Raw genomic sequence first — 72089 nt, forward strand, 5'->3', positions numbered from 1 at the left:
AGATGATATGGGGCCTGGAGCATCTTCTCTATGAAGAAAGGCTGAGACACCTGGGTTTGTTCAGCCTGGAGAAGAGAAGACTGAGAGGGGATCTCCTCAGTGTATATAAATATCTGAGGGGTGGGGGACAGAAGGATGTGGCCAACCTCTTCTCAGTGGTTTGTGGGGATAGGACAAGGGGCAATGGCTGCAAGTTAGAGCACAGGAAGTTCTGCAGTGATATGCGAAAGAACTTCACGGTGAGGGTGACGGAGCATTGGAACAGGCTGCCTAGAGAGGTTGTGGAGAGAGGTTGTGAATATCTCTTCTCTGGAGATATTCAAGGCCTGTCTGGACACCTACCTGGGCAGCCTGCTCTGAGGAACCCGCTTTGGCAGGGGGGTTGGACCTGATGATCTTTCAATGTCCCTTTGAACCCCTACAGTTCTGTGATTCTGTTATTCTGTGATTCTGTGATTCCAGAGCTTACTGATGGTCTGTTCAGACCAGTACGTAGACTGAGGAATTCATATATTCCTAAGGAATGCAATAAAACTTTCTGTATTTGTTTCATATCCTTGTGAGATTGCTAATATATATATATACACGTATATATATATACACACATAATATACGTATATGTAACTAAGTCTGGCTCTCCATTTTCCAATGGTAAGAAATTATCAGAAACAGTAGGAAACTACAAATATAAGAAATGTTACATGAGGGCAAAATGTCAGTAAAGAATGCAAAAGAGCTTTTACAGTGCTTTATACTTGTCTGCCCATGCTAGTTATAGTCACAACCCAGTTCTGTAACTGTTGCATGAAAGCACCAGTAAAGGAGTTTCGCTATATTAAAAAACATCTGATTTATAATAAAGTGGAGAAAAATGTGTAATTAAATGCTCAAAGAGAAAAATTAGTCAGAGACTAGGAAACTTGCTTTATATATGTAAACTCTACTTAATAATTAGCTGCATTACTGAGGAACCAGTCTCTCTTATATCTTATAGTTGCTGTTCATTGTGTTACTGCAGCTCCTAAGAAATCCAGCCAAGAATTCCTTGAGGCAATCAAACACTGCACTAGATATTTCATATTTATAACAGAAAGATATTATTGTCCCAGAGGAGCTGGCAATAGAAGAGTTAGTTAGACATCTAAGAGACAACAGATTTATGAGTACAGAGTGAACAATTAGATGGGAGCTCTCACACCTCAAAAATATTAGCCAATATGAAAGCAAAAAGAGCATATTATGACACCCCATTGTTTTTTCTGAATATCTGATCTGGAAAACCAAAACAAGCTTCTATAAAATTATTTTGAAATGAAGCTACAGAAACAATCTTTTCTCTGTCTAAACTACTGCTTCATCTTTTGAGTAAGCTGGAAAAGTGTTTTGCCTTTTTACACAGGTGGATAGTTGGTAGGAACACTGATGTAAGTAGAAAGTAGGAAGACTGACAGTATCCTTCAAATTAACTTTTTTTTTTTTTTTTTTTTTAATTGAGGTGCAAACAAGGTTTTTTTTGTTTGTTTGTTTGTTTGTTTGTTTGTTTGTTTGTTTTTTATAAACTAAAGAGTGTAGATTTAGATTAGATATTAGGAAGTAATTCTTTACTTAGAGTGTGGTGAGGTACTGGAACAGGTTGTCCAAAGAAGCTGTGGATGCTCCATCCCTGGAAGTGTTCAAGACCAGGTTGGATGGGGCTTTGAGCAACTTGGTCTGGTGGAAGGTGTCCTTTCCTATGGCAGGGGGGTTGGAATTAGGTAATCTTTAAATTCCCTTCCAACCCAAACCATTCTGTGATTATGTTTCTATGACTCTATGATTCTATGATTCAGTCTTTCCAAGGCACTGGAATCATACACTTGTGTAATGAAAACAGATGAGTTTTTGAAAACAAATATTGATTTCTTGGCTACTGGATACTCACTCTAGAGTGTCTCTGCCAGTCTTAAAATCCAAAAGGCCATTCAATACATTTTACAGATTAATATCTAAAGAAATTGTAGTATCATGAAAAACAGGTATGGGAGGGATGTGAAAAGGTCATCTACCCCATTCTTCTGCTTCAGCATGGGACCAGGCAGATCTGTGATTACTGTGGAGAAAAAGAGGCTGAAAGTGGAGATTGCACAATCTCCTCAGCAGTGGGTTCATGCTGGACTGAACTTCCTGCTAGATAGCTCCTGATAAAAAACTCACACTTTTTCTCCTGCAAATCAAATTCTCCCAGGTGTTCTGACTACTTCTGTCATGGTAATATATTCTAACACAGTGTTTTACAATAAAACTGAGCTATTATCAGTAGGAGATGTATCAAATTTTTAATTACAGTCCCTTTTAAGGCAGTTATTATTTTGTTGGTAGGAACACTGATGCAAGTAGAAAGTAGGAAGACTGACAGTATCCTTCAAATTAACTTTTTTTTTTTTTTTTTTTTTAATTGAGGTGCAACCAAAAAGGAGATCAGGGAAAAAAGAAAATGTAGTACTTAATGGTTTCTACTGCTGCTGTTAAGATAATTGCAGTACTCTAATTATACTCTTAAGTAACCAAGCAGAAGTAAAGTTTTCCAAAATAATTGCAATTGTATATAGCTATATCTACCCTAAGAGCAGTAGTTTCAATATCTACTTAACCAATTAGAATCATATCAAATCAAAGTAGAATAATTTTTTCATACTTTTGACAACTTCTTTAGAAAGTTCTACAGCTGAAAGCTTAATGGAATGTACTAGTTAGAAAACTAATGACTTTTATCAGGCAAAATGACTTTTATCAGCCCAAATATCTTATTTATGATTTTTTTTTCTAAATCCAGTATAAAAGCATCTGCAAATGTCCATGTTTTATGTGGTCAGTTTCATCTTAGAAGTTAATTTTATATTAAATAAAATATTTAGAAATATAACCACATAAGGTTGATAAAAAAATATTACACAAATACAAGGGCAAATTCAAGCACAAATTCAGGCTGGGAGGAGAATGGATTGAAAGCATCCCTGAGGAGAAGGACCTGGGGATGTTTGTTGATGAGAAGCTCAAAATGATCTGGCAATGTGTGCTTGCAGCCTATAAAGCCAACTGTATCCAGAGCTGCATCAAAAGAAGCATGGCCAGCAGGTCAAGGGAAGTGATTATCCCCCTCTACCCCTCTGCTCTTGTGAGACCCCACCTGGAGTACTGCATCCAGCTCTGGGACCCCCAGCACAAGAACACAGAAGTATTAGAACAAGTACAGAGGAGGGTCACAAAGATGATCAAGGGGTTGGAGCACATCTCCTATGAGGACAGACTAAGGGATCTGTTCAGACTACGGGGCTGTTCAGCCTGGAGAAGGCTCTAGGGAGAACTCGCAGTGGCTTTCCAGTAACCAAAGGGGGCCTACAGGAAAGCTGGGGACAGACACTTTGTCATGGAGTGTAGGGTTAGGACAAGGTATAATGGTTTTAAACTAAAGAGGGTAGATTTAGGTTAGATATTAGGAAGAAATTCTTTACTGAGAGGGTGGTGAGGTACTGGAACAGGTTGCCCAGAGAAGCTGTGGATGCCCCATCCTTGGAAGCGTTCAAGGCCAGATTGCATGGGACTTAGAGCAACCTGGTCTGGTGGAAGATGTCCTTGCCCATGGCAGGGGGGGTGGGATTAGATAATCTTTAAATTCCCTTCCAATCTAAACTATTCTGTGTTTCGATGAAATACTGCACCATCTCAGTGAATATTATAGATGTGACAGTAAAGGCTTAGTTTAGCAAAGAATTTTAAAGATGCACATAAAATCTTTGATTTTGGTAGAAGTTAAGCACTAAAGGGATTTGCTGAACCACTCTCTAAATCTTCTTAATACACTTGAGTAATTTGGGTAATACCCATTTTGCAGGAAGGAAAATAAAAACTGCTATTTAACCTAGCTCACAAAGTTTTCAAGAACAAAGGAAAATAGTTAGTCTCCTGCATTTATTTGTTACTGTGCTGCTTCCTTATAATAAAAGAAAAGACAAATCTGCAGAACAGGGGGATAAATAAATAAATAAATAAACCTACACCACAACATCCTAACTGTCAAACATGGTATTCGGTCTGTACTTCTAGTAACTGTTGAAATAATGAAACAGATCATGCTGTTCTCTTTCCAGTATTTTAACAGCAGAATAGGCACATGAAGGATATGTCAGGCTTTAGGTTGCCAGGGGGTGAGCAAATTTCAGTGTACTCCTCTGCACCAAGCTTCCTATTTGACCTCAGGTAAATCAATTTTCAGATATAAAATAGTCTCCCATTCTCTCAAATGTTGTGAAATTTTGTATCAGATGCTCAAGAACCATCAGTCTAAAGTGTTTCAGAGATGTGATCAGTATGATATCTTCTAGAAACTTAATGTTAGATGATAATTTTTAACATTATTTAAACTATTTATGGTTTTAGATGTTTAAGGGAAGGAATGCATTAAAACTCAGAAGAAGAGTAGTTAGATTTCCATTGCAGCTTAAGCCACTGAAGAACAGTATTCATGTCATCAATATAATGCTATCAGAGTGGTCCAAACCTTTGATCTGATAAGCCATTTTGGAGATTAAAGACTTCAGCTGTCCAGTTTAAAAAGACCATTTTTTGAACTATGATCCTTTAAATTTCTCCCGGATTGGTTACTCACAAGTAGCTAGTTCAAGTCATTAGGCCATCTTAGAATAGATTGCTATTCTGATGAATCCATTGCATTCAAAGAACTCTTACAACCTCTCCTTCAGAAATGCAGGACGTGATAGCTAATGTAAGCAAGTTCTACAGCATAAGTCATGAGGATAGGTTTCAGTTTAGACACAAATTCCAGTACAGTTAAAAATCTGAAAAAAAGTGCATAGAACAGAAGGGTTGGCACAGTGTTAACCTTGTACTGTTAAATCAATACTGTAATACAGACCCTCTTGCTGAGACAGCATCACTCTTTCTGATCACCCAAATTAATGCATGCTACAATGCACTGAGTAAACACTTCCTTTATCATTACAGTTAAGAAAAGGGAAATAAAAATAGAAATGATGTGACTGACTAGCTTGGGGCTTGTTTTTGAAAAGACAGATGTTACAGATATTAGAGAATAATCTTACCCTTTATTTCTACATACAATGGGTGAAAGAGAGACCTTATGTTATCTATGCAAACTGAATTCTCACACAGCATGGGTAAAATTCTCATTTTTGCCATCTTCTGGAAAGTTGAAAAGCTCCAGAGTAGGATCAGACATGCAAACTTGATGCAGTATGTAGTAAACTACCTTCTGGCCCTGGGATGCCAAAAATTTACCAACAAATCATAGTGGGTTTATAGTAATTCAGTGTTCAACCAAAAGGAATGATCACGTAGACTCAAAATACATTTTTCCCAGATAAAAATAATAACTTTAAAAAAATATATATGCATTTCATTTTCAGTTATTTTCAAATTTTGAAAGTCATGTCCCTCTAATGAATACCTATATCAGTCAAATTTTAAGAAATATTTTTAGATTTCTGTTTAGCAAATGACAAAATAAAATATTCTTCTACTTCACAAGCTTTTTTCTTACCCAACATCATTATTTTTCAGTAATAAATTATGTCTTAACATTTTGAATAGTTGTGAGAGGGGAAGATTGCTATATTAAAAAAAAAAAAGTTTCTATTAAATAAATAATTTATCTTAAAGTTGTGCATAGGTCTGTTCAATGGTCTATTCAAGAGGTGTGTTCTCTGTCCAGTCTTTAGCATTAAAATCTGTTTAACATCACTCTTAAACAAAAATAACTGTGAAAACTGACTCCACCTTTGGCAGTCTTTCAGAACATATCACAGACATGCTGTGGGGCTGATCAGGAATCAGGAATAAGTTTGTTTCTCATCTGCAAAGGTTGGCTCATCAAAAGGAAGCTGGGGAGGATGAGGATGTTAAAGAAAAGCTTTTATTTTGTCACATGAACCTATTTTTCATTTCATTTCACAAAAACCTAGAAATGTACTCCATGGTAACATAATGATTTTGACATCATCAAAACTATGGCAAGATGATGCATGATTTTTAAAAGTTTTGAACTAAAACTCTCAGCACTATGGAGCTTACACTGATTTCCAATAAAATTGCAGGGTTTTTGTCCATTTCAAAATTATTTTTCTAATGTTAATTGAAAACTTAATATAATGTAATAAAATATTTTTAAATATTGTTAAGGAGATAGTGTTGATCTAATAAAACAGTATCATTAAAAATAAGTCATATTTTAAAACACTGTAACCATAAAAGAAAATAAAAATAATTACGTAGATCTTGCTTTTTTTTATTTTATTTTTTTTTAATTTTGCCCATGGGGACTTTAAATATGGATTTAGAATTCTAAAAAGAAATTTCTATTTGTGCCCAGAATTATTAGTCTCTGTTCTGTCTTTAATCTTATTAAATAAAATGTGCTTATTATAAAGATTCATTTATTAAAATTCTTCATATCTCTTTTTACACGTTCCCTTCTTCTGCTTGAACTGATATACTTCAGTAATTTAATGCTGAATACAAATCCATGTTTCTACATAGCTGCCAAAATGGCTGTTTAACTTAGATATGAATCTCTCATTTTAAATTATGTCCTGGTTTATCAGACAGCATCCTTGTCTTACAATATACATATATCTTTCATTTCTTGTGGTGATTAACAGTCCCTACTTGACATATTATTTTCTATGGCTTCTAGGCAATTGTTACACATGTTGCTTTACCAATTCTAAAAATGTATCAGAAAGTTCACATAAATTATTTAACAACTATGTGTCTTCTTCTTTATCTTTTCTCATCAGAAACACAAGATTAGTTTAAGATGATATCATAAGGTTCAAGCATTCTCTATGCTAACACTTGCCTATCTCAGAAGTTTCATAATTGTGAGACAAGTCTCAGAAAAAAGATGGTATTATCTGGAAAAAAAAAAAAAAGTTGTCAAATAAATTTTAAATGTTTTATATTTGCATTCTAGCTACTGAGCATTTAGATATGACATTTTGGAGTGTTTTTTTTTCACCATTTTCTTTGCAAGAAAGTCCTAAGAGAAAACATGGAAGCTGAGATTTTCTTAATCACAAACCTCCAGAAACTGAAGGTTTAAAAACAATTAAGATTATGAGATTTGATACGTTTATGCCTTAGGAACAGCACAGTTCTCCTCAATTAATATGGAAAGCAACTATTACTGTCAAGATATGACTCTACCCCTTTAGACATCAGACTTGGTATATAATGGATTTAGACACTTATTGTGCTTATTGGTTAAGCACATCACCAGGGAAGTACTTAATCTTAATTATCCAATGAACACACCTATGTTGCTGGTAGTATTAAGTCACAATTGCACCTCTATGGAGTGGATGGAAAAATCTTTGGAAACATGCTATGGAAAGTCACACACAAGCACTACTGTTTTCATTTCTCCATTTAGAACTAAGGTCTCTGCTTATTGCATTCTCTCATCACAAGTCTTTTGGGCAAAACCCTGATGGGGAGCTGGGTTGTCCAGAAGGTGTCCTGCCAGCATCCCATGGGACTTCACAACCACCAGAGACACCACCCATCTTTATTCTCTAGCTGAGTCGACTGCCTATTCTTTTTTATTACTCTGTTTTACCACCTTACCCAAAAGCCTACTCCAAAAAATGGTGTTTTTTTGATTGTTTGTTTGTTTCTTCCCTCATTGTTCCCACTTCCCCTACATGCACATAAATACAGTGTCAGAAACACCTTGAAAGCCTGACAGCTTTACTTGGGTATTCTCAGCCCATTCTGGTATTGCTGATACAATTCCTGAGATACAGATGCTCTCGTATCCCCCAAACTCCTTCCCAATTACTCTGTTCATACTGGTTACATGCAATTGACCTCTTCTGCTCTCTAGACATTGTAATCCTACTTTAGCCTTGACTCCCACATATAACTGTAATGAAGCACATTAGATTTCTTATTTTATGTACTTACAGTGCAAGTACCACAGCAAATGAATAATCTGCTTTTGTGCTCACAACATGTCTTTGCAATTGAAGAGTTTTCATCATCCTTCTGGTTCCCATCATAATCCTCATACAATTCTGGGACCTAGTGATCCAGTAGGACTTACTGCTCACAGTAATTTTATTACATTATTTAACACACCATTAAATGAATATCATTAGTTCTCTACTCATTTCCCTTCAGCACGAGGACCAGGTTTGAGACTAGGGATATTCAAATGGTAGCACTGTCAGAAATGGGTAGTCAATGCTGTTCACCAGCAGATGACATGAAAATAACTTTTATCTGTACACAGTGGCTTGTTAGAGACTCTGCCCTTAGCCAGAAAGAATGATGCTGCCCAAAGTCAGTATGGGAGGAAAAAAAAAAAAAGTTGTGTTTGCACCATACAGTGGTAAAAATAAAGATTAATGACTGTGGTTGATCACTGGAGTATGTAATTCCATTGTAATTCTTGCCATGCATCCATGGCTCTTAGGGGCATCAGGCAAATCATGTACAGTGTGGGAGGCTCAACTCCGTCCCCTCTCCTCCTGCCTCTTCTAGGGACATAACTCTCACCCTCTCAGTGTCTCTATTCAGAGCTGTCAACAGAAATGATGGAGAAGGCAGCAAAAGCTGGTGCATTGATTAGTGTGTTCAAGAGCTCCCCCATAGCCTGGGATTAATGGCAGTGTAAAATGAAGCAAAATGTTCTGGTTTTGCATTTCTGTAGAAGACTGGGATAAGGATGCTCCAAAGCCATGGTTTCCTTGTTGAGCATTATTAAAATAAATAGATAAACAAATAAATAAATAAATATGGGGTTCTCTTAAAAAAGAAAAGGAAAGTAAAAATCCTATGAGACCTACTCCTCATGTTGAGAGTCAACTTGAATTCTTTGAAATCATATAGATGGTTTGTAGCAGCACTGCAAATACCTTGAATTCTGGCTTTTACTAAGCACTTAGACCAACTGTGTCTTACATAGAGGGAATATCTTTTTTGTTTGCTTTTGCTATAGAAAGAACTTCCACGTGCCTTAAGAAGCAAATTGTTATTATGGAAACATAAAAAATAAGGGGGGGAAGGGGAGGAAGGGGGGGGGGGGGTTGATTTTTTGTTTGTTTGGTTGGTTAGTTGTTTTTGTTTTTCTGTTTTTCTGTTTGTCATGATGGTGGTGGGCTTCTTTGTTTGTTTATTTATTTTTCCTTTGTGGTAGTCCCAGTGAGTTTGGCCTAAACTATAAAAAATTTCTCAATACCTATTTTTGGAATATTTGTTTATTAATATTCAACTTATATATGCACACACATACACTTATATAATATGTGTACATGAAATGCAAGGCAGTGTTTAGTCCTCTAAAAATTGTCTTTGTCATACAGATTTCTCCATCATAAGAAATACTGCAAGCTGTATTGAAATAGATATACAGAAGACTTTCAAAGCTGTTCCCTTTGAAGTACTCTCATTTCAAATAATAGATTCTTCATATCAAAAGCAATAGGTTCTTAAGTGAATTTAATCATGTACAATTGTATATAAGAAAAGAAGTGTTAAAAATGCCAAATTCACACCAGAAGCTGTATTTATTACTCTAATTTATTTTCTCTGAAATAAGAAGTTGATAAGGAGAGCAGCACAAAGTGGACATACTGAGAATCAGGACCTGGCTTTTTGTCTTTGATGGTGCCAGAAGTGTATGCTCTCATTTCAACAAGAATAGATAAAAGATACTTTCCACTGTCTCCTCTTGAGATGTACCATAAAACATCTGTGGCTCAGGGCACTTATGAGGATATGAGTGTAGTCTGAGTGTATTTTATACCACAAAAATAAGGCAAGGCTTCTTGCAGATGAAGAATTGACCTTACAAGTAAGAGTTTAGGCTTTGCTTTCAGATGCAGCAAAATATGGCTAGTACCGAATATGTATTATAACTTAACATACTAATAACTCTTCAGTTCAGTGAGTCTGACAAAGTGCCTCAACTACAAACCACGTGTAGCCTGTAATCTCTACTTGCAGCTCAACAGACAGATAAAAACTCCATGACAGCACAGTGCAAAAATCCTATTAAAAATAAAATTAAAAAAAAAAAGGAAGTTGCTGAATGAAATATCATCTAATATCATAATAGTCAAGTGCCTCAATTCTGAAATGTTTTTGAGTCACCTCTGCTGCTCTCTTTTCATTTCTCCAGAGACTACCAGCCATTTTATAAAACCATTGTGCGCATTTTCAGGTACTTCAGTCATTTCACTACAACTAACTTTGGTTCAAGTTTTGTGATTTTCTTACGTTTGGGGACAGCATTTTTCAGAAGAGAAAGTGCAGAAAAAGTCTTACATTTCTACCTATGTTTAATGACTAATGTTTAGATTTAAAAGGTATCTGTCTGAACTAATAAGAATGAATAAAGGGCCAATTAACCCTTTCCTTCTGAGTTACACTGTATCTGCAATGATTGATTCTTAGCTAGTATTACAGAATTGACAGCTTTCACATTATTTCTTTGTTGTAACATTTCATTCACTGGAGCCATGAAAATTGAAACTTCTAGTCAGCTTATTAAACTGGGCTAACAGAGTTTAAATTTTTCCATCATTATTCCATCTTCCCTAAATGAACTTCAGTTCCTTGACTTCTTGCCTAAGAGAAATGCATAAAAGTTGATCTTATAGAGTATCGTGATCATTAGTAAAACTCTGTATATTATAAATAATACACACTCAACCAGTTCATCAACATTCTTTGAACCCTTTTTTTTTGCCAAAATATAATTTATTCTTAGTCATGTAAATAAAAAGGTGCAATAAATTTAAATCTATAGATTTAAAGGAAGTACTGTAACCAAATCATAAAATTATTGTATGAAAATCCTTGTTAAAATTAAGAATTGTAAGATTTATTAAAAATATGGTAAAATGGAGTAGATGGATCCTGACATGAAGAAATATATGATCAAACAGTAGCATAAAAAGGATATGAGTATTTAACTTAAGCAGTCTATGATAGAAATATTAAGATGGTTAGCATCGGTATTTTGAAGACCTGTGGCTATTTGTATGTGTTAGATAATTTACTTCCTCCCTATAAACGAGGTTGTGTTCTTTTATTTTGCATGAATGAAAGAAGAAAAATTAAATTTGTCCACACAAAAATGTATGGCCCATGTTTTTGTTTGTTTGTTTGTTTTTGAAAAAGACAACATTATTCTGAACTGATTAGTTGTTACAGGAAGTCTGAATAGTTTTGATTGAATCTGGACCTCCTTCCATGATTCTGCTTGCTCACTGCAGAATTCTGTGGTATCCATCTTTTGGATACCACGTGTATATACTTTGATTACTTTTTTTAAGTGTTATTACAACAAATGGCCTTTTAATTAAAATTTGTACATGTAATTCTTATTCTAGTCAAAAAAATATATATATATCAAAGATCTAGATCTAGATATTTTTCATTATCACAGTTTTCTGAAACAAACCACTTCCAAACAATGTGACACTTTGGAGATGCAGGCTGCTGCATCTGTTTTGTTTATAGGACAAAGCAGATTTCTTGTCAGCAATACATTAGTAATGGAGACACATTTAATATGGCAAACCCTAAAGGGTTGAGCAGCTACTGAGAACTTAGAAGGAGGTAGCCGAAAGGTTTAAAACTGAAGGCAGTTATTATGATGCAGGCAGAGGTTTAGGTGTCTCAAAAGTTTTACAGTGAAAAACTAAAAGTAGACAGTAAGTAGTCTCTCAGCATAAAATACTAATAGGAGCTTGTAATATTTGGTAGCTCTGCTGTTCAGTTAATACTAGCAAACAGTAAGTTAGTTAGCTAACTTAGTTAGCTAACTAAGAGAAGGAATATGGCTCAGTCTTTTGACTTTTCTCACTTGCAGTTTTTATTAAAAGAAGGAAAAAGATATGTGCCTAATAGAGTCAAATTCCTTGCTGATATGAACCATGAATAGAGAGGTCATTTGGCATAGTGACAACATAACATATCCCTCAGTGCTTAGAAAATTTCTCATCTCCATCTAAACAAGTTTACATCTCTACTTAGAATAAAGACTATACAAACAATATGTTCTCTCTTGCTTTCCATTTCAATTAGGCTGGAATGTTTTACCAGGGGCCATATGGCTGTGTGCAGAGCTAGGCATCCTTCAGCTGACTTGACTTAAGAATGAACAACAGTTACTATTATGGTTTGTTATGCTGTAAAACTGTAAATTCAAAAAAAAAAACCACTGTAATTCAAAGTCCGTAAGGGTGTGATACTCTTTCCTAAAACAAGATCTTAAAATTAAGACAAACTGGACATCTCTGAATTTCTATTTTTCTCAGGACTTCTTTGTCACAACACCTGTTTGAAGAGGGAAAGAAGCATTTCTTCTTTTCATTCAGTGCTTTGCAAATGCCATTTCAAAGAATAAATGAAGTATCTAAAGATGGTGAACATCCAAGATATAATCTGGATGTATACAGGAGGCTTAACATGAGACCCAGATATTAAGAGCACAAGTGATGCCAATACTTTCTGTTCACAGTCTGCACTGTACTCTGTTTTATCCTTCATGAGAATGATTTATGACATATTTCAGGCAGTTGAGTAAAACTCAGTATTTCTTCATTACCATTTTAAATATTTTCAGCTAATTTTACAATACAAAATTAAGAGGTTTGGAAAAGATTCCAGTGGTGGGATCGAGCAGGTAAAGTTTGTGATCAGCAAATATTTAGAAAAGAGCTCATGGCCAAACAAATAAAATATTATTGAAAAATAATTAGTGTCCTTTGCCCCCAGGTGCATTGTTTTTAAATTGTATGTAGTTCACTCTGCTCTTGCCATTCTGCTGTTGACATCAAATGGACATTTTGCAGTTAGTTACCTAGACTGTGTCATAGATATATATGTCCCAGAAGAGGCTAACCATATAAAAGCAGCTTAGCAAAACCAACAAACCATTCATAATGTGTCTCCAAATACATGATGGTTTTTGTAATAAAATTCCAATGGCAATCTCCACAGGTTCAGGGAGATGCAGAGCCTGCTTCTGGCTTGGACAACAGGTGGAGTGACTTGCTCTTTTTAGCCACTGGATGTAAAATCAAAGTACACTTGGAATAAGACTTTAAAAATTATTGTGATAGTATGGGGTTTTGTTAGTTTGTTTTAAGTTATAATATTTGTATGTATTTACATGTATAGCCACTTCAAAGACATTGGACCCGAGCCTTTGTGCATGTTGGGGTCAGTGAAGCTGGGCTGATACATGTCAGCTCTGCATCTGACATATGATTACTATCTAATTGAGTCTGATAAACAAAATTTTATATCTGTTTTACAGACAGAAAGTGTAAGTGGAAAATTCTGAACATAGCCTCTGGTACAGAATGAATCAGCCATGAATTGATGATACTGTCCTAGGAAGGTTGTGGCTCTTTCCTTAACTTTCTCTATTCAGTGTGCTTTGAGTGCTGCAGTGTTGAGAAGCCCATGTAGTGTTTTTTCTCCTGTTTTGGCTGGGCAGAAGACAAGCCCTGTAGCAGTGGCAAGATGCTTAGCTGTAGGCAGTAAAGTCAAGGTTTTCTAGTTGAGTACCTATGGCCACAATGTCTGTGCTAGCATGTGTTGCTCTACCCTCAAAAAAAAAAAAAAAAAAAAAAAAAAAGGAGAGAGAGAAAGAGAGAGATTGTTGTTAGCCCTAAACCCTTTTCTTTTTCTCTTTTCCCTCTCCATTTTCTCTAAGAAAATGACACCATGCTTATATGAATTGAAAGTGGCAAAAAAGAAACAGATTCAAGGTGGGATTTCACAAGACAGCTGAGCTATGCTTTGACACTGAAGTCAGTCTGTTCAACTCACTGAATCAGTAGGAAACTAATCTAGGAAAATGAGTGACTGGCTTTCTTTCAGGTTAGCAAATTTCAGATTTTAGTCTGAGAATTGCAAAGGAGAGGGAAGGACCATACATCCATGAGGTGGTGTTGAATAGAAAAATAAATAAATAAAAGAAAGAAGAAAGAAGAAAGAAGAAAGAAGAAAGAAGAAAAAAAGGAAAGGAAGAAAGAAAGGAAGGAAGAAAGGAAGGAGAGAAAGAGAGAAAGAGAGAAAGAGAGAAAGAGAGAAAGAGAGAAGAGAAGAGAAAGAGAGAAAGAGAGAAGAAAGAAAGAAAGAAAGAAAGAAAGAAAGAAAGAAAGAAAGAAAGAAAGAAAGAAAGAAAGAAAGAAAGAAAGAGAGAAAGAAAGAAGAGAGAAGAAGAGAAAGAAAGAAAGAAAGAAAGAAAGAAAGAAAGAAAGAAAGAAAGAAAGAAAGAAAGAAAGAAAGAAAGAAAGAAAGAAAGAAAGAAAGAAAGAAAGAAAGAAAGAAAGAAAGAAAGAAAGAAAGAAAGAAAGAAAGAAAGAAAGAAAGAAAGAAAGAAAGAAAGAAAGAAAGACAACCAAAGCCATATGTCTGGTTGGCTGCTTTGTTTAAATATGTGCAACTGTGTTACCCAGTTTGGAGATATATGAAGGCATGCCCTCATTTTATTTTACTTTGACTTGCCTTGATTGAAGTGTGACTTTGTGATATATAAATAGGAGCAGGGCATTCCTTAGATAGCAGTATGTCAAGTCTCTGTGCTGAAGCACCCTGGATCTGCAGCATAGCCCCCAAAGAATCTATGAAGTGAGAGCACTATTTTAGCTGCATGGGCCAGTAAAAGATCTCCTGTCACAGTTGTCAGAAACAAGTATGTTCCAGTAAAAGGTGGTGACCATGAAAGCATGTCAATGTGTACCACTGTAGTGGGATGCGTGCGTGGCCTCCGGGTCTCCTGCAGAAGTAGCTCACAGGATTTAGTGAAATAGACAGTTCTGGAAAGAGTTTGCATTTGCTGTTTCTGGTAATTTATACTGACTGTTATGTGAGTTCTGATAAGTGAGTAATGGGAGCAGACAGACTGAGAGTGCTCAAAACAAGGTAGAAAGGTCAGTCTGGACCCTCAAATTAGGAAAAGATTGACCATTGTATGTTCAACAGCATAGGCAGAGTTAATGTGAAGAATGAGTAGGGCAATGACTGGCACTAGAACGCATGAGTTTCTGTTCTTTGCTTCAAGCCAATCACCTTGACTTGTCCTATGCAATGGATCATGATTATTCATGTCTGTGTCCAAGTCAACTATGTCCATGGTACTCAAACTGCTGTTGCTGAATCAGGTGGCTAATGGTATTAAAAGCTATGTTCAGAGAGACTACAATGGTTGTAAATTACTGGATGTCTATGACCTTTCTGTATAAACAAAAAATCTCTGTGCCCTTTATAGTTGAATTCTGTAGTTGCTTTAAAGAGTTCTTAACAACTGCTTTTTGCTCCAAATTTACTCAATGCCTAGCATAACAGAGTACTGATGCTGCATGTTTCTGGATCAGTTGCTACAAAACAGCATAGCAATAAATCTGTTTAAATATATTGGTCTAAATTACCTCCTGACCTTCAATTTGGTCCTATCAGCATCAGACAGATTTTCACAGTATAGCTTTTTCACTGTTTACATCAATACTAAAGATGTGTGCAAAGAGGTGGGAGAAGGTGAAGTTGTGATAGAAGAATAATAAAGAACAAGGACATGACTTTAAATTAATGATAATAAGTAATTAATGTTAATGTGACAGAGAAGGGAGAACCACTAAACCTGTTAAAAAATAAAAAATAAAAAATGAATTAGAACAATTGGGATAGAAAAAAAGAAGATAAGTTTGAAGACAGATTTTGGATGCCATCACTTTAGGTACCACAAAGTACCTACAGCCTGTAGGTACTTTGTAGGTATTTAAACCTTTTAAATTTTCCTCTGTGCCTCTCCTGCATAAATTAAGCTAATTACAAATAGGATCACGGGAAAGATTATGCAAGCTTGATTTTGATTGCCATATTGTGCTGAGAAATTGATGATTTTCTTGAGGGGAGTGCTAGCCACAGAGGAATATTTTCCAGAAGTATATATGAGACAAACAAAGAATCCATGTTTTTTTATTATTGCATTCATGCATGGAAACTGTGAGGCATCCTTCACTAAATGAAATACAGGAAAATGAAATAACTCTAGAATGATGAAGAGTCACCCTGTTTTTTATTAGTCTGTGATTTGAGACAATGGTTGACATTACTGTTTATTTCCATTTAAGTCAAGTTGTTTTGCAAAATTCTGGTTGTCCGTAACTAATAACATCATACAGGAAGTCTATAACTAACCTCTGCCTGTTTCTCTGCATGTTACTCTGTACTATCCTGGTTTCCTCTTAGGATTTGTGTAAGCACTTTTGGCCTCATGATCTCAGTCATGTGCTGCCAGTATTTCAACAAGTACCTCCCACAAGAATGTTCCTGTGTACTGAGGACAAAATCCTGTGTCCTTTCCTATGGAAAAGGAGCGAAAAGATGAAGAGGAGAAGAAATTTGGAATTATACATTCCTTTTCTAAAAAATAAGAGAAAGAAATTAAAAAAAAAATGTTTTGTGACATCTATCTAGTATATGTAAGAACAGGGAAACTGTAGCTTTTTGGGGGAGCGGGTATATTTTGCTAGCATTTGCAAGACTACGCTCTTAAAAGTGTAATATAATGAATAAAACTTGCAGAAACCGGGTAAATGTGCCTATATAAGTGAGATATTTTAATAGGTCCAGTGAAAGTTATTATTGCTACACATAATGAAAGACCATACTATCCTCAGCTTATACACAATTTTAATGAGTCTCAACTGCATTAATGAGAAAGAGAGAGGGCTAGCAGCACTATTCTAAGTTAATCTGTATCCCTGAGGACAAAAATAATTGGAATTGAGGGAAAAAACTGTATGCAAGGCCTGTACCCTATTTGGAAGTTTGTAGGTGAGCCCAATTCAAGATTTCTCACTTAGATTAACTAGACTAAGAAGTTATTTTCCTATATTCAGTGAAAGAACCACACTGTTTGAGACAGCTCACCTGAAAATTATATTTATTAGAAAGCTGTCCACATTGGTAATGATTCAATATATATATATATAATATATCCAATATAATATATAATGTTATACATATATATAATTATATAATATAATTACATATCATATATGTTATAATACAATATTATAATATAAATATAATATATATTATATGCATTATATATAATGTATATTATATGTATTATATTTTTATAATATATTATACATAATATTATTGGATATATAAAATATACATCCAATATATAATAATATCCAATATAATCCAATATAATATATATATATAGTGAAATAAGAAATAATATTTCAATTAATAAAATCAATTTCAATTTCAATTAATAAAATCTTGTCAAAAGTCTTGTTACTGAACATTCCAGATATACATCTGACATTACTTAAAGTCTCTGCAATTATTTAATTGAAAATTTGAAAATTGAGAAATAATACAATATATATTTTTTTCTTACTTGTAGACTGGGTGCTACAGAATCTCTGGTCCTACTTACAGTTGGGTCTGACACAGAAAGACAGACTCTCTATCAATGCCTTTGTCTGCTAAAGATATTTCCAAGCTTTTATTTTTATTGGCCATATGTACATTTCCAAGGCCGAAATAAAAGAATTACAGCAGTTTGGATTTCTACAAAAACATCCTGTCTCAGAGGTCCACGGGTAAGTGAATAAAAACATCTCTTACACAGTTAATGTTAACTCATCACATTTTATGTTCTACAGTTACAATGCAGGCTAGTTCCTCTGTCCTAAAGGCCCCCAAGGCATCTGCACATGGTACTAGGGTGTCACTAACCCCTCACAGGAGCCCACCCAAAAATTGGACCATGTGTCTGAGAGTGTTGTCCAAATGTTTCATGCACTCTGGCAGCTTGGTGTCATAATCACTTCCCTGGGGACCTGTTCAGTGCCTGACCACCCTCTTCTCAGTGAAGAACCTTTTGCTAATATTCAACCTGAGCCTTATTAACCATATCTCTTAGCAAACACACAAACTAACAATAATCCAGGAAAATATAAAGACAGGAATGCCCAATGGATGAGGCCTGAACTGGATTTGGAATGGATATATCCTTTGGGTGACCTTCAAAAATTTTTTTCTGCCTTCACTTTGCTTGTGCTTTTTCCTCACTTTCCATATTATCTCAAATCATTGTACAATAGATCTTCAATGTTAAACAAGCCATTGATGTAGTACAAACAGATAATAATAAGAATCATTCAAGTAATAATAACAATTCCTTTTCTCCTCCCCTCTCCTTTTTTTCCTTACCCTCCTCTCCAGACACACTTTAGAGCAGACACAAATAAGCTGTGAAGGGGGCTTGAAATGTGTTGATTGGCTGTTAATATCTTCCGGTGGTTTTAATTACAGTATCTTCCACAAGAAAAAAATCTGTATTTTGTCACATTTCTTTCCCTACTGAAGTAACATGACACGAATTTCAGTACGATTACAATAGTCACGTGTAAGTTCCATCAATATCATTCTTAAACTCTAACGTGTTGAGTTTCTGTGCCAGCAGTGCTTACCTTTATGCAACCAAATCTCCAAAGCATAATCCTACTTCTGAAGTCTTTCAAAAGAACAAAAGCCATGTGAGGTAAAGGCACTGTTAAAAACAGTTGACTAACCTTAACTGCTGTGCAGTTCCTAAATTTCCTTGCCTAATTCATTTAAAAATGTATAAAATAGCAGGAAATCTGGAACCTGTGAGAACATGTCTTTTGTCCAGGGTCAAAAATCATCCTGCATGTTTGGCTTCTGTCTATAAAAGACAGGACTATCACATGTCTGTGTTTTCTTTTAATTTTCATCTGGATAAGTTCTTCTTTCCTGCCCTCAAAGTTATGTGTGGGCAGATTTTTTTTGGCTGGTTCAGCCTGCATCCAGGTTGTTTTCAACCTCATCAGGGGCCAGATCCTGGCCTTTCTCCCTGAGCAAAGAGCCAGGCGAAGGGCTGGGCTCAGCTGCTGTGGTGCTCACATCAGAGCATTGCATGCGGTTGGTCAGAGTGGGAAGGGGTGATGACAGGGTTTGTAAAAACCCAGGAAGGACCTACAGGACTGTAAGGCAGTGGGCAGGGGGGCAGTCAAGCTGGAGAGAAGCTGACAGAGGTGGGTCAAGCTTAGGAGAAGCTCTGGGGGAGGGCGAAGGTGCAGAGGGTTGCAGTCAGAGGGTTGGGATCTCAGGGAAGACAGGGACCCAGGGCTGTGTGCAAGGAGGGAGACAGAGGTGGGGTGAGAGTTTGTGCTGAATGACTGCTAGCCAGGGCAAGAGGAAGGGGAGGGCACCGCCAGGGAGAGGGACAAGAGGTTTTAGAGGGATTGGCAGGCATGGGAAAGCAGGCTGGAAGCATGGGGCACAAAGGGGTCTCTGTAAACAAGGCACTGATATGAGCACATCTAACCAAAACCTGCAGTGGAAAGTATGCACAGAGACAGCTCTCACATATCACTCTCCTCGTCTCAGCTGCACCAGCTCTCTTGCTTTAATGGAGTAATATTTGCCTTTTAGAGGCAAACAAAAATGATGAAAGGGCAAGGTCCATTTAGTTTCTCTACAGTAGTTTGATATCAGTTTGATAACCTAGCTTGCAGCGTATGCAGACAGCCTCTGAAGTCATCTTGCCAGCTAAAGGTCTCCAGTCATGTGTCCATATGTATGAAAATGGGCCTTCTGACCTAAAACCTTACTGATGCTTGCAGGCACATGGAGCTAATTCAGATTTCCATTTCTATGAGATAATCCCCTGACACCATGACTAAGCTTTGTAATTTATTCATCAAGATGTCCCAGCCTCCCCCTTGTTTTGTGACGTCTTCTTGCTGGAGCTTTTGGGCTCTGGCGTTTGTTTTTTTTTGTTGTTGTTGTTTTTTGTGTTTTTTTGTTTTGTTTTGTTTTGTTTTGTTTTGTTTTAAATTATTTATTTATTTTATTTTAGATTTGATAATCCTATTTAACCCTCCTGCAAATGGGACCCCAAGGACCGCTTTTCAGTTACACACAATTAGTTTTATAAGGAGTATTATTAAACCATCCATTAGCTGTTTTGTGTTACTTTTGTGTGTGTGTTTGTTTTGTTTTTTTTTTTTTTTTTTTTTAAACTCCTTTATTAATAACAATAAAGGCTTTTGTAAGAAGAATAGAAGGTGGCATTATATGAAATGGTTTCAGATTCTAATAATAACATTTCTTTTTTGTGAGTAGAATTATGACATGAGCTTTCTTGTGTAAGATTTCCTTTACAATATGTCACTCCTTCCCACCCACCCTGCATCCTTTGTTCCTTTCATGTTTTCCACACTGATGGATGACATAGGGCTGTGCTGGATCCTGAGAGATAATAAAGTCCATGGAAAAAGTTTGACTGGGGTGCCATTTCCTTACCTAGACTTCAGCATCCAGGCCAGAGGATGACAACTCATCCCAACCAGCAGCTCTTGGCACTTGAAACCATGGACCAGGTAAGAGGCCATGGTCATTGCAGAGTAAATTCACAAGCTATCTCGTGGGTGGGGGCACAAGGGAGGTGTCAAAGAGCCTGCTGGGATGTGAGGATTCTAATGAGAGCACCAGGAGGGTCAGCTTGGGAACAGGTGCCTGCCTGGTCCATCCCTGCAACCTCCAGGGCAGTGTAAGAAACCAAGCAGGTGTGGGATATGTTTGTCCCTGCTGCATTCCTGGTATCTGACTCTGCACTGTACTCAGCTGGTGGCTGTACACAGGCCATCACATTTTTTGATAAATCTGACTGTCTTTTGCACCCATTTATGCTATTGCCTTCAAAAACGTCCCATAACAACTCATTCCACAGTTCCTCACTGCGTGAAAAGCTACTTCAACTTATTTCTAAATCCATTGCCTGATAACTTTGTTGTTACAAGACATACTGAATAGTCATTGCTTATTCACTTCCTCCCTGTCAGTCCTGATTTTCCTTATTCTCAGTGTATTGCATTTGCCAAGGCTGCATTTTAGATCTTGTTCTGAATTTACCACAAATGTAATGTTTAAAATGCTGGAATTTGGAATGGAGCTGAATGCACTTGTCTTTGCTGGGTCTCTTGGGACTATTGTACTTCCAACCTTACTCCTCGCAGGCCAGTTCATTTACATTTTAAAACCTGAGATTTAGTCTGAATATGTAAATACACCTTCCAGTTGGAATAGTAATTCCTGCTACTTAGTTTTAAATTAAAATCCAGATCATTAATTTAGGATTGAAGGTATAGGCTGTATTCCTGGACAAGTTGTTCTGAAAGGGTATCAAGTAGCAATTTGAGTTGAGAGAACTGAAATACAAATATAATTAAAAACAATCAGCAGTATTATTACTTTCTCCAAAAGGTTCAGAAGCTCCTGCTAGTATTGACTGACCTTTCCAAACAAAGGTTCACCTTTCCAAACATGCCTACATGATTCTGCCACAAAAAGGAGAAGGGGCACATCCCTGTGAGAAGACCACCCCAGCAAGCTCCGCAGACAGCCCTGTTCTTAGTAGTGGGTTCATTCTGCTGCCTCAGGAGGTGATAAAAGCAAGTTATTTTTGCTTATGAACAGGCTAAAAGGAGTGTCTATCCATGTTTTTAAAACAGAATTTTTAAATTAAGGAAAATATGCATATAGGTATTATTCAATTCCCTGGTATTAATCCAACTGTGATCTTTTACTCTGTGGAAATCTTCCTCTTTTTTTTTGACTTACAAAAGCAAAATAAAACCCATGCAAGATTTCAGTGGACAATATAATTTCCCCTTGTTTATTTTTTTAAAAATATATACTGTTATTAAAAAAAAAATAGATAACATATATACATTGGCAACACATACAAAAAAGCACTTTCTGTACTAAGAAAAATCACAAGGTTATTTTAAAGACTACATCCCAATTCATACTGTCTTTAGACATTTACTGACAGCAGGAGAACCATCAGGAACAAGAGTCAGCACCCACTCTAGGCTAACATCTTCTTTACAGACCTACAATTGTTCTAGAACTTCTGTGACAACTTTAACAGACAGGATGCTCTCTCCTGTTACTGTGCAGAATGCCTTTTGATATATATTTATACTTAAAAATAGCCTTTATTGTTTAGATTGATCTGCATTTGTTGGCTTGATTGAAAAAAAAAAAAAAAAGTTGCTGCTTTGGAGCGGCATAGTGTTTGCTTTTCACACAGCTTAGGTTAACAGGAAGAATTTGTGAAAAATCAGTCATTTTCACAAAAAGTGACTTAAAAATGACACTTGCCCACAGCCCTTTGCATTTCTCTGCCCTTGGCAGGAAAAGGGTGGCCCTTTTTCTTCCCTGGAGAAGTCAATAAAGAATGCCACTACCCATCCCTCAACCCAGAGACTGTCTTGAGGAGTAGCCCTTTGATTGTATTTTAAAAGAAACTTTCTTTGCTCTCCCTAAACCTCTGCTTTCCAAAAGAAAATCAAGTGAAACCTATGGAACTGAGTCCTTCCATAAACCCAGATGAAGGACTAGAACTACTTTGGGGGAATAATTTGCTTTTTCTCTCCCTTCTTGACATCTGTTAATTTAGACATATGCCACCACACCATGCCATGGAATGGCACAGAGCTGAGTTGCCTCTGCACTACGATAACAGGAGTGTCTTCCAGTTTCACTGGAAAAAACATCATTTCTAGTGCAAGTAGCAGCTAGATTTACAGCTACCCACTGTGGAGCATGTCTGCCCCATCCAAGGACAGATAGAGCTGCAGGAATCATTTTTCCAGTTTTTATGGTTAGGTGAAATCATAAAATTATTGGGTGCTCACACATTTTTTCACCTGTTTGTTTAAGAAAAGCACTTATACAGATGTTAGGATAGTGAGTGGAAGGGTCTTGTAAGCCTACACACATAAGGGAAAATTGAATGGAAACTGAAAGCAGAGGGTCATTTAAGGTGGAGACCAGGGTATTTTTCCTTGTCTCCTCTCAAAGAGTTGTTAATCTCACCCTGCTTTGCAGAAACCCAAGAAGGTATGTGTGCAGGCTCATGGGAAAGCTGTTCTCTCTTGACAGGGTGGGAGGAAAGGAGAGAAGGTCAAGAACAGAGTGTGTTTACCAAAGCCATGTGCTCCTTGCTGTGTGCTGCTGCTGAGTGCAGCTGCTTCCACTCTCAGCTGGCATTTTGTGGTTTTGAATACTAGAGCACTAAATAAAATATGGGGTTTTAATACCTTTTTTTTTTTTTTTTTTTAATGTATCCAGTGTGGGCTGCTAAAGTAAACAGAATATTGCACGAGTGCACATTTCATTCATATGAGCAGAAACTTAAAGCAGAAATGGGGAGAGCAATTAGCAACAAAATCCTACAGTACAGACCCTGGAGTACAGCACGACTATGGACAGATATAAATTCCCTTTTAAAGAAATATACTTGCAAGACCAGTTGCATAATACTGCAAGCTAAGGAGAACACTGACTCACTAAGTCAATATTTGCTAAATCTACCAGGCCAAATTCAACTCTTGTTCTGGGCAAAAACAATTTTGCTGTTGTTTCACAGCAATGAAAGAAGCAAGCCTAAAGACTAAATCTGGGAAATCTACAAAAAAAAAAAAATGTCCCTGGGTTGTAAATGTTATTTTAAAGAATTCATTTTATTTTTTTTAATTTTTTTTTTTTTTAATATATAGCTTTAATATTTCAATTTAGCATTTTACCTTTAAAGAAGACTACTTTAAAGGAAGCCAGTATGTACCTTTTCCTTACTCAGCTACATGACAGAGGAAGCCAACAGATACTTTCTCCCCTTTGGGGAGCTTCATTACTGCAAGCAGGAGAGAACAGCTTGTGTCTGCACAGGAGCACAAGATAACAAGAGAATGTTGTTTTATATTTACTTTGCAGCACTTTTTAAAACTACAAAGGACATAGTATAAAATAGGTACTAGCACCTGAAACAACAAAAATCTCTGATAATCTTCATCTTTGTTCTCCAGGTTTCATTGATCAGCAGAAAATTATGTTCTGAATCCCTCATTCTGTTGCAAATCAGGAGCAAGTCCACTGAAGCCAAATGACTTCCATGCATGCTAATTCGGTCATGCCCTGACACTTAAGGGTCTTTTGGTGAGTGAGCTCTTCTGTTACTGAGGAAAGTGCTCTTTTGCTCATGGCTCCTCCTGAGCCATGCGTACTTTGGGAAAACTTAATGAAAGTAGAAAGGAAAGCAGGTTGGAGGAAAGAGGAGGGGAAAATTTTTTTTTTTTACATGTGCTATTTGTTTTTAGAGTCACTAAAACTTCCTTCTTAGTAGATGCCATCTAAGAGCAGAAGCACAGGTTCTGGACTGTAATACTACTAGTTTGTGGTACTCCAGAAAGAATTTGGCTTTGTCTTGTCAACTGTGACAACAGAACACAATTTTTCTTTTCAACTGCTTCTCATGAGTATGTGCTGATGCTTCTGAATATATGTTGATCAAAGATAGTCAAAAGGAATTTAACTTTTTTTTGGAGCTACCACTTAACTAAATATCTATTTAAAAGCTTATGTTAAAAAAAATAAAAATAAGTCTGGTTAGCCTGTAGTGATTATTCAACCTGTATTTTCTACTTTGATTAAAAAAAAACTAGTAATTACAAGATTTTTATTGTTTGTATCCAAGCAGGGTTCTTTTTACGGCATATGACTAATGAGAATTAATTGCTGCATAAAAAAAAAAAAAAAAAAAAAGTAATCTAAAGGCACCCCAGTTAACTGTTTTTTATTTTTTATTTTTAGAAAAAAATATAGAAAATATGGAAAAGAATGATAAAACAGAAGATGGTATTAACTGTCTACAGCCTTTCTGTACGTACCAAGCCAGTATGTCATATTAAATAACTTGAATTCCTGTTTTGGGACGAGACGGATTTTGCCCCAGTTGAGGACAAAGAATCCTAAAGTTCTTTCAAGGCTACCCTGAAGCCACTGGTCTTATAGATGAGGGCTTTGGACATCAATTAAAACTTATTAAATATTCAAATTTTAATGTCCCTGAAAATAATGTTTCTAGGTGCCTAGATTTCTAGGCCCCATCAGCTACATTTATCTGTGCATGGTTCTGTTTCTACAACTGATCTCCACTTAGAAATCGGTGCAATCAGAAATAGTTCCTTGTAGAAAGTGGCCTATAGAATTCCAGCCATTTTTATTGACTTCACCAGTTTATTCCCCCACTCTTCTCCTATTTCCTTTATAGTTTTTAGCAAGCTCTGTTAATCTCAGGTAGCTGTAGTTGAGAACGGGCCTATACTCAACATCACCTCAGGTAAAACAGACTTCATTTTGCCCTGTTCTGGAACCATCGATGAAACACAAATAACTGTACAGTTTCCAGGAGAATTTCCAAAACCATGCTTGGTAGTCTACTCTTCTTCCTCAATTTTGGAGAAAGCACTTGCCCTTAATACTTCCATGCAATTCACAAGAATCAATGTTCCGGTTAACTCTCGCCACTGTTTTGTTACTGGGTTTTTCATTTTATCCAAGGCTGACTGCAGGTCTTGTAAGACATCCCTGTAACTATCTCCATAATGGGCAGCCCACGTGTAGAGAAAGTCATATGCAGGTTTCCACATCATCTGCAAATAAAGGAAGAAATGATAAGGTTTATTTGCAGAAATCTAATTATTTAGCTAAATCTCTCCAATAGTGGAAAAGTAAGAGAGAAAAAAAAAAAAATGTATTTGATCCCTAGCTACACTGAAATGCTTTATTACATAGGGCATATTCATTTAAAAACAAACAAAAACAAAAGGACTCTGGTAACCTTATGTACTTCATTTAAATGAAAGTCTTTAATTCTCAGAGAGGTAAATAAGGGAAAGAAAAATTCTTCATTCAGATGATTATCACCAAGTCAGAATATATCTGTGTCTGAAAGTAAAACTCAAAGCACAGGGGTAGAAGGAAAACACTTGATCATTTTTGCAATTCACACACCCAGCAGCAGTTTTCCTATTTGGAGTTTCACTTTGCTTTTGGTAGTTAAAGACCCACTTTGTCTCGTTAAGATCCCACTGTCCCCCTGCTGTATAACTTAGTCAGGACCTTTCAAACATACTTCTTTTCTTTACAAAATATTTTCTGGTAACATCAGCAGAAGGATCCATCTATTAAAAGAAAACAAAACAGAAACAAACAAAAACATTCCAGGAACAGTGGAATGAGAAGTTTTTATAATAATCTTCTTAAAATTACATGCAATTTAAAGTGTTCTGGTACAAATGAAGGAAATAAAAAACAGGTTACCACTGTTCCTTTTTGCAAATTATAATACGTTTAATTATTTTATGCCAAACAAATATGGAGCACATCCTTCCCAAATGTAATTTGTCATTTGCCAAGTTATATTAATGAAGCTAGGACAGCATGATTCAGATACCAAGCTAGATTTACATCCTTCAAAGTGCTGATGTGGAGAGTAAGTTTCTTCTGTTTACAAACAGAAAGATTGTTTTCCCAGCTGCTGCTTTTGCAAATTTAACTTGGGTGACTAGTTCCCTACTCCTCATTGGCAATAGAGGTTTTGCAAACAGCAATTGAGTTAACAATTGCATGGATGATGCATAAAGGTGAAGAAATCTTTCACTTTCCTAAATGGTACTATCATATGCTGTTTTAAAAGAAATACACTGATGCATAAAAACACATGAACAGATATGCACACGTGTATGTATGCACACAGATGTGATCAGAAAGCCTCTTAATTCTACAAGATTTAACTTTATATATATATATATATATATATATATATATATATATATAATGAAAAAGCAGTTTTAATGGTTCAGAAGAAAAATGGTTATTTTTGAGTATAATTCTGTGAATTTAGAAGTGAAAAAACATAAAGCTCTGCTTCCTTGATTTGAGCTCTATTTGTTTGATCTCTAGAAGATTTAAGTAGCTGGAGAAAATTTCTTTGCCCATGATGCTGAGCTTTTCTCCACATTTGGGCTAAAAACTTATCGCAAGATTCGTTCTACTGTAGTTTTTGTCAACAGCTCCCTCATTTTCTGCTGCCTTTCTCCCCCATCCTCAAATGGAAAAACTCATACAACTCATCTCCTCCATAGCATATCTCAAATCTGATTAGTCTGGTATCTGCCTTTAGTTTAAACCATATGAAATTGCCCATGCTTTGAATGAAATTTGCCATTTTAGCTCTAGAGGGGAGAAGGATATCACTATTTATCCCAAATGAACCATGCTTACTGCAGACTTTAAGCAAATCAGTCTTAATTCATAACCATAAGGTTACAAAAGGATGGAAGAAAAGTCACTTAGTGTCTTGTGAGAAGAAATGGAAAAAGATTAATTCTTTCATCAGATGTTACTTTGAGAAGAAGAAAAGTTTGTAATGTACTACTATAAATACTTGATATTATAACTTATTTTAGTGAAATAAAGAATTTCACCATGCTTGCATTTATGTTGAGATCAGAAAGTTTCTTTATTCCTATTTCTAGCTTGATAAACAAGGTATCCAACAAGAGAAGCTAGGATTTCCTGATACATTACTGCTGGCTGTGCTTTTCTCTGCCTCCTGCTTCCTTTCCTTATATTCCTGTTGAACCAGGCTATTTGAAGGATTATGGTATAACCTTCTGTTTGATCATCTTCACTAGTATGTGAAAAAACAGGGAATATTAAAAGATGCTATTCTTTGACTTACACTGAAGGTCAGACTGACACTGTACAGTAAGAGAAGCAACTGAAATCTTTAAAATAAAAACCTTGTTTTCTTCAACTCTAGCACTTTTTTTTTCTTTCTTTTTTTTTTTTTTTTTTTTTTCCCTCCCCTCTCTAAAACAACAGAAAAAAATAGATAACTAAAAGCTTTATGAATTGGTCATCAGTGATGACCAATTAAGGCAGCAGTATTCTACATTCTCATCATACATAACTAATACTGAAGATCTGAGGTAGGTCCTTCTCGACATCTGCATACTCTAATGTAATGGCTGAAGTGTATTGTGTTTGACATCCCTGAATTTTGTCAAAGGAGATTTTTAGGCAAACTATTAAATCACTGCAGTATGCTGGGCAAGTCATTGCTTCAGCTACATGCCTGCACTTTCCCTCTTCTCCCTCTACCTCTGCTGAGTAGGGAATAATGATACATACATCCTCAGTAAAGTGATTTGGAATTTACTGATGAAAAGCTCTTCAAAAGCTAGGCACCAAGTGTATGCACCTTAAGTTGCCTCTGCAATCATCAGAGAAAAGATTTCTCCCACCAAGTAAAATATTCAGTAAAAACATTTTTTGACCAATCAATCCTTTTGATGGTAGAATAGTTCTTGATGAGTAAATAATTGGTTCATGTTTTCAGACAATAGTCAATCATTAGTCAAAACTTATTACTCTTTCATCTTTGCTTAGTTTCCCACTCGTGCACCAACTATTATCAACAGGAAATATTTCCATTAGAAAACTCCAGGCTAGAATAAGATGATTTTAATCGGGTTTATTTTATAGCTGCTATATAAATGCAATGATCGCCAATCAGTCTGAAACAAGCAGTCAGGCTAATATTAGTCTTCTAACAACACTGGGGGCTTGCCCACACAGGTATGAATTTACACTGCATTAGCTACATTCATTTTACTTCCCACATAAGCACTCCTACTGAACAATATACATGTAATGTTATAAGCAGAGGATTGTTTTCTGTGTACAGAGGTTCAATTCACTAGATCACTGAGAAGTTTCAAAGGTCAGTAGAGAGCACTGAAATTAAAGCTTAAATTCACAGGACAGTGAGGATGCTGATTCTCCATGTGAGATACTAGTGCTAGAAACCTGGTATGCTTTAAACTCACACCTGTGCAGACAGACATAGCTAATAATGAGGTGTTTTTTGTTTATTTGTTTGTTTTCACAAAAGAGTAGCAGACTAGGGTATGCTGGAACTGAGAGATTTATTAGGAAAAAAAAAGGAGTAAGGTGCATCCATGCACAAGTAATGTACCCATAACAACTGGAGAAACAAACAAGCAAGCAAGAAAACAAGCAAAAACAACAAGAGCATATGAAATAGCTCAGAGGAAAGTAAGATCATACGAGTAGGAAGTGTTTGCAAACAGTAATGATAATTTTGCAGGAAATGCAGAATGTTATATAGAAATGCTTGGAGTTATGGTCAAACTTTGGACTGGAGGTGGGGAGAGGCATTTAAAGGGAGTAAGAGGTTCATGATCAGAGCAGAAATCTCTTGATAGCAATCATAAGGCAGACAGAATTGAGATGAAAGACTCAGTGGATTCATACTGCAGAAAGGAAAATTCCCTGTCAGAGAACAGGGAGAATCAGCTACAGGGAAAGAAAATGGAAATAAAAAATTAATCCCAAGTTGTCGTGCAGGTATGAATGGGAAATTGAATCCATTCATTAGGTACTGAGATTTGAGAAAAAAGGAATTCAGGCTCGATATTGTGCATTATTTGCAATAATGAGGGAATAGATAGTAGAGGCAAAGGGAGAGTCAATGCAAAAGCTAAACAGAAAGGTCAATTTATGAGTGTCAGTAACACTCAAAAAGAGGATGCTCAGGATAAAACCTAGTCTGAGGCCTAGTAGTCATTGGCACACAACTCTGTGGATCCCACAGTTCTGGATCAGTTCCAACAGTGGATCCCATTGCTTTGGTGTTAAAGTAGAGAAATATAGGTAGCAAGTTGGATGCCCAGGCAAAGATGTGTCAGGAGCACAGGCTGGCCCTTAACTGAGAAGCATAAGTGTAAGCCCAACCTAAGTCTTGTGACATCTCTGTCACATTGCATGGATGCCACGGGTACCTTTGAGCACCTTCAGATAGCACTAGAGATATATTTATGTACCTGAATTTCTTCTTAAATGTGTACACACTAAAATACATCTGAGAGGACAACTTTTTATTCAGAAGTCATCCTTCTGTTTAACCAGAATGCTTTACAAAGGAGGGTAAATAACATGAACTGCATGGCAATTAAAAGAGGGTTTGTCAGGTTCATATAATAGGTCAGAGGTGGAAGTGGTGTCAGAGTTTGTCTTGCCTGAGTTAAAAGGTGACAAATCTGACACAAACACAGAATGGAAAAGCGTTTCTTCTACACATAGCAAGGAAGAAGAAAGGTCATTGACTGCATTTGAGGAGCAAGCACGTACACTGCTTTACGCCAGAGCCTTACCTCCAGAGCTACTGCTCCACTTTTTCCTTGGTGGGGTACCTCATAAGCCTCTATTTGCTGCTTTGTGAGTCGGGCTAGTTTCTCTGCGAGCTCCCGCCAGTATTTGCCAAGCTTCACAGCTGAAGTCAAAATGATGGTGTCCTGGGTAAGACGTGCCACTAATCCCTGGCAATCTATTTTCAAAAGTGCCTGCAACAATCATTTTCATTAGTGTTCCTTCACCAAGGAATTTCCTACAAACATCATTATAATTTGTTTTCACTATTCTGCAATTTTAAGCAGACAGAACAGCTTCCCCTCCTCAGGTTTTACTTTCCCTAAAAGGTATTGTCAATAATTTCATAGGAAAACTGCCCATAAGCTTAAGAAAAAAAAAAAAAATAGACTGGCATTCATCTGCTTCAGCATTCCAGTGTTGCATGGGTGCTGCCAAGCTCAAGGATCCTAAAGGAAAAATATTTTTCTTCAGCAAAAATATTTGGGACATCAAACTGAGCTTCTTAAAGAATGACATGGAACTTAAAAATGAAATTAGAGCACTCTTATATGAAGGTATGATCCTTAGTTTACTTTTCCAGAAAATCATTGATTACAATGGCCAGTACCCTCTGATTTACTCCCCCCACATAACCAATAATTTGCTGACCATTTCACAGAAACACAAGCATTAAAATCTTCATTCCCGTATGCTAAATGATCTTCTAAGAACAAACAAATTAAAGTGTTTCCAGCAGTGAAGCCCTGAAATGAAGATATATTGTGCTGTCCTTTATTATTTGCTTACACAAGAGCTAATAAGAAAATAGGTAAATAGGTGGTATTTTTTTTTATTTTTTTCTCTTCAAATTAAGAACAGTATGTTCCACTGTAAATATTGACTTTTCAGTGCAAGATCAAGAACCAAACCCAGAAAAGCTCCTTAGTTTCCAGATTTTCAAGAAAATATCAAGCATTTCTCTACAAAATAGACATCTGTAACATTTAGTCAAAATAAATAAATAAATAAATAAATAAAAATCCTCATTGCAAACAGTAGAATTTTTGGTATGCAAGATGTCTAATATAACTTAATTAATTAGAAAATACTGAATATGGATCCAAAACTCTCATGCTACTGCCTGTCTAGAATAAGATACTGAAGTAGCTAGCAAGAAGCAGACTATAGTGTACAGTAACAAATCCCTTTACACTTCAGCAAAGTGTACACCAAGCTGTTCAGTTTGTCTTTGATCTGATGAGAACCAAGAACCTTATTAGACGTGAAAACAGGAAATTAATTAAAATAACTAACCAGTAAATTCTATCAACAAGTAACATAAAAGATAAGTCTTTAAGTCTAGCTTTAGAAAAACAGGGAATTGCTTTTGTATTTCATAGCTCATAATCATATACATCTGAAAAAAAAAATAAACTTGTTAATCTAATTGAACTCTACTTTTTGCCTGTTCTGGTGTGACCCCTTCATATCATCATATTCAATCAAAAGTTTGGGTCATTTTCATTTTTAGCTGCTCCCGCCCTTTGGAGACAGCAAGCTAAACTGTCCTTTGTACTTGTTCAGTTTTATTTCATTTAGTGCAGAGTTAGGAATTGTGTAAGCCACCACTGCTGCCAAAATGTTCTGAATCTTTTTGCTGAAATTGCTGTCAACACATCAAAGAGAACAAACTAGTTATGAGAAGCACACCCTGTTGAGGTTTGCAATTCACAGGGACAGTCAAAAGGTTTCAGATGAAGGGCTGAATTCACGTATTTTTAAAACATGAATTTTTAAACACACATTTTTTGTTTACACACACTTCATCTTTGAATGAAAAACTTAATTTTCTTTTGTCCCTAAATATACTAGAACACTTTCAGGCAGAGACAAGGACAGAATTGAGTAATCCTGAATTCCAAATTAGTGTGCACGCAGCTCTGAGTAAATTTTCAATATTTTAATTATTATTTATTTTATTATTAAATATTTTAATTATTTGAATGCAAAATAATATGCTTTAAAATGCAACCAATTACCTCAAAGCACATAGGAGTAAATCACATAATTTACATGTAGCAGTACTGCATCATGTAGAAGTTGTTCAGTGGCTTGCAACTGAAGCCCATGAAAATACCTGTTAAAATACTTTTATTACTGTCCTTAGGTAGCTACAACATTAACTATGAAGTTGTCATGTATAGAAAGAAAATGTTGTCTTCAACAGGTGGGTCATGATTTGCCTGCTTTAAAAACATAACGCAATCTTAGACATGCATATTACAGCAGACATACTAATAATAGAGTTCCCAAACTACATGGTTGCTAATTGCTTCCAATTGGGATTGGAAGCAACTCAGGGAAACAGTTTACCATGATCATGACTTCCATGACGAAAGACAACTATTTCAATCCTAGCCTTTTATATATATATATATATATATATATATATAAATGTGTATATATATATAAATATATATATATACACATATATATATACGTACATATATATATATGTATATATATACATATATATATGTACGTATATATATATATGTGTATATATATATATATATATACACACACACACATATATGTGTGTGTGTGTATATAAATATACATGTATATATATATATGTGTGTGTGTGTGTGTGTGTGTGTGTATATAAGGCCAGGATTGAAATATACACACAAACACACACACACACATATATATATATATATATATGTATATATGTATAAATATGTATATAAGTAATCACACATGAACCTCCTGGAACTCTTACAGGATGCTATTTAGAATGAATTGATCATAGTATTATTTTTCATGAGAATCTAGATGTACTTTCCACCTATATGTATCTGCAAGTTTTAGTAATACGTTAGGGTTTATAAAGAATCCTGTAAAGGTGCAGAACAGTATTTTGTTGTTCATACATTGAGTAGCCTGTTGGCAATATATTCCCAATAACCAAGTTAGTTCATGCAATACTTACAATAATGAGCTCATAAAGGAATAGTCTCTTTTTCTTGTTAGCATGGCAGTCTTCCTTTAGCCTCTTCACAACATGTGCAACTCTGTCCGATTCTTTATCGCCGTGTGCCTCATTAAAGTCATCCAAAGACATATGTGAATATCCTAGCACGTCAGACAAAGCTCTCCAGTCATAAACACTCTCTGACACTGTAGATAAAACTACTGAGTAGATATAAGTCAGTTTTTTAAATGGCAATACAATTTGTTCAACAAGACTCTTGGTTGTTAGCTCACTGTCAGTAGTGTCCATAGCTTGCTCTTTAGAAATCACTTTTATGTTTTTGCAATGTACCAGACCAATCTTTTTTCTGAGAACTCCTACATACCACTCCTTTATTTTAGTTTGTCCAATGGCTTTTACTTTATCTTCACCAAGAAGTGCTATTGTATCCCCTTTAAAATATTCTAACAAATAGTCAATCTTATTTTGACGTAACACAGTTTTCAAAGCCACTCCATAAGTATTAACATTTAAAATTTTGTCTTGAAACTTTGGGTATTTAACTGTTGGTATTAAAAATAAAGGTGCAGACTTGATTTCTTTGCGTTTTTGTAAACGTTTTGGCCTAGTGATAATTCCACTTAATTTTGGAGCTGGATCAGGGGTAGTAACATGGAACTGCATTACTTGGCTACTTCTTAAGACTTTAATCTGAACAAGAAAAACAAAGAAATGCATCTCCCTGCATCCTAGCATGGAAAACAGGAATTGGTGTCGGACCATTTCACCAGTTTTCAGTTCCTCCTCTTTAATATTTTTGCTTTGGTCTTCCATCTTTACCTCAAAATCTGGATCACAGGATACCAAAGAAATGTTTAGATCCTGGGGCTTTTCCAGCAGAAATGTATGTTTTCCCCACAGCTGAAACACAACAGGAGGCATATTTTTCCCCCCCTTTTTTATATCACAAATTGTAAGTTTTCCTGGAATGTAGTTATGACCAAACACTGCAAAAACTGCTGTAAAAGATGGATGAATATATTTGGGACCATAAATTCCAACTGAGACAGTTCTATGCACATAATCCCAGACATTAGTGGCTGGAGGCTGGAGCTTGTTTGCCTGGACTGCAATCACTGCGTACATCACATGACTTAGGTCCGTTAGTTTCACTTGTATGGTATCTTGATAAGTGTAGCAATTCCCCAGTTTCTTAAAAGGTCCTTCTTTATTGAAACTAAAAAAACACACAATATCACTCATAACCTGGCTGAGAGGATCATTCTTCACTTGAGCTGCAACTTTCACCTCCAGGAAAATAGCTTCTTTCGTGTTGAGGTTGCTCAGCGTGAGTTCTATCAGAGGACTTACAGTGCTAGACAAGTCATTGTTAAAGGAAGAGGGAGGATTAAGAATAGCCCTTAAACCAACTTCTTGGAATTCTCCAGGTAATACATGACCCACAGGGATGTGAACATTGATATCAGAGTCAGGTAGATGAACTGAACCCCCTTCATGGTTCAGTTTACAAACTATATGAATGTCAGTAGCTTGCGTCTGTGCCCATCCAGGACTATGGCTCATGGCTTCTAAATCTAGGCAAGACCGAGTCAGCTGTCGGTGATTCAACCAAGCCATCTTGTAGGCTTCACGGTCATTTTGAAGACATGTAATGTCTGAAGGTATAGTTTTTTGAGGTATTGTCTTGCAAGGATTAAATCTTCGGTTATCAATAATATCCAAGAAGTCAGAAACACTCTTGGATCGTCCAGATCTTCTTGCTGAGGTCTTTCTTAGAAGACAGTCTATATCTAGCTCGTCACCTGAGGAAGCCAAAGAATCCCTATTGCTAGAAACTTTAGAAAACAAATAGGGTTTTTCTTTCAAGACAGAAAGGTATTTATTATTTTCATTTCTATTGGAAGCAGCTATGTCATGTACAAAAGGGTTGGAGGCTGACAATTCATTCCAGAAAGGATTGGTCTTGGAAACAACATGGGCATGTTTTAAGAGGTCAGACCAGTCAATATCCAAATCCAATTTACTTTCATTGACATCTGTTTAAAAGAAAGAAACAGAAGTATTTCCTAAATCACAGAAACTTGACACATTTCATTCATTTCTAACCAATACTCTATTAAATTGATGACAGGAAACTAAATTTATCCCCCTAAAATGCACACAGATCAAGTTATTATAGAAAAGATTTATATTTCTTCTTCAGGACTTTAAAGAGCATCAATATTGATTTCTAAGCAACATTAAGAATTTTGTTAATAATAAATAAAGTGTGCAACTGAATTACTGTTGAAGGATGTAAAGCATCATCTGCAAGATGCTGATCATTACCAACTCCTAGAACTATTAATTGGCATCAAGTATACTAAGGTACCTTAAGCTTTAAACCCTTACATTTCAGTAATCTTTGGCCTGTTACAAAATTTTATGCATTTCTTTCCTTTTTTTTTTTTTTTTTTTTTTCTCTATGCAAAGATTAAACAACTACTGTTTCATTTTTTGAACACTGTAGACACTACAGATAAATGTGTTATTCAGGATTCCCTTTCATGGTAGTGCACATGCATTTAATTGATAACAGCACTATTACAATTCATTTGTCTTAATGGAATTTGTTACACTATCTTTCCTTTTAAAAATTCATTTGTATAATTTATGAATTGCACAATTTGAAATTGAGAGAAATGTTTTTGTGGCTATTATTTTTTGACATTGAACTTAAATAAGCAAATAAGGATACAAGTAATATTTAAATATGGCTTCTAATAAAAATACTCATCATTAACAATGCCTATTTGTTGTGAATATGTCTCAAGTCTATATTAATAACAGTTCCCAGAAGCTGGTTTATAGGTTAAGACTCATACCTCCTGCAACAAACAGTGTTTGAAACCTTTTATGCTAAAGTTTTCTGTGACTAACAGTTTGCCATTATTATTCTATAGCATCCCTTCTTCCTACATCCTTACAAAGAATTTTAATGTGAGTGGGGAAAGACAGCATTGCTATTCATTCAGCATACTTACATCTTTCACTATTACACTACCTATAATAGCTTCCACCTTCTCCAAAGTTATTAATTACTGCTCAAATGTAGGAATGACAGTGCACTCAACCAAAATAAATAAATAAATAAATAAAAATGCTGAAGCATTTGTGCTTCTCGTTTCCAATTTTTCATGAACTGTGACAAAAAAGCCCAAACAGTGATTATTTTTTCTACATTTCCAGAAAAATCCTGAGTGAGAAGAACCAAAATGGAATTTATCTGGAATGCTGTTGGTGGGATGAGTGAGCCTGGGGATAGCTCTTGACCTGGGCTTGGCCAGGAACACCAGACTGCTCAATGGCCAGCTGAAAAGGCTTTTAATTTCTGCCCAATGTCCAAAAGCTTTCCCTGCATTGTGTTGCTATTACAGTACAATCCTTTATTAGAAAATAAATTAAATAATCCCCAAAATAACATTCTATAAATACATATGTATTAAAAAATAAAAATAAAATAAAAACACTCCAGCCTTCCCCTTTCTAAAGGGTATGTTTCCACAGGAAGTCTGAGCTGAAAACTCTGGCAGAGCCCAAATCATTAGGCTGGATTCTTTTCTCATGCCAAGGTAACAGTACAGGTTACTGAGGTGCTATATGTTAGCAAGGAAGTAATTTCTACTCCCCAGATTGCACAGCAAGTGCCAGACTCACTCTTACATCTGCTACTAAACAAAAGCTAAGAGAAGTTCTATCTTGTGAAGGGGAACGTTCTCTTAACTTTTTGGCTAACAATGAGATTAAAGTCACTTTTGTTTTAACTCAGATTAACTCCGCTGACATTAAACACAATTTTCTACAGGCTAAAAGTCAAGTTTTTAACCAGTACTAACTCCAAAGTTATCTTGCCAGATTTCTGGTATTTTAAAGAAACCTTAAATGAAAGGAGCTTGGATAACAAACATACCCTAAATAAATCCTAAATAACAAACATACACTAAGTAGAATTTATCCATGTAAGGTTAATGGTTCCAGCAATTCCTCCCAACCTGCCTGACCCACATTTATTATAACAGGGGACTTGTCTTTTGCTGTCAATTTTCTCCTAGGCGGCTTTTTGACAACTCCTTGCACTCTGATTCCAGGGACATCCATGATGGCCTGGGTAGTACAAAACAAAAATAATACAAGCAAACAAAAAAAAAAAAACCTCTGTTGTGCAGGGGTTTACAGAATAGCGGTAACTCTTTACACTATCAGGAACTTTGCAGAAGTACAGACTTTAGGTGGAAAGCCTTAGTAAAGAAAATAACAGAAGATACATACTGTAGGTGGCTGAAGGCGTCCGGTCATCCACATCAATCAAAGTCCCTTCTGACCTGCTCCGAGGAATCTCTGAGTTGTGGAGGGAAGCTGCTCCACTACTGGAAGTGTTTTCCTCCTAGGAAACAGTTAAATGTATAAAACATTAGCAAATATGTAACTTGAAAAAGGAGAAACTGATGAATAGTCGAGCTTTGCTCCTGTGATGGGATAAATTAAAAAAAAAAAAAAAAAATCCTAAGTGAAGTTATGGTGTAAGACTAAATTTATGAAGTCTGCCCAAGAGCATCATAATCCCAAGTGAGTCTTACTACTTAATTTACAGCAAAAATACCAGATGCAACAGCCATAGTACAATGCAGTATCCCAGACCCTGGTGAAGTCCAGTATGTCACACAACTAAATGTCTTGCAGTTGGAACTAAGACAGTTATACAATATCTTCCATTCTGAATGTCTTGAATAAAAACTTAATATATCAATAAAATCACAGAATGTTAGGGTTTGGAAAGGACCTTGAAAGATCATCTAGTCCAATCCCCCTGACAGAGCAGGAACACCTAGATTAGGTCACACAGATCATCGGGTCAAATAAACATCCAAAGTTTCTAGCCAACCTTATCTTAAAAAGGGAATTAGAAGGGGAAGATCTAGGTCCATTCCTTCCTCTGTCAACTGATATAAAATATTACTGACCCCTTCTGCTTTATTATTCTTCCTATGCTCTTCCCTGAGTGAACATCAGTTCAGATTTTCCTGTTAGTCTGTACATGTATGACTTAAAACACACTACCAAGGGGTGCATTCCAGCACAGCAACAACCTAATAGAGGATGCTCAGGTCTCTCCTCTTCTCTTTTGGTTACAAGAAGTTCTGTTTGATTTTGACATCATTTGCATATGGCCACATGAGAGCTGTAAACCAGGTGCTGTAGTTAAAACAAAAAAAAAAGAGTCAAGAGCAAACCTGTCACAAAGGCAGGACATGAGGGACATTCCTCTAAGGCAGGTGACAGGGAAATGGACATTTACAGGTACTACTGCTTATTGCTGTTTTCAGCTGCCCAGGAAGACGAATTGCAGACCTTTGAAGGAGTGTTGGGTATCTATGTGCCAAAGTTACTGCATCCCAACAGCAGAAGCTGGAGGAAATACAGTCTTCTAGACCTCTTTATACAGGAGAGCTCATTAAATCTGTGTTATAAGCCAAGATCACTTAATGACTTTCCCAGAAAGCTCTGACTATCCTTATACGTAGTGTGGTAGTACGGGATGATTGCCAATAAACACATGAAGACATGGATTTAAAGCTTTTTTTTTTTTTATTAAAAAAAAATAAAAATGGGGGGAAGTCACAAAGTCACAATTCTGTGGTGTATCCACAGGATAGAAAAGCTAGCTTTGTTCAGGAGTCTGAAGTATTGCAAACTGCCACTTCTTCAGCAGCAACTGCAGCCTACTCAGATCTGATGTATTAGGCTTGATTTTTCTGTAGCAGTAAGAAAAAAGAATTTTCAGTTACAATTTTAGTAGGTGAGTTTTGGGAAAAAGGAAGCATGCATTACATCAAAACATTACTGAATGAGAAACTGGAAGCTAGCTGACTGTCTCCATTGCATACAGGGTGATAGTTGAAGACATGATTTTTTTCTGCACTACAGATGTAAATTGGTACTTTTTATTCTTATTACAAGGGCTACATTCAGGAAATGGCAATCTGTTCAGATGTGGATTTGTACTCAGGCATGATGCAAGGCTGACATCAGGCTAAGGCTGAAAGTTACCCAGCAGTTTTGCTGTTGTAGGGCAGTAAGGACTTTCAGGTTCCCCTGTTGCCAGAAACCTCAGCCTCTGGCCTTAGAAGATCTGATTTCAGATGGCAGTGAAAGCTAGCATCCAAGACTAATAGTTTGCAGCTTCTGTTATTAATGCTGTACCAACGCCAAACTGGAACCGAAGATGCCTCCTTCATCCCAACCTACACTGTCATCCCAACATCTGACATCCCACACCTCTATAAAAATGTCACTGCTCCTTCCATCTGTGGTAAATAGCAGTATCTTTGATAATGCATATGCATTACTTCAAAGAAATTGTTTTGCATTGCAGCTGCAACTCGAAGTTTGAAGAACTGAACATATATTAACACGCAAGATTTTCAGACTTCTACATCACGGATTAGGGTTATTTAATCACCAGTGTTAGGTAACCATAGTCTAAACTCCCAGTTAAGTGTACAAAAAGAAAGTCTACTTCTTACAGTATGAGTGTGTGTGTTGCCAGCACTAATCCCTGACTGATGATTTATTGATCAAATGACATATTAATCTAAGAACAATTCTTTAAATAGTTAATAAAAAGCACAAGTATTTCAGTAGCTCTGAGACGTGGGAGGCAGTAAGTAAAGATGAGGAAAGAGCACACAACAGTGCAAGTAGCTGCAGAAAAACTAAAATAGGAAACCCTAAGGGAAGGGGGAGGGAGAGAAAATGAAAAAGAAAAACAAATCTCGTACACAGTGGGAGTATATTGACAGAGACATGACAACAAAATTGCATATAGAAGTTTTATACAAGCTATGAATTTCTGCAAACAGAATAAGCTATTTCCTAAAAGTTCCTTCTGGGAACTCCTTAAAACCTTTAGCACTAGCCTGGCACAAGGACAGAAGAGGGGGATACTGAAAAGGAAAACTACATTCAAAAATAACCACCCCCCCCCACCCCCCTCAAGAAAGCATTCCTTGGTATTTGAGCATGATGAGGGAGACCCTTTGATTTAGGCACATCTTCAGGCCAGCCAGGAAGAGGAGGAGGGAAGGGGGACAACATAGATGTTTCTGTGCAAAAAGATGACCACGTTTTGTCAGAATGCCAAGGGATGTGGGAAATGCTGAGGACAAGCTGTATCCATGCTGTGGGGTACTGGGCAATGTGCCTCCTGAACACAGTTACATGATCTGACTGCAGGCTGGATCCTGTCTACTCCATGTTCCAGCCTTAGTGCTGGAAATGCTTAAATCCCCAATGCCTTTGTACAACACCTATACAATAAGAAAAATCTAATATTCCCCCTTTTTTCCATGGTTAAATTCTATGACAAATATAGCACCCTATCTGAAACTTTTGATGGGGCAGCCCTGTTAATTAGGAATTTACCTGGGCAAATACAGAAGAATGATCACCCACAAGAGAGGAGAGATTAATGCATGTGGGATAGAAAGCCATGCTGAGCAAGAGTGAAGGGGAAAGGTATGAAAACCTTTTGCTGTGGAAAATAGGGAATTATGTACAGGAAGAAAGGGAAGCTAACCTTTTAATTTGCTGTAGCTACTAAATAAGAAAGATGTAACCTCACAAGTACTTAATCGTACAGAGAATTTTTTGACTGATATTATGTGAGCTCACAGCATGAAACAAGCAGGAAACAAAGAAGTGAACAGATTGGAAAGAGATCAGCTATGGAGATGACCAGTGAGTGAACCTGAGTGACTGCTGAGAGACATGGCATTTTTCTGTATGAGGGCAAGAAACAGCTTGCTAGGTGCAATCTGCTGTTAAAGCTTGGAGTGCATTGTGTGACCCGTAGGAGCAGGGAAAGCAGGACCCACAGTACTTCTGGCAAAAAGCTGCAACATGGTCACAGAGGAAGAAAAACATATTAGGGGGAGAAGGTAGTTGCAAGTAGAACAGTTAAATTTTCAGAAAAAAAAAAAAAAAAAAAAAAAAAAAAAAAAAAAAAAAAACAGGAGATAGATTTGCTGCAAACTGCATTACTGCAGCATGCAATGCCTCTGGAAATGTCTTCCAGGTCTTTTAAAACTTGAGTGCACTCCCCCCCTTCTCCCCCTACTCCCAGAGTCTATGCGAATGAAAACGTGTCCTGCTGTGCTTTAAATACTGCTAAGGAAGAAAACAAAAAAGCCTAAAAGCAAACACTTCCCCACTGCCTCTGTCCTCAAAACCAAACACATTCCTTTGTGTTTTTAAAGGATCAACATCCCAGAGCAAGACACTAGTGATATGCCTTTCATTCAACCTTAGCCCTGTTTGCCCCTCTTCAAGAGCAGGCTGTATTAACAGCAGAGCTCTGCCTTGGCAGTGTCACCCTGTGGACTTACACACAAACTGATACCCAGCCATGTGATTATTCACAATGATTCATGGCCTTTGTATCCAGAGGATGAAGCTTTGGCATTTGCAGAGACAGGACAAGCAACACAAGCAGGTGATAGAGATGTGCTTCATTCCTCAGGCTCACTCAGCTGTCATGTGGAAAGATGACTTGCTAGGTATACAGGTTGAGTTATTAAACATACAAGTTTACTTCCGAAAACGAAGCAAGGCTTATTCATCAAAAGATTAAATACAGTGTTCCTGACCTAACCAAATACTGAGTATACTGAACTATTTAAATTCCATTAGATGCAGGGAAGCAAAGGATTTATAAAGAGAAAGCAATTACAAAGAAGAGAGATGGTTTCAAAAGGGCCTACACATCATCAAGTCTAAAACTGCCTGTTCTCAGCAAATTAACATGTTCCTAACTAAACATCAGTTACAGTAATGGGACATTTTTATAACAGACCCTTGTTTTTCATGATCTGGAAGAGCTTTACGCAGCTCAGAGATTGGAGACAGGATGTTAGATATGAGTTTACCCATCTCTGGTAACAGAGCTCAACTGTGATACGATAGTGGCCAATGGTAGTACAGAACAGCATGCAAAGCTTTCAGTTGAAGTGATAAAGTCGTTGACTCTGTTAACTTGCTGCATGTGAGACAGTTAAGGATTGCATCCATATCTCTTTTGAACTGAGACAGAAGTGGTTTTTAATGTTTCAGCTAAAGAGCTCTCAGTCCTGTGTTACCTACCCTACTGATACTTAACAGCAATGTCTGTGCTTTAGTGCAATCCCCTTACTTGTCGCTTTGACTATAATGATAGTGAGGTGATTTTAATTGATATATATACTAATTTATTCCAGTTTTAAATAGTTGACTATTTGGTATCTACTTTTTCAAAGTTCTGGAAACATATCAGTTTGTGGATACTGTAGATCTGCTCACATTCCTTTCTGAACTCAGGGTTTAAGGTTTCTATAGACCAAAACATCTCTCTACAGAGATGCTTGTAACTAGTGTAATAACTGTTTGTAATACTCTGACCTACCTTTTAAAGGGTAGGGCTAGTAGTCTTAGCTCAACATAAAAATGTGACCTGAAGTGGGTAATTCTCTCATTAGATTTCCACAACTTCACCAGTGGCTTTTTATAACCTCTGCTTAGCTCTGTGCTAACTACATGTAAGACTCATTGCTTTACAGCCAGTTTGGAGAATACTATGCAAACAGAAATGATTACACTCTCTGCACAAGAGAAGTACCCTTTCTTTCCTCCCACACATCTACACTTCTAAAATTGTTTGTAGTAAGCATAAGGGTTACGGTATTTATTTTTGATTATAAATGTCACATTTGGGAACACTGCTTTCCAGAAGCCTCAAAAAACACACATAAACCTTCACGTTGTGTTTTGGGTTCCAGCTGCTGCTTTGAAATATAGTAAGGTTTCTCTTCAACATTAGGACAAAAAAAAAATAAAAAAAATGTTGCCTTCCATCTGCATCACTAAGTAACTTTCTAAAGTATTGAAAATGGAAAGTAAGGATGCCCTTTAAGTTCCAGCTTCGTAAGTTGTAAGGTTTCTTCTTTTTGCTGAACAGAGCAACCAACTTGGCAAGCTTATTACCTTGATTGTTCTTTAAACTCATTTTCTTACTACTTCTTGAGAGCTTTTAAGACCAATAATAATTTTAAAAACCACAATGGATTCTCACTAACCATATACAAACATACATACTGTGGAAGCCTTGAGTCATACATACATGGGAAGCAAGGAAGCATTGGAGGTACTGTAAAAACAGTTATAGATACTTGGCAATTTTTGACAAGGTTTGTAAGTACAAGATACCTCCAAAATGCTCATTATATTGAGTATTTTTCCCCTACTTTATTCTCTTTCTAATAAATAAGACCTTTCCAAGCTGCAAGCAGAAGTTACACTGGGTAGTTAACTGATCAACTCACCTGTCAGTGAAGATGAAACCTCAGGTACTTGCACATTAGCTCTGCTTAAGCAACACTACTAACTTTCCTGCATAGTGTTTATTATGCTTTCAGTAAGAAAAGGCTCCTGCCAGTGCCTAGTAGTGGCAAAAGACAATTTGCAAAGGGACTGATACAAGCTGATATAAACTGCGGTCTTTGAGGGCAGGAAGCAGCTGGGGAAGGGAGGAAAGAGGGGCAGCAATAACATTAACAGTAGTGAATGATTTACAATCTCATGGTTGACTTCAAGAGTAATAAAGGAGATTTCTTAAAAAAAAAAATATATATATATATATAGAGAGAGAGAGAGAGAGAGAGAGAAGCTTTCTCTATCCCAAAGACTGAATTTTGGTAGCGTCTTGCTGTTTAACCCTCTTACAGTTTTATAGAGAAAACAGCACATCCACTAGCCACCCATAAAAAAAGTTAAGGATAACAATTCCCAGAAAATAAAACCTAGGTCAAGTTGTGAACTAGTTTTCCATTATGAACTGGAATTCACTGAGTTACATGTTTCACAGAAGTAATTACTCTTTAACTTAAGGACTGAGCACAGGCAGGGGAAAAAATCCTTTTGACTTTCAACATTTAAATATATCCCATTTGGACCATCAATGTGATAAGGGGAACCCTACAAACATTATGCTTTCTTCATGGCATTAAGTCAAAGCATCAAGGAATCCACCTGCAGAGAAGGGTCACCATTTTACTCACTCACAATGCTTTTTAAGTTAATATTATAATTATAATTAACATTAACAAATGATGTTAAGCACCTGTATCAGCTGGGTAGGTTGTAAAGGTTGTATGTGTTTTTCCTACTCCAAACTAAAATTGATACAACAAAGCAATGTGGCTGACACTGTGCCAGGACCCAATCTTAAACTTTCAGCTGTGAAACTTGATTGCCTGCTGTACCTGTCTGGGTACATGTTGATACTTTATTTTGGACAGCAAAAGGTTGTACAGGCAAAACAAGCAATGGGAACCTCAAAATAAATTCAGTTTCGTATCTAGGCATGTATGAAATACCTTTTCTCTGGTGTTCCGGTTTCTGGAAATTGAGATGAGTGCCTGCAGATGGGGCAGGGGAGGAAATCAAGTAATACACTTCTGGTTCTCCCAAGAAATATGAAGGGAGATTGATACATAGAGAACAGAAATGATGGAAGAAGCACAACGTGGAAACAAATGACTAAAACAGCTACCCATATCAAGAAAATGACTGTATTAAACATGGTAGAATAACATAAATCCATTTGGCAAGGACCCTTCTGGCTGTCATTAGAGGCTAGCTTAAAAAGTTAATAACCATAAGCATAATCATTCTTCAGCACAACCACAAATTACATTTTGCCACAAATTACATTTTGCTTTACTTCTGACCACATAACAGAGACAAGAATATGTGACAGAACAAATAATATTCTTGACAGATTGTGATTATATATATACTAAGGAAAAAAAAAAAAAAAAAAAAAAAGCCTGTTTTTCACATATTGATCTTCTTTGACTGAAGAACTTGATAGTCCTTGGCACTATAGAAACATACTGAAGCGAGCATTTAAGATGGAGTCTTAATCACTGTGATACTTTCCAAGGTATACTGCAGAAAGCTCACATTTTCTTTGTTGCTTTTTATGGCAATTATAGTTTCCAAAGCTTGGCTAGAACTTTCTCTGTCAGTAAGATGTCATTTCATTTAAAACATCTGTGCCTGTGTTGCTAGTAACTGGCTGAGCTGTCCATTATGTTACACCTGCCAATATTTTGAAGTTACTTTTGACATTGTTTGCTGAAATGTCAATTTTGAAAGGAAGAAGGGAGGGGAATTCATAAAAACATACTCTGTTCTCTAAAAAGCCAAACCCAGTACCTCTTGTTATATTGCAGACTCTTGCTTTACATAACAATTATACATGCACTTTACAAGAAGAAAAAAAAAAAGGAAAAAGAAGGAAAGAAAAACTTCTTAAGTAATCTTAGTTTTTAAATATAAAGCAATTTATGTTTAAATGGGTATTTTCTCTACTAATAAAGGACATTTGAATCTAAATTGTACCCTTAACTACATCTTATCAACAGTACTGTTAAAAATGTCATACTTTTACTGAAATAATATGATTAATATGCAATAATAGAACCAGATAGACTCTGAAGTGGTAATGATCCAGGAAAAAAATAAATAAATAAATAAAAGGCCAAGGAAGATAAATTGCCACATAATACACATAATATCAGATCCCATTTAATAATCCATCTCTGATCACAGCAGACTACATATTTCAGGTGAAGAATTAAGTGCTACATAAGAAAACAGAGGAAGGGCTGCTTCTAACATTGCTAGTAGTTTTATAATCTGGAATAGAAGCAATTCTATTATATGTAAAAATCGATCTACAGTATCTACATGGATATACAGGTCTACATGGATGTTACTCTAAGGAAACAGTTGAATTCAAGGAGATTTGAGACAACAAGCTCCCAATAAATTCCATGCTCTTACTTGTCAAAATTTAGTTCTTAAATCTTGTTGCTTTACAAGATCATTGGCTGAATTCTCTGCTCCTCTGTATTGAGAAGAGGGAGTCTATACTTTTCTTACTGCTTGTTAGAATAGCACATCCAATCTCATCTATGTTTATGCAGTGGTAACAAAGTCTTACTTCAAAGAGAAAAAGTGAGAACAAACATTGTGTGAGACTGTTGTTCCAGTTCTCCTCTTCCTCCAGTCCCTATGTTCTATATCCACCTTCATTCTCTCCACTGCATGGCAGTGTCTTTCCCAGCAGTTCTCCCTTTTGTGATACATACCCTTAGCATGGATACAGTACCTCAGTGTACAGGTGGGTTTCCCATCCAGGAAAAAGAACAAAAACTATTTTTAGCTGCAGTTAGGGTTACCCACTGAAAACACTTAAAGAACAATGAAGTTCTCAGGAATGGCAGAAACCGTTCCTGAGGTTCTCACAGACAGCTGGCTGACCTCTGAAACTATTCAAATAGAAAAAGTCCCCCATTCTTGCCCAGGCATTCCTATGCTGCCTTTAACCTCTTATTGACTCTATTCACACTCAAAAACAACAACACAGCTCCAGCTGTCTCGTTCTAACAGCCCTACCATTCAGGCTGCTACAGGCACCCTACCTCCAATCTCCACTGGTTCTAGCTCTATAGGCTATTACCAAAGAAAAGTTGTAGAAAATTGATCTGGGACGTTTACCCAGAGATATTTAAACATCATGCAAAGCTGCATTAGTTTCACAAATATTACTTTAATCGATAATTCTTATACGCTTCCAAGTGTTGAGGCTTGTCAGATACTCTTCTTCCAGAAGGGGAGGCCAATTTCTGCCTGATGGGAGAAATTGCCCATAGCATCTCACACATTGGCTACAGCAGATCAGAAGGAATGCTTAGCCCAGGCTTCAGAGGCCCTACAGGCACCAGCACAGGCCATTTAGTGTGGGGTCACTGCCTTCATGGAGCTGAAGTTCCTTTAACTGGCCTGTTTCAGTCTGGTCAGTAATACTAGAGTAACATTTGCTTCACACTGAAAGAAAACAGGTATAAGGTTACAAGTGGAACAAACCTGTGGCCCAGATTTCAGTTTAATAGTTTTCTTGTATTTGACTTTCTTATTTGGGAAGCTAAAGGTATCTGCCATGTGTTAACTCTGAGGATTCAGCCTATGCAGCAACATCTTCCAAATGCCACCCCTAAAGAAATGCTTTCTTTTTTTCCTTTTTTTTTTTTTTTTTTTTTAAATCATCTTTAAGCTTACTGTCCTTGCTCCACTTGTAGAAGGAAGACTTCACAGCCTTTCTGTGAAGTTGCAGTCTTTGATGATCAAACATTTCCCTACCCATCTCACCTCATTGCAGAAACTCTGGAGTTTTGCCCCCTTAACCTGCTCCTACTGCTCCATATAATAAGAGTTCAAAATGTGTTATGTGAAATACTGTAGATTCATATATGTGAAATTACACTTTTTTAAATGAAATGTCATACTTTATGCCTTTTCTATAGAAACAAACATACAGAGCACATGTACAATGCAGCTGAAATACTTCATATCAAACAATTCACTTCTATCATTATGCATGTATCCTTATCATTACTGTCAGGGGTTCCTTGATTAAAGTATACAAGTGTCAAAACATGCAGATATCATTTGAACATTTAATTTATCAACTTCAAACCAAACACACCTTGCTGTGTGATGGCAATTTACTTTGCTTAAGAAGTTTTTTTCCTTGGCTGTTGTTACAGGAGACTCCTGTCACATCTCTTTGCTACAGATGCAAGTAATCCTGATTGTGCAATTTATCACATGAGATTTTCAGTCTCCTTCTTATGGTAATCCTTCTGTGTTTCAAGTCATTGATGATGCAAAGCAGAAATTTGCAGAACATAGGATTCTCCAGCTGAGAGCAGTCTATTACAGAGAGCAAGAAGAGTAGAAGGTATGAAAATAAAACTCCAAGGAGATAGATTCTGCTTCCACAGCTTCATCTAAACTGTAATTACACAAGTATTTGCAGAGGTGCATTGCCCAAATGTTGCCTAGGCATTAACTTGGTTTAGGTCAGCTACTAACATCTCAGCCTAGGGTTTTATTTGTATAGTAACTTAGACTGCAATAAGCAGAAATGTGCAAAATTTTGCTCAAAATCTGAATTAATTGTGGCATAAAAAAACTTTATATACTGTAGAGTTTTTCTACTAGCTCTTGCGTAGCCATCCACACCCACCAAAAAAAGAAGTATCAGTCAGTAGTTCATCAGTAACAACATGAGAAGACATTTGTTGAGTTAGGTGCAAGTTATGATTTGCAGAACAACAGCAGATTGTGCTCAGCTTCACACCATGACTATATGCCCAAACTGCCTTGACAAATGTAACTGAAAAGTTTGTTCTGTTTCAAAGTTGTCTGATTACGTTATTTAGGTGAGATCATTAAATTCACCTCACACTACTGATTTTAGCAAGTTTTTACTAAGCTAGCTCAATGGTTGTCATCATCATTCAGTATGCTGAATCACTAATGTCCACACAAATACTTTTGTCTTAATATTTTTTAGAGATTAACGTTTAAAAAAAAAAAAAAAAAAAAAAAAGCAGCTTTAAGTGAGCTTTAAGTGTAATCCATACAAAGATTTGCCTGGAGAGAAAGCAAGTGAGCTTTTGCTCCACTTTCTCCTTATTAGGAGAGGGTCAATTTGCCACCCAAGAAAGGTGTAGGCAGTTCAGCCTCCCAGACTTATCTGTCCCAAGAGGAATGGGGCTTGAGACATAGATTTGAGGGCAACAGGCATAGAAGTTCAAAAGCTGGCAGCTGCCACTGCCACTTTTATTTCAGAATGTCTAGATTTATTCAAGGATTTCAAAGCCAAAAGAAACAAAACAAGTATCTTTACTCTCCCTATGCAGAATCAAGGCCACAGACTTTCACCTAGCTATTATTGTGCCAAGCTAAATACATTTTTATTGAATTGAAATTATTAGACACATCCAATCTTGAGACCCTGAGCTGATGTTTACATTATTGTGGGATTCAAACTAGGGTTTTGTTCTACTTTTTCATTTATACTTTGGCAGGCCTAACTGCAACAGCATCCCTCTGCTAAGCTTTGTACAAATACATAGCAAGTACATCCTGGTCACAAGGAACTGATTGTTTAATACACAAGACAAGAAAGGGCAAGGATGGGGATGGGGGAAACTGAGATAGACCAGTTTACAGATGTAAAACTAAAACACAAATAGATTGATAGCCACATTCCTGTGTCTTCCACTCCTACCGTAAGAACTGCGTAAACAAGCACTAAGCCCCTTAAAAAATCTGTCTCCAAACAACTTGTCCCAGACCACACAGGAAACCAGTGACAGAGCACAGGATGTTTGGGTGCCTTGGGAAAAAAACTGCCACTATGATCAGGGCTTTAACAGTCACTGCATAAATACCACAAGAGGCCCTCTCTATCCCAAAACATTCACACTCTGAGAACACAATTAACTTAAGAACAAGGTAAGTATTCGTAACACCTCCTGAGAGCTTTTGGCATGGCTAGGTTTGGCCTCACTTTTCAGCTATGAAGAGAAATCACCTATCAAAACTGCATACAAGTAAATGGTAGTTACATATAACAGTTGGCAGAAAATTACTTATATGTGTAGATAAAAACACACACACCATTGTTTTTTTTTCCTCTCTTCCATGTTTTCTTTTATCTGGTAAAACAACTGACCAGTAGCCAGACTTAAAAGTCTGAAATTTTATCACTTATAAAAAAAAAAAAAAAAAAAAAAAAAGACAACAAAACACACACTTAAAGCTCAGCCTTCAAGCAAATTGCCCTTATGTTTCTTGTACGATACACAACATGAAGGCAAGAAGACTCTCAAGGAAAAAAAAAAAAAAACAACAAGTTTTCTGGGGAGCACACCAGTAATGTACACAGTACCTCCTGACTGTGTGTTTTGTGACTGGTGTACAATCACGACTGTTAAGAACACACTGGGGAATTCCAAGGTGCAAAGGACTCTTACATATTTTCCAGATTAGCAGCACTTCTCTGCTCAGCAGCCACATTAGTAGACACCTGATGGTACAAGCCTAGCAAGTCACTGTGGGAGGGATCCAGCTGGCAGAGCAGTAAGTGCCTTGTTGCCTGCCAGAGCACAGGTAACGCAGGAGCCACTGTATGCACTTTTTGTTCTCAATGGATCAGATAAAGAAATTATGATCATATGTTAGGTTGATTACAATTTACAATTAGATTCATGCAGCCCCCTCAGATGCTTCTGAGCACACCAATAAATAAATAAATAAACAAGCTGTTATCCTACTGGGAAAGCCAAGCTGGCTTCTCCCACAGTCCATATAGGTATATGGAGTTTAACACTGGGGCTTGTTCAATTAGTGTAATCCATGGCCTATGTACCATCTAGCTGAAGGACTGGGCAGCTTCTCCCCTTGCCAGCTTGTAGTTTGTCATAGGCATGGAAAGCCAAGGGATTTGTTTTGGGTTCTGCTTATCTGTTCCACACCCCCACCCTCAGTTCTCAGCTGCTTCTGCTGGTAATTGTTAGATGTTGCCTTGGAAAGCTAATACATTTTTACAAATATATTTTGTCACATTGCTCATTTCACTTGATAGTTGTATACAGTTTACAGGAAGCAAATTAAACAGACCAAATTTCAAATGGAAAGCCAACAACAACAAAGAGAGAGAAGCACGCATGCATGCACTGAGCAGAAGAACAAACAGCTATTACTCAGTTTCATGGCACTATAATTTCACACGGAGCAACAGGTGACAATTTATGCTGCAGAAATTAGGACAGTACTATGAATAAACTGAGAGTTCTTGTTTCCTTGCTGTATCGCATCCCCCACCTTTAGAGAGGATCTGTTAAATTAGGGCTAGTGGATCAAAGTGAGGGAATTCAAAAAGATGATCATTGAATTGCAGGCTTTACCCCAGGGCTCAGAGTTGCTATTGCATGAGATCACCTATGAATAAAAACAAACCACCTAAAAGTCTTGCCAGCTGCCCCACCCCTCCCCCTAGTTATTTTAGGCAGTCATTTCCTTTTAATTACGCAGCTTACCATATGTAGAAATACAGTTTCTTTTCCTTGTAAATACATACCTAAGGTTTGATCCCAATTAGGTTATAGGATTGAAAAAAGGTGTAGGATCTTCCAGCAATAGGTCAAAAGCTTTGAGTCTACTGGTGATATTTTTGTTCTTGACAGACCTAGGTTCAGGTGGGAACTCCAACAACTCATCAAGTCATTACTTGAATGCTCTGTGATACAGCCAATAAGCAAGGAGTTTTTTGCTTTGTTGTGATGGCAAGAGGACTGGCACAATAGACAAGCAATTTTGTTGGCAGTTTGGACTAGAAATTAATGTGCAAACTGAATTAATACCATTACTTTTTAACTAGAGGTCAATGCAAATTAAAGTAAGAACCAATATTTTAGAATTAACTCCCACTTAAAACAGGTAAGTATTATATACTTCCAGAGAAAGAGAGACATTAGAGAATTCATTCAGAACAAGCTTGGGATAAGAGCTAGTGTCAAATCCCCCAAGTTTTTAAAGATATTAGGCAAGAGACAAGTTCATCCAGCACTGTGATTAAAGCTAAGCCTGCTCTTGGGGATGCCATCTGTCTGGCTGCTCCAGAAAACAGCAGTCCTACTCCTCCTTTGCATCAACACTGGTACTTATCTGGTCTTAGAGTGAGCTGGCCCAGGCACTGATGAGTCAGTGTTCACCTGTGCTGGTCTGTGGGAAGTAATGGCAAGGTGCAAGAAGTGGGACTATGCCATTCAACAGCAGGTAGCCATTAGAGCAACTTAAATGTAAAGCAAGACTTTACCAAAAGTAAAATGGCAGTTCCCCATCTCACAGGTATGTTGTAAAGAGGAATACAAAGATTATTAAGTACTTGGGTTCACAGAGCTCCTCTGATAACTTAAAGAGGTCTTTTTCCCATTGAGCAAGCTAAAGAAAATGGATGATTCAACTGTTTACATTTTGGGTTCCAATAACTGTCATCCAGAGTCTTTTGTAAGTACATATCACAAGAGCATAAGGTTTAGAAGAGCCTCTTCTAGGCTGCCAGAATATTCACTGGGTTTCCAGTGCAATCCATCCTTCAGAGTCACCCACAAAGTAGGAGGGAGGCAGCACCCAAAGCTGCATAATGCAACTTTCAACCACGTTATCAGCTGGCTTCCTCCTGAGCAGACTGGCTCAAATAGCGAAGGTCATTCATGCAGGAAAGGGACTCCTACCATTGCAGCACACACCTCCTATAAAATTCCTTGAAGGGAATACACAGACACATCCAAATCTAAAAGCCTTTCTTCCCCATCACCAAGAATCCAAAACATCACTTGTTGCAAGCTATAAGACTTTGTTTCAATTTGCTGAAGTTTTTAGTAGTTCAAAACCCTCATTCAACTTTGCTAACACTCCTTGGCAGGTACATCAGTACCTATGCTCACATAGCAGGCACTTTAAATAAAGTTCTTGAGAGTAGGAAGGTGAGGTCCGTGAAAAGTGAAGTAAAAGCATTTGCTCACAATAAATAAGTAAATGAATTTACTTCAGTTACTAATGCTAGGACAGAATATAAATAACTACCAGAAATCTAAATAAACTGGATAATGTGAGTTTAATCTTGTTGCAGATAAGAACATGAAGAGCCATTTTTGGAGGAGCCAAAATTTATATTATATTTGATATTTAAAATTATTCATGTAGATTGAGTTTTGAACTAACTGTAGTTTCTTAGGAAAAGTTTAAGCATGATCCTGGACCATTTAATAAGGATGTTTTCTTGAAGTCCAGAGATACCAAGAAAGCAGATAAGATACTGGGCTATACTTAGAAGCAGACGAAAATACGGGAAAATATTACAGAACCAATGTATATATGTTTTATATTAGTACATGGCCTCAACTTTACTCTGGAGTTCAGTTTCTGAGATAACTGTCTACTGATAATACAGAGTAGAAGAAGAAGGGCTGAAAAGAATTCAAGAAAGAGGGTAAGGTATGAGTGGAGAAGGCTTGCACACAAGAAGTAGAAATTCTAAAGATGTAAGGTCAAATTAGAGTAAGCTTATTGTGGTAGCAGCAGAGCATGGAAATACCAGGAAAGGGACATTGTTGACATAGCTCCTTTTTGCCTCTCCAACCACATTCCATTTCCCATCATGGGATCTGGGAGGTAACTTAGAAGAGCCTCTCTCTTTTCCTACAGTTCCAGGCAGAGTTATGTTTATTCTATTTTTTTGTTTTGTTTTGTTTTTCATTCAAGTACACCAAATAGAATTTGTGGTGCATAGAATTTGTGGAAATAGAATTTGAGGTCTGACATACCTCAGCTGACATTGCCAGAGAACTCAGTTATTCATACAGGAGATCCTTCAGTGACGATCAGATTGGGTTGACTGATCAGTTCTTTGAATTCAGACTTTTGGCTTTTACATTAGCACGACTTATATTCCTCCACTGTATGTGTTTTGGTGTTTCATCCACTTATTTTGCATTTGTTTTTCAAGAGTGAACTTCCCCTGCAGGGACTCATGACAAAGTTTACAACAGCATGAACATGAGTGGTTTCTTAAGAAGTTTGAGTTTATCTTCTGTGGAAAAGAGAAAGCAAAGGCATCTGACTTGAGACATAGTGAATTTCAAAATTTTTCCTTCCACAGGATACCTTCAGAGAAACCCTTCAGATACAGTCCACCAAACAGATATTCTTTGGCCACAAGTTTCAAGTCACTATGATCAAGAATTAAAAGGAAGCTGAATAACAGCAAAGAGTGCAATTGAACCCAATTGACCATTCTTGTAAGGGGGTGGGGAGAATGTGCAGAGGCAGGGGGAGATGGGAGGGGTGAGAGAGAGAGGCAGGAAGAGGAACATTTTAAACCAAACACGTTAATACTCAATAAGCCTTCTACTGCAACATATAATTAGCTTGTTGAACACATTCCCAGAGGATATCGTTGCAATAAATAGTTTAGTGGATATGACTATAGATATTCCTTGTTTTTAATGTACCCAAGGTAAACACTATTTTATGGTTTCCAGGAAGACAATACCCAGCTTGCACTTGTGCTGTAAAGCCCCTTGTATATCACCCACCAACACAGACACTGTGCAACTAATTTCAATGTGTAAGTTCTGCATTGGGGTGTTTCACGTTAACCTCTGTCAAATACATGGTTTTGGGCTAGGGACAGTGTTGCCAATGTGGTAATGTGCCTCTCCAAGATCTACCCGGTAATAATGATCCCTTCCCTCCCTTACTTAGGAGGATACCTATTGCCATTACATAGTGAAGGCAGCCAGAAATTATTCTCAAGTTCTTAAGATTTTGAGCAGTCTCCCTTAAAAAAGAAATCTCTATCAATGCAGAGGTGTTATTAGAGGAGTAGCAACAGCAGGTGGGAAGAGAACAAGAACTGTTTCTCCCTTGTCTTTCATTTAAATGTATTGTTGGGTTTGTTTGTTATGGGGGGGAGAGGGGGGAGTATTTTTCTTTTTAAACAGACTGTTTAACAGTTCTACTTGTCATTTTTTAGCCATAAATAGAGTTTGTTCAAGGTCTGTCAGCATTTGACTGCATTTAGCCTAGAGATATTACCTTTCAATGATCCCTTTAATATAGGACGCATATGTTAAAGGTCAGAAGTATATGTGCTATTTAAACTCTATTTTTCTGATTTCTAATAGCTGCCTTGTTAACAGAGAGGATGGTGATGTGGTGTTCAGCACCCTTTTGCATGTTCCAGATCTCTAACTCACAAAGCTAGGGGCCAGTCCAACTTCTGCATACATTAACAGTAGTACTTCAGTTCATATAGTGCTTAAAGAAAAACAGAACTGAATGGCAACAGCAAAATAAATTAGTAAATAAAAACACTACACATGCACATCCACCCACCAGCCGTGTCTTATTTCACAAAAGAAGAAAGACACAGAAGGCCAGCTTAAAATCAGTTGATTTAAAGTTGTAAGAGGTTCACCATTATTTATGCTCCCAGGAAAGGCAATGACCAGCACTTAGCCAGTACGGTGCCCTCCTCCAAGCATCCCAGACCATCCTAGGGTACAATATCACACAACACAAAACGTACACAGGTTCTGCACCTTTTCCAGAGGTACCTGGCACTAGCTATGTCCAGAAACAAGGCAGCAGACTGCAGCATTAGTACCAAGTTAATAATTACTGCAGTCTTTCAGACCCTCCAAAGTATTTTAAACAGAAGTAATAACAAAAAGAAATATTGAAAGAAAAAATGAAAAGCAAACTCACCATTCTGGAAACAACAAGCCTTTTCCTAGATCCAAATTAAGCCGTGGCTCAGGACATCAGCACTGTTGAATGAGGACCTATTTTTTGCTCCAGCTTTGAAAAATTCTAGCGTGCTGAGGGCTTGGTTAGCTGCTGAGAGCACACCTGGCGTGTGCCTGTCTCTTAGGGGTGCTGAGCAGAGCCTGCTGGAATTTGCAGTCTAGCAGGTACCCGACACCACTTGTGCAAACACATAGCAGCGAGTGAAGGAACTACATTACCCATAATTGCCTTCAGCTAGTTTATGATTACACCTGAAACCTGGAGAGGTGGTGTGGGAGTTTCGCCTTGGGGAGGAGAGATAGGCACACATGGAAAAGAAAAAGGAAATGTGCGTTCCTTATAAGACATTAGAAAATAGTTAAGGTTTTGTACTTTCATGTCACATTACAGGTCTGTGGAACACCCTGGGAGGGGGACATAGGATGGCTTTCTGATAAAGTTTGAGGCTAGAAATAATTAGATTTACAGGCAATGAACGCAGTGACCAAAATCGCATGAACCTGTAGGACCGGTTTGGGCATCTCTCTGCATGTAAGGTAATCAGACAAATGGGTGTGAGGAAGCAAATGAACAAGGGGTGGCAATGGCCTGAGAAGATATCTACCTTTGAGGTGAGGCAGAGACATTCAGGGATAAATATTTCCTTTTAGGCTCTGTGACCTTGAAGAAACAGTAAGTTTTCCTAAACATTTGCAGGTGCTGCAATATTCATTTCAGCGTTTTGTAGGATTAGAGGGACAAAGATCATAGCCACAGACAGATAAGATAAATGACCTTTGAAGCAGGGTTGTCACGGGGAATTGGAGAAGAGATGATTTTCCTATCCTGTTTTTATTTGCTAGCAGTGTTTTTGTGGCATTTAAGATTCACAGCTGAAGCTCTCCTTTGATAAAAAGAGACTTTCTAAGCCTGCCTCCAAAAAGCTGAAGTGTAAGCCAACAGGATAAAAAAGGTGGAAAAAAGCAAAATCCTTTTTTTTTTTTTTTTTTTTTTTTTTATTGAAGAGAAGATGTCAGTACTGGAGGGCAATTTCCAACAAACACATTATTATTTGCCTACATGTGTGGTTTTGTTCAGTGAGGAACATTGTAGCAAAGTGGGGTCAAACTCAGCAAATAGTTTCATCTGGGAAAGATGAAGGGGAAAAGTATTAGCAGGAAGGGTGCCAACATCATTTCTACTAAAGGGTCAAGCCATTTCAGAACCTACAACATTTCAATTCCTTCAGAGAATGCAGCACTTTCTCCCCCACCCCTTAATCAAGAAAACAGCTTTTCCTACCTGATTTTTGGGGGTTTTAAGGTGGGAACCTCTTCTATTTCATACAACAAACGGAGGTGTTGACTGTGATAGAGGTGAAAAAAAAGAGATGCCCCATCTCTAAGTGCTCTAATTGACTATATATGCTGTTGAGAGAGCTCAGTTGTCCTCTTAGAGGCAGGAGGTCAGAGCAGTACTACTGATCAACACAGCAAAGATATTCACTTTGTACTAAAACTATTACATAAAACTTAATTGATTTTTATTTCAGCTGCTTCAGTAAAGATATACAGATCTAGTTTAGAAACTCAAGGTCTGGAAATAGAATATGTAGTTCAGATAAATTTCCATTAGACACAAGGATATGGGAAACATTTCCAGGGATGCTTGGTGTCTTACTTGGAGCTGTTGAGAAAGCGAATATTAAATTTTTGTTATATATATATATACACACATTTGTGTGTGTGTAGGAACTGTCTATCATGTATCTCTAATACTGATGAGAATGGCACACCCAAACCAGTTGAAGCTTATTTTATACTAATATCATTTAATTAGAAATGAAGATATTGGTATCTTAAACTCTAAATTCCTAAACTATTATTTTAGATTGTTCTTTACAATTTCTACTTAGCTAAAATCCCTGACTTCATTTCTCTGGGTAGACTATTAGCTAAAAGAAGAAATTTTGGTTCTTAGTAGAAACATTTTTAGAGACAGATGTTTTTGACAATCCATTCTTTTGATTCAAAGATCAATTTAAAAAAACATTAATGGTACTTTACCTTAAATGGAAGAGTTAAGTTTAGGCTGATTATTTTTAGCTTCTCTTTTCATAAGAATGAATCAAACCTTAGTCAATCTAATATGATTCTCAGCTAGGAAATTACTATAGAGGATATCTGTACCTGTAGCTTTGTGGGATCCTGACGACCCACATAATGCACCTACAGAATTCCAGTTCACCTCTGGGCTTCAGAATAGGGCTTGAGTATTACCAGAGTTTATCTGGGTGTTATGTGCAAGGGTGACCAATGATCAGTTCTCACATTTTTATTAAAGTCTTCTACTTCTGTCATGTTACATAATTGAGTTTACCTTAAAGGCATCTAAAGTAGGTGTTTAAAAAACAACACTGCAACCCTATTACCTCTCCAGAAAAAGATCTTACCCATCTGCTTCCTTTTCCAGACCACAGTAACCTGCTGCAACTTTTCTTTGAACATATTTGATGAGACACTGTAGTCTTCTGCAGCTTGACTCATTTTCATAGCAAAGTCTTCCACGAAACACATTTAGACTGTTAGGTTTTAGGAATGCTAAGTATTATGTGGACTGCTAGTAAGCAATTTTGTGTGTTTAATTAACCACACTGTTTGCGTAGAGGGGGAACCCACATGCTGTACATGGAGACAAAAGCAATAGCAGATGTTCACAGGCTCATTTGGCAATATATTTCTCACTTTATTGTTTGTTTGTGTGTTTGTTTGCTAAGCTCAATCCACTTCTCAGATATGTTTTTGTCACTGAAATCAATGGAATTTGAAAGAATATTTTGGGAAAGAAGTGGGGCTTATTATGTTAATTTTGAGATTGAAAGTTAGGAAGCTGAGAATGCATGGTATAGGAAAGTATAGGAATATATTTGAGGCATAGCAAGCCCCACATGAAAGTTGAACATGATGGGTCAGTTGATGTGAAAACATTGACTAGTGTAGCAAGGGCAGAAGAACTGTTCAGCAGCAGCTTAGGCTGCCAACTCTGGGGCACAAGCAACATCATGGGATACTTACTTCCCTTTAGACGTGTGTGATTGCCACCAAACCACATCCTTTGGCTTTTTGCAACCTTACTGGTAGTGGTGGCAGGATCCTGGAAAGCTTGGAAGTGTAAACAGTTGTGTTCTGGCTTGATGTAACATAACGTATATGGGATGTGGCAGCCACGTCTTCACTTCTTATTTGATTACAGTATGTGCTTTCCATCTCACTGATTTTTCCTATTTGTTTGTTTGTTTAAATAATTGCATATTTTGATGGCTAAGCCCAGCAATGATTACAGGGTTAAAGTGTTCAGTTCTGTCTGTAAACAAATTTTGTTTTCAAAATACTGAATAGCTGGGCAGAAAGCAGACTATCTTTTTTTTTTGGACTGATCTCAGTTTTGCTGCAGTTCTTATTAGAAGAATGATGAACACCAGGGTTTCAACGTGCGTTACATATTGTTCTCATCCCATTTGTTTCAGTTGTTTCTAAAGCTCATGAGAAAGTAAATATGAAGCTCGCGTCCGTTGTGCCGCTAGAAAAAAGGCATTATAAATCCCAAACTACATGACAGTTACCTGCATGATGATTTTCATGAAAACTAGCTGTGACCACTACAACATTATCTGTGCACATGTATGAGTGTTTAAATTTTAATAATAATAATAATAATAGGACAATGTCAGGCCATCCTGTGTATAAATAAGCCACTCACACATGATCAAATACAGACTTTTTTTCTCCTCCCATCAGTGGCAGAAAAGCATTCATGACAGAGATTATCCTGGCCAAAGATGTTTACACATGGGGTAACAGCTTGAGTGTAACTAACTCCCAGTGAAAGGATATTTAATAACCAAGAGATGTGTGGGGGTAAGAACTGGTTTTCTGCCAGGTCTATGCTAGAAAAATGTTTGATAGCATAGCTACACTGGCAGAAGCAGTTTGGGCTGGTTTTACTAATTCCAGAACCCTGAGTATAATCTATACCAGCAAAAGCACTGATGCTGCCAGCTCTGCGTCCATGTTAGGGCTGTTGCCAGTATCAAACATTGCCAAAAATCACATTCCTAAGGGACATTACTTACACTAACAAAAGTGTCTAATACAATGTAGGCTATACAAACACTAATGAATACTCCACCCAAGCAGGCAAAACCACCTTTCTTGATAAACAGTGACCCAAAGCAATGAGAAAGCCTTTACCTGGTTTCTGAAGGGCAGGATACAGTCCTGTGCAATGTTAAGCCTCAGAAAGACAGTTCTCAAAGCATGGACAGCTCTGAGCAGGACATCTTTTAGACTTCAGTCAAAGTAAAGACTTGTTTAAAAGAAAAATCTGTTTCATTGTGTTTTAAATAACATAGAATTGATGGCATCATTACTGTATGGGAAACAACAGCCAAACAGCTGGAGTTCACAGCAGAAGTGTATACTGAAATGGCTGAAGGTAATAGGTCAAACTGAAACAACACTGCGCAGCATAGAAGTTAGGAAGGAAAATATATTGAGCAGCAAAAGATATATCTATGTTTATTATATCTGCTTGTACTCTGGAAAAAAAAAAAAAAAGTTATGCATTGTGAGCTGAAGAAGAACTTAATTTGTTTATAAAAAAATAAATAAATAAATCATGAAGTCTAGGTGAAAATACAGTTTCTCTGTTTTACATATATCAACAACTGGAGGGAAATCAAGAAATCATTGTTTTTTCTCTAGTACTAATCTTAGTGAAAGAATAAGTATGCCATGGCCTTATATTAATGAAATGTAATGATTTTGTTATTACATTATTTTAAAAGAGGTGTGGTTTTATTTGTTTGTTTGTTTGTTTTCTAGTGAAATGAAAACTTAAACTTTAAAGAGAATCATCTAAACAAAATATTAATGTGAAGAGGTAACTGGAAAATTGGAAATGAAAAATACCAGAGCAAGAGCTTTCCTGAATGGGGAGCATATATTTGCCAAAAGGAACTTGGAGGAAGGTCTCTGACAGCGGTAAAGAAAAATCTCTTTCTCTCCTGAAATAGAAGTGTGTTGAAACTTGAGCCCTAGGGAAGGACCCACAAAGTATCTTTTGTGACATGGAAACATTTCCTTTCTGAAACTAAAGTTGTTTAGTTTGGTTAGTTGCTAGATTACATTATGCAAAGTCAGTTCCTTAAACAAACTTTTTTTGTGTGTGTTTATACCATTTTCACTCTGTCACTAGTAAACCTCTTTCATCCACAGCAGAATCTGCTGCTCTCTGCAGGGAAGATTCACTCCATTCCCACAGAGAAAAGGTGCCAGGTGACCTCAAGGAAAGGAAAACAAATTTGGCTTTAGCATGCAAGCCTACCAACTCAGTCAATAAGGCACAGGCTTATTAATTGGGCTCCTGTGGCCCAAGTTGTGTTTTAGGGAGACCCATTGTAGAGAAGTGCTTGCAGTAATGCCTCCAAAACCAAGGCAGAAACAGTAGTAGATGACAGGGCCACATAAGACTTATTCCTGTAGAGGTAGACTGGGAAAAGAATAATAACTTTCAGGTTAAGACATGTCTCTTTTTCTCCTAGTTTCTCATTAAATCCCCTGGACTAATATGGATCATTTCACTTACATTGCATATCACCAATGAAAATGTTCTACATGACAGTAAAGAAAAGTTCTGCACACAGGAGTGGAAAAGCAAAATAACAGAGTCCAGGCCAAGGAGTTCATGTCTTAGAGTAATAAATGGTGAAGCAAGAAAAACTCTTCCATTTCAGAATATTTTCATATATTTTTAGAAACGATAAACACACTGTACTCTGCTGTACTAAATAACTGGTTACTAGAGAACTGCATAGCGTTTTTGTTGGTGGTGGTTTTAGCCTGATTTCCTTAGGAAAAAAGGCACATACAATCATGTTATGCGGTGCCTAATTCTGTCTATGACTGTCCATCTTTGCCACTGTTTTGTGAATCCATAATCATTTCAGCTCAATTCAATTCAATGCAGGGACAGAAATCTCAGATTTGATAGGATCCTGCAAGTTTTATGAAAAGATTCAGCCATGTAAAAAGTGATAGTTAAGAAACTTGGTGGAGAAAAGACTACTGTATTATTAGACATCAGAGGATCACACAGAACAATCAGAGTGGGACTACTATGAAAGCACAAATTGTAAAGGTTTCAAGGCTTGTCCCTTTTTAATAGTGAAAAATGCAGTTCAAAACAAATTAAAAAAAAAAAAAAACAAAAAAAACAAAAAACAAAGCTCCATAAGCTCCACTTCCTCATAGGAATTAATTTTTATTTTCCTTTTTGTTAGTCATGTAGGGGGGAGGGAGAGGAGGTATTTAAGTGCAATTATACAACATAAATATGAAGAATTAGAATCTAATCTCACTGTAGATCCCAAGCAAGTCTACTGAATTAAGTAGTATGTGCCTGGCTTTGACCATATAGTTTGTCAACATGGACCAGTTTTTCAACAACTACACTGTTATGAACTTGAAAATCTGGCCACAGGTGCCTCACTGGCAGTCATAAGATACCAGATGCTTTTGAAAGTCAAACCTTTGTTTAGTGCCTAGATGGAAAGCAGGTTTTTCTGAAAATCAGATTTAAGTTACCAGGACATTACAGCATAATTTACCTATAAACTACATATTTATTCCTTTATCACAGATCATATCTCCACTAATATGGGAGCTAATAAACCCTGAAAATTTAGGGGCACAAATTCAATGTTTTCTTCATTGTAAAGTGAGGATTCTTTTAGTAGAGAACATTTCCCCAGTTTAGTAAAAAACATTTCTCCCATTTTAAGCTTAATATTGCTTTATAACCTGTATTTAATGATAAACTCAAATCTAACTAATTTTCTAACCCTAAAAAGTAGCAAAACAACAAGTCAGCATCAAAGCTGTAAGTGGAGCTGCAAGAAGGGACTAGTCACCCAAGATCCTTAATCAGATCATGTTGTTGCTTAGAGTGACATTTCTTTGAAATGCAGTCAATTACAATAAACCAGATGACAGCATATTGCTGCAATAGTCTAGGTCTATTACATGTTTGACCTGTCACACCCAGTGCCTAATACCTTAAGAATTCATTACTTATATCTACTGCATTGGTATTTCAGACTAAGAAGTGTAAAGATTTCCTTTCGAATGTTGCATTCAATTAGAAATAGGACTCATGGCTTATATGGTGTCTGTGGCATGAAAAACAATTTATGTGCAAAACTAGCATAGACATACTAGACATACTTTATGCTAGAAAACTAGCATAAAATTTTATTTTTTATTTATTTATTTATTTACATTTTTTTAATAGCAACTCTGATCAGATAAATTCTACTATACCTTTGTTCCAGACTTCAGATACAGAATTGTGGATCTGAGCTCTCACATTCTCTGGACTTATTACCTAGAAAAAGGCACATGGTTTCTCACTGCTTGGTATAGCAGGAAAGGGAAAAATCTTATAACAAAGCAAAGAAAACACCATCGAGAAACAAACTATTCAACCATGTAACCACTCAGAAGATCATTAAATTTCTGAGTCAGCAACAGATCAGCTAATCTTGCTGTTGCTGATGCAGTTCAGATGCATATTTAATTGTGTTTTTTTTTGGCGTTCTGTTATTTACGAATGGTATTATCATGTTTGCATTGCATATGTACATATTTTTTCCCTGAGCTGGAATCTAAGCTTTGGAGTATGTATCTCATAGCCACACATGCAACTGACATGAACCAGACAACATCATCAGCCTGCTAATACTGCCTCACTTTTTAATAACTGCAGTGTATTTTTCCAAAAGCTTTGTGAACATCCACTGGATCTGCAAAACACTATTTCTGGAACTGAAATCTGGTTTTCTATAACAAGAAATTTCTGGTTCACTATGAGTGTATCATGCTTCCTCATAATACAGGCTGATCCCACTCTTTTTGGAAAAGGCCTGGCATTATCATCACAGGGGAAAGCAGGACCTGACTTTAATTCCCAAGTGCCACACAGGCAGTTAAGAGCTGTGCAGACCTTTGTTCAGCCATTACTCAAATGCTGCATCTACAGAATAATTCAAAAGCAGCCTGGCAGATCTGCAGGTGGTTTCCAGTTGTCACCCTGCTGTGTGAAAGAACTGCAAAACCTGCATGAGCAGAAGGCAGGAGCACACCCTTGGGGTTGCTACTGTGTCAGCTCTGTACAGGCACAGCACCGGGTACTTAGACGTCTACCACTGCTACACGCTCCTCTGCAGCTGAAATGTTTTCACATGGCTAATCTGAAGCACACATGATGGCCCTGAGACCTTCCTAGAAGGCCTTTAATGTTGCCTAACAAAAGGGAAGATCATTTCTGAATGCCTTGGGAGCAATAGGGCCAGAACTGAAGAATAATTCCACAAAAGAGCCACTCCCAGAACTGGCCAGCTCTGGGAATAGCAATTGACACCTCTGGGCCCATTGACCTTGAAAGAAATCCTCTTACTCAGTAATACCGCCAATTGCCCCGATGACAATAATGGCTCTAATTATTGGCTGCATTACCTGAGTGCTGCATGCTAGTACAGAAGTCCTCCACCCACGGCCGGCACCTCAGGCACTTCTTCCCAGCGTATGAGGCAGCGGTACCACCACATACCGTCATTTTGAGGACTGAGTCTGTTAATAAGCAATAACAGTAGTACAAGAAGATAATATTCTGACCTCGTTCTCTGTCAAAATCATGTTTTTCTTTGTTTTAAGTTTTCTTTTTTAGGGCTTTCAGAGACTCTGGCTAAAAATAAATTGCTAGCTCACAGAAAACATGCAAGGTGTAATAAATAGTATAATTCAAGTACAGCACAAGCTGAGTATACAGCTATTAAAAAATATATGAATAAAAATATATATATAAAAAAATATGTCAGATCTTCAGCTGCTATTAATCAGAGCAACTCCACTGAAGTAAAGGGAGTAATTCCATTTTGCATCTTTTGAGGATCCAATTCCAATGTCTGTCACCAAAGTTGTTAAATATGGAACATTTCTTTGGTGTACGAGGTCCCTGATAACTGAAAGCTCTGGAAATAGGAGCATTTTTGTTCCTGTTTGCTAGGTTTGGAAGCCCACATGCAAGTCTTTTATGGGACTTGTGGAAGGCAGGTTCTGCACTACAATGAACACTTTTGGTGCTGACTGGCTCAAGGGAGTGCTCACTCAGAAATCTTGCAAAGTTTGCTCTGTTGTCTTCATTTTTAATATAATGATTTACCTTTGTTGACAGCTACTGGAGCAAGATAAGATCAAACAATTATCTGCCTTAGACTTCATTACATGACATGGGTGGTTTCAGGAAACATTTTCCAGCAAAACAACACAATCAGCCTTTCTTGCTGAAGGCCATGTTCAGATATTCAGAAACATCCATAAATTGGGTAGTGATGCTGGCACATTTCAGTAAAAATTCTAGACTACAGTAATGCAAACGCAAAATAAATAATTAAAATGCTCATAAATATTTTCCCATATAAAAACCCATATTTTTGCTTTCACATTTTCACATTTTGGACTGCATTTCTATATAAAGTGTTATTTCTATATAACACTTTTTGGAATAGGAGGTCATTATCTCACTTTATTAATAGTGGACAAATTTAGTCATAGTAAAATACTATCCATTAAGGTATAAATCTTTTAAATATGAGGAAGAAGAACAACTTATGAATCTGAATAAAGTCCAAACAGTGATCTTCCTGATGAGTGTCTTGAAATGAAATCTTCAGCAACATCCACAAGCTGTAAGTCATCTTTTTTTTTTCCTCATAAACATGTAAAATCATATGCAAGTTCAGTCATGATTGTTAAACTGTGGATCAAAGCCACAGCACATTAAGATGAAGAGAGTACTTAAATACTCCCATGAACATCATTTATTATCAGTGCCACCAAGCCCATTGTTATTTGCTTTGACTGCTTTTGAAAACAGAGAGTATTTGTTTTTTTGGGGGTTAAACAAATATATATATTTCTGATCTGACTTGAGAAATCTCCTTGTGAGCTGACACTGTCTTGTAACAGATATGACCTGCCAAGTCTCACTCACTGAGAGGGAGGCTTATACTCATGACTTCTGTCTTCTGTCTCCGTGTAGCTTGAGCTGCATCTCATGCACTGGATCTGCAATACTTTCACCTTGGTTCCTTTAATGCTCCTTATTTGTTGACCAGCTGCAACTGGAGCATTAGGTTACCGGTAGGGAAGTATGCTGGGTGATGCTGGGTGAGTACTAAAGCTGAGGAGAAGACAGGTGTTTGATAATAATTGCCACATATGAAAGGACTTCTTCAAGGACTCATTTTTCTGGTTGAAACAGTGTTGCTTCCATTCCAGACCCTTTCACTCAGATCTCAGCCTCGCATCCCCCTTTCCATCATCCAGAATCTTTCTCACACTTTGAGTCAAATGAATCTCGAAAGAAAACATACTGATAAAGTTTGAAAATCAGTCAATCAGAGTTGCAATTAGAATCATTCATCCAAAGTGTGTTGGATGTTTCTAATGTTTCTATTAAGGTTTACATTGTTGTAAGATTCCAGATCTTATGTAATTGATGCTTCTTTTGTTCAAAGATTGAGTGCTGGACATTGGTAAATGAATTTATCTGAGTTCCCCCAAAAAATCATAAAATAATTTGTTGAATTTGACTGTGTACTTTTGTCAGCCATGCTTTCTTTGGAACTTTCCTCATCCTTGGAATCTCAGGTACATTCAAAAATTTCTCACTTCACTTTTTTTTTTTTTTTTTTTTTTTTTTTTTTTTTTTTTTTTTGTGGATTTGTCCTAGAATATAACCCTGGGTAAATCATTCCTGACAAAATTTCTGTGGCAGTTCAGAAATTACACTCCTCACAGATTTTTATCCTTGCTTCCCTGCCAAGAATTCTGTAGCTAGAGCTCTTCTAGCATAATGTATCAGGTGAGCATTCCTCATTGCATATATAGTCTGAAAAAACTATTTCTGTACTATGAAAAACCTCTTACTGCAGTCCCATTCCACCACTTAAATTGCAAAGTGTTAATCTTTGCTTGATATCTTATTTCCAGATTTCAGCAATTTGAGTGGACAGAAGTAAGATTTTCCTTCCTTTGCTGCAACTTGCATTGGAAAGTAAGTCTACCCTGTTTGGAACTTTTCTATATACTTAGTGTGAAAGATGGGGGTTTTTAAAAATCATAATTCTTTGCAATCATTTTCAATCAATCATTTTAAATTATTTCTCTACATCTCTCCCAGTTTTTCTATTGCAACATTTTCTAGTCAGCACAGAAATTAAAAACAGTGCTTCCCTACACATATGCAATACTTTTGGTCAAATTCCTTATGATGTCATCAATATGTCTATATGTGGCCTGAAGAATAACATCTCATTTGTATCACTTAAATTAAACTTGAGAATTTGGTAAACAATTACAGGGATATCAGGTACAATAGAAGTATTTTTCATCCTCAATTTATGCCAAACTCCCAACATGGCCATTGCAAGGAGCAAATGGTGCTCCTGCCTTCTTTTTTCTACGTATGGTACGAAGTTTTCCATAGTATTGGCATCCTCACAAAGGTTTCCATGACAGTTTTTGAGCCTTAGGACTGATTAAATATTGTGTCTTTACCATTATGACTACTTCTTCTCACTGAGTAATGTTGTGTATTCTATATGAACCTTCTGTCATTACCCATGTAGGCTTGAACAAAGTCAATTGCTTTTTGTTTGGGAAGTTAGCTGTTTCATCAACCACAATTGGATACTGTTTACAAGAAACCATTGCAAAAATACCTCTCACAATTTGAAGAGCTATGATTTCTGTTATCTCATTTTGAGTAACTGGAATTGTGCGTTTGTTTTGATCCTTTTCCAGTTGCTGTAAGGTTCCAGGATCACATCTGTTTTCAGAAAGCAGTTGTATAAAGTTGTGTTTAGCTTCTGAGAGGCAGGCATGTCTTCAGCTTAGTTAGTACAATGATCTCATGGTGAAAGTCTTGGTTTTGCAAGAATGGTGAACACCATTCAGTTTTTTTTTACCATTTTCCTTTTTCCTTCTTTTTCCTGTGAATACTGAAAATTCAGATCACTGACATTCTTTTTGATTGTTTGAAAAGTAAGAGTTTTAATGCTTCAAACTTCTTTTCCTGATTAGAGGATCCAAGCACAGTAAATGCTTCTTCTGATTATTTCTAATCAGAAATAATTTACAATTAAAAGCTCTATGACCACATAAATGAAGTGCATGGTCACAGACATCAAAATTAAACCCCTGAAAATCTTCAAATTACAGTAAGCAGAGGAATGGTTTCATCTTCCATCATTATACAGAAGTAAAGGCTTTAGTGGTCTCTGATGAAATATCTCAGATATTTTTCCTGGAATCAAACACCAATTCTTGTTTCACATGGTTATAAATGTAGTCCATCACTACACAAATAAGATGTTCAATTTTTGTGATTTTCTTTCTGTTTAAATAACAATTTAAAATATATTTAATTTTATTCTTAAATATATATATATACATGTGTATATATATATACGTATATATATATATATATATATACACTTTCCCACTATTTTGCTCAATCACTAACAGGTTTTTAAATTTGTAGAACACCTTACAAATTGTGACACCCATTTTAACAAATTTAACTAATTTTACAAATTGTAAACACCAAACTCTTTAGCTCATTTTGAGTTTACGATCAACTGTTCTTTATACAGTAATCTGAAGTAACAGTAATCTAGAGTACAGGAGAATGAAGAAAGGAAAGTTAGAAAGTTGGGTTCCTATTTATCCACAAAATTCTCTTTTCTTGGTGTTAAGAAGACTAGTTATAACCAGTTTGTTAAAATAGAATGTCAGGTGGGAGGGGGGAGGGGGGAGAAGGAAGAAAGCAGAAATAAAAGGTTAGATGTTTTCTGTGAATACTTTCTTTCTTCAAAATTTTGGGAACTTGATGAAAAATACTTTAAAAGTACTTCCAATAAAAAAGTAACTAATCAGAGGTTTTAACTAAAAGCTTTTGTTTTCTTTTTTTTTTAAGTATCTTCCTGAAATCACACATAGATTTTGCAAGAGTGCTGTAGAGTCTAACCTTCCCACACGATCCACCTTCACCTCAATACCTCACATAATGTTCCCAAATGACATAGGGCAAACTTTCACAGTTAGCCTTGCTTTAATTGCAATTTACCCTCAATTATTTGTATTTATTTATTTATTTATTAAGCAGTAAACCAGGAAAATTGCTAAGTCTAAAAAAAGAAACAATCTTACTTTTTTACTTATTTATTTACTTTTTATTACTTATTTACTTTTGGAGATGTCCTGCTAAATGTTTCAGATTTGTTTTCACGTGAAAGAGCAACATTACCAGAAGTTAAATATGTCTTTGTGACTCTAAACATCAGCAAAAATATACAGATGAATCCGAGATAAAGATGTATGCTGCCAAATCATATTTTCAGCAGAATATTTTTGTTTGTTTAACCAAATAATTGTTTAGAGATAAAACATTACTTTACCAAATCATGGGACTAAATAGATTTCCAATAAAAAACAAACAAACAAACAAAAACATAAATGAACTGTTCTTTCTTCTTGCCATTACCAGGACCACAGTGAAAAAGCAATGTTCCAGATTTTTTGGTCTAAATAGAAAATTTGAAAGTATATAAGATATATTTTTCTTCCTATTCCTTTCAATCCCCTTCTGATTTTGCTAAACTATCCTTTGCTTAGCCATTATTTGAAATGACTAAGCAGTAGTCCAATTAATAGAGATTTAGGTTTTGAGTTTTGATTTTTAGATATTGCTGGTGTGTTCCTTAACAAAATTAATGGTTGTTTCAGCACACATGGTGATTCATGTATACCTTAAGAACTTTCTCAATATTGTGATCTGTTTATTTTTGTTACTGTTTCTCTAAGGATCTTATCCCAATTGGTCACAGGTCATTGAATTCACAGTGGTACTGATACTTTTTTATTATTATTACTTTTTTATTATTATTACTATTATTATTTATTATTACTTTAACCTCTGGGGGATAAATGTTTTTAGTTGTATGTTAAATTTTAAAGGTTTGTATTTAATGGAATTGTGCATTTACATGTTTTTCTGATGTCCAGTGTTTAAACAGAAAAAAAAAAAAAAAAAAACAAACCATACTTAAAACTCTATTTCTACATGAATTGTGACATGAATTATTATCAAAGTCTCTAATGAATAATGAATTATTATCAAAGTCTCTAATTTTGTAACAGAGGTCATAGGGGATGTTGAACAAAAAATGAACAAACAAACAAACAAAAATGTGATGAAGTGATTTTAAACTACAGCAACTTGCTTTCAGATGATTGGAATCTAGAGGTTATTGAATGTGAGCTGTATATAAACATTTGAAATCAGGGTCACTAGACATCTTTAAAAGAAAATGCTCTAACTTATTTTACAAATGTTTCCACTGACAAAGCGCCAATGAGTCATATTTTAAAAGCTTTGCAATAAAAAAGCTGCTATAACAGGGCTCTATTCCACATGCACACACAAAACAGTTGGAAACTCACATCAGTTTGATAGTGGAATAATTCTATTCCAGAGCATATTCTTTTGCCAGCTTTTTTTCCTATGGAAACAGCAAATTGTTCCTTATGAAATATAAATCTGGAAACACAGTGTACTCAGTCACCAGAAAAACGTGCATTTTCATAGAGCCTTCTTATAGCAGGATGATACAAACAGAAAGGCAAGCATATTTACTCATAGGTCAAACAATTAACTCACTTTAAATGAAGATATTTTGCTTATCATTACATATAGAATTAAATATTATTGACAAGAAAAAGAAGTGAAATAGAAGTTTATAAAACATTTTCTAAAAACTTTTAGAATTTTCAAACCATAATTAAGCTTTGTGTTAGTTACATACATTTTTTTTTCAAAATTTATATTCTGGATTGCTGATGAATTATTATGCTGAGAAAATTCCAACTAGACATGAAGTGAAACAAGCAGATGTAAATGAGACACGTTTTTGCCTTGCAGCTTCTCCTCCAGTACCAGAAAATTTTAAAAAAGCAGCAGAGAGATTCTGCACACTGCAATCATTTGTATGTGATGACCTTTAGTGTACTCAATGGGTCTGGCACCCTGCCACCTTGGCTAAATCATGCAATTTGCTATGCAAATCTTTACTGTTGAGGTTCTATCAGAAAGTGTGCCAACAGACATAAGTCCAGAAAGTGCAGAAAATATTATATCAAAATATTTCCCTGGCATGCCTGGATGGGAAGCCTACAGAGATACTAGACAGGCCTGGGGCAGATCCTCCATCATAAGCAGAGTTTAATGGTTCAAGAGCAATTATTTTCATAGAAATTGTGTGGGGTGTTTTACCTGGGAGGGCAAAACAGATGATCACAACAGTACATTCTACCTTTATAATCTCTGAAAAATAAAGGATCCCATAAACTCTGAAAGGGTATTTGAAACAAAGATACGGCCAAGCCTGTGAAGAGAATTTATAGAGTCAGGCTTGGCTCTGTAATATACAACAGCAACAGGTCAGGGTTGGTTTGTACAAAGAATACCATGCTGATACAGCTGAAGGGATTGGAGAGAGGGCTAAAAGAAATCAACTCTGGAATTTTTAATGGGATGAAAGATGCAGAGAGGCATTGTAGAGCCATTTGATAACTTTAGTTGAATGATATGCATTAACAAAATGCTTATTATGGAGCCCTCCCTTGAAAATACACTTTGCATGTGATTGTTAATAGCAATACAGTTAAAAAAATATTTTTCCTTTTTAGAAAGACACAAGGACCTTATGAAATCCGTTGGGTTTAAGGAAACAATGCACAGTTCTTACAAATACTTGAAGGCTGGTTCTTGTCATCAGTATCGTGTCAAGCTTAATTTGTCAGTATCTCCCCTCTAATATCATTCTTTACCAAGCACAGTGAGTACAGTAGGCACACAACAAGATTTCAACACAAGTCGTGACATAGCCTTAGGCAAATCAGTGTTTTCTGAGGCCTTGCAGCAGCACTGGCTCACTGAAGTAACTTCAGCAGCTTCAGGAGCCAATGATGACAAGAAGAGAGTCTCTGTTGCCATGGTACCCAGCTCCCATTAAATGGAAATGATCCGTGGGTTTTGCAAATGACGTAGTCCAATTACTAAACTGAAGCATTGCTAAACATCTTCAAGTTAGTAGAGTTTATGCTTTCTTTTACTTCTTTTTCAGTATTGTTCTTTGATGTTCAGACTGCACATGTTGTCTTAAGGGAAAAAGAAAAACTTTCTTCTTGTTCCAGAGCAGTTTTTCTGTGTTTTCTTTTTTGTAATACTGACAATTTTAAGCAAGATAAAACTCCAGGGGTCTTTTCTCTCTGTTTGATATGTCTGATAGTTGCCAGATACACTGTAAACTGTCTCTAGTGTTCTTCCAGAAAGCCTACAAACATTCTGAGGATAACTTTTTAAGATCTGCACAAGCTGTGTTGTCTCAAAATAATTACAATCCAGAACAAACACACAGAAAAGAGGGGTAGAGGACATTTTGGGGGTTGCCTGAAATGCCCCTCATTGG

The 72089-nt window shown here is 36.6% G+C and overlaps 1 protein-coding gene across 1 annotated transcript; it reads right to left on the reverse strand.

The window, feature by feature from the left end:
• Window positions 1-25373: 25373 nt before the first annotated feature.
• Window positions 25374-47233, reverse strand: MACC1 (MET transcriptional regulator MACC1; the record flags this gene model as incomplete). Its single annotated transcript, XM_084283054.1, has 5 exons — window positions 25374-25589; window positions 30180-30368; window positions 33152-35190; window positions 37463-37577; window positions 47159-47233. 5 exons carry the CDS (start codon window positions 47231-47233, stop codon window positions 25374-25376), a joined length of 2634 nt encoding a protein of 877 aa, XP_084139180.1.
• Window positions 47234-72089: the final 24856 nt, after the last annotated feature.

Source organism: Netta rufina, assembly GCF_964035555.1.
Source record: "Netta rufina genome assembly, chromosome: 2".
Classification (NCBI taxonomy): domain Eukaryota; kingdom Metazoa; phylum Chordata; class Aves; order Anseriformes; family Anatidae; genus Netta; species Netta rufina.